The sequence below is a fragment of the Salvelinus namaycush genome, chromosome 4 (genome assembly GCF_016432855.1).
Source record: "Salvelinus namaycush isolate Seneca chromosome 4, SaNama_1.0, whole genome shotgun sequence".
NCBI classification, from domain to species: domain Eukaryota; kingdom Metazoa; phylum Chordata; class Actinopteri; order Salmoniformes; family Salmonidae; genus Salvelinus; species Salvelinus namaycush.
In genome coordinates this window covers 6,495,849-6,567,385 of record NC_052310.1, presented here as the reverse complement: position 1 = coordinate 6,567,385, position 71,537 = coordinate 6,495,849, and the positions used below count along the sequence as shown (strand labels likewise).

General features: G+C 44.8%; 3 protein-coding genes across 3 annotated transcripts; 2 read left to right on the top strand and 1 right to left on the bottom strand.

The window, feature by feature from the left end:
• The first annotated feature begins 933 nt into the window (after nt 1–933).
• LOC120046093 (histone H3.3A) lies at nt 934–3,275 on the top strand. The gene is made up of 4 exons (XM_038991043.1): nt 934–1,044; nt 1,952–2,085; nt 2,219–2,372; nt 2,486–3,275. Exons 2-4 carry the CDS (start codon nt 1,958–1,960, stop codon nt 2,612–2,614), a joined length of 411 nt encoding a protein of 136 aa, XP_038846971.1. The 5' UTR covers nt 934–1,044; nt 1,952–1,957; the 3' UTR covers nt 2,615–3,275.
• A 20,762-nt stretch (nt 3,276–24,037) lies between these two features.
• On the top strand, nt 24,038–35,238 carry LOC120045418 (butyrophilin subfamily 1 member A1-like). Its single transcript, XM_038990298.1, has 8 exons — nt 24,038–24,100; nt 24,311–24,409; nt 24,647–24,754; nt 24,924–25,037; nt 25,962–26,102; nt 27,232–27,283; nt 34,528–34,554; nt 34,652–35,238. The coding sequence occupies exons 1-8, from the start codon at nt 24,038–24,040 to the stop codon at nt 35,236–35,238; spliced, it is 1,191 nt and encodes a 396-aa protein (XP_038846226.1).
• A 4,762-nt stretch (nt 35,239–40,000) lies between these two features.
• Nucleotides 40,001–69,746, bottom strand: LOC120045331 (integrin beta-4-like). The gene is made up of 37 exons (XM_038990213.1): nt 69,671–69,746; nt 69,379–69,461; nt 69,170–69,265; nt 67,721–67,925; nt 67,523–67,619; nt 67,046–67,217; nt 66,363–66,626; nt 64,793–64,882; nt 64,529–64,651; nt 64,091–64,258; nt 63,924–64,000; nt 57,870–58,075; nt 57,533–57,636; nt 56,892–57,246; nt 56,639–56,745; nt 56,497–56,530; nt 56,161–56,355; nt 55,296–55,399; nt 55,114–55,172; nt 54,818–54,990; nt 54,490–54,669; nt 54,148–54,296; nt 53,845–54,052; nt 51,015–51,332; nt 50,623–50,789; nt 49,615–49,798; nt 49,332–49,469; nt 48,837–49,019; nt 48,266–48,394; nt 44,902–45,087; nt 44,462–44,635; nt 43,180–43,329; nt 42,359–42,547; nt 41,207–41,362; nt 40,783–40,947; nt 40,320–40,439; nt 40,001–40,158 (listed from the first exon to the last, which is right to left on the bottom strand). Exons 1-37 carry the CDS (start codon nt 69,744–69,746, stop codon nt 40,001–40,003), a joined length of 5,742 nt encoding a protein of 1,913 aa, XP_038846141.1.
• Nucleotides 69,747–71,537: the final 1,791 nt, after the last annotated feature.

Sequence of the window (71,537 nt, the reverse complement as noted above, 5' to 3'; positions counted from 1 at the left end):
CAGATCTTTGACAGTCAAATGATGGGGTTTGCTAAGAGCTGTGGAATATGTAGTTCAATAGTGTCTTGTCCCATTTGCTTTGAAACGGCAGTGTGTGGAGTAGTCAGAAATATCATTTTAATATAAAACAAGTGTCTTTATTCTATGGAGCATACATTACGTTGTACTTTTGATCCAAACATACGAAATGTGTGCTGCTCTGTGCAAACAAAAATAACAACATTACAGGCTTTTCCGTGTGTGGTCATAAACTGTTACAAAACATTCCTAAAATAACATTTCTAAACAGAGAATTTGAGAACAGAAAACCACAATGTTGTGAACAGACATCGAAGTGAAAATTATATTATTGAGAAATGACTGTACAAATGTCGTTCGAAGGTCGAGGGGGGGAAAAAATATATTTTATTGCAGTCATGTCTTCTCGGCCAGACAGCATTCATGATCTACTCAGACAGCCATGACCATATCGACACTCACTGTCTGATACTGTGTATTCCAATTGAATTGCACGTTTAGTCTTATCAGCTAATTGATAATACAAAGTAATCTAATTGATACAACAACAATCCTGGTCATTCACGAGCAATATGATCATGATACCATGGAAAAACAATCATTGCACTCTAACTAGGATGTCCTTCAAGTCACAGAATTGTTAGAACATGTTGAGAACATGTTTCAGAAGAACATTTTGTTGAAACAACAATGTTTATATATTTTCAGCAATATTTTCAACCCAAGTATTTAGCGATAATATTTCGGTCGCTCTGATTGGATACAGAGGACAGAAAATAACCAATGGGATGTTTGATTTTGTTAACCAATGAGTGAGCCATTTTGATGGATTTTTAACCAATGGTCTTACGAGTTTCTCGTTCTCATCCAACCGGCTTTAGAAATCTGTTAGTTGACGTCATGAGAAAGTATAAAAATTGATTCATCACAGTTTTCCATTAATCGCGTTGTGTGTCTCAAAGAAGAGGAGTACGGTCTGCTGGTCTACCTGTTAAAGTTTGGGAATAATCCAACAGTTACCATACGGTGAGTGACTTTTTGCTTTTTTGATAGTGGTCTGTCCATTCACAAAGAGTTGAAATAGTAATCGGTTGACCTCCCAAAGGAGTTTGTCTGTACCGGTTAAATATAGCTAGAACAATAGAAATCCCAACCGTGATATGGCTGCCTGCTAACGGTAGCTAACTAAATACCTCGATCGATATGTGTAGCCTAGTTGTATTATGACACCTTTTCGCCGTGTTAATTAGCAGTCTTCACTCTACCTTGACTGTCTAGCTGTGACTCAATGCAACGATTCAAACAGCGTGGGGTTTCGATGGCTGTTTATAGCTAACGTTAGCAATAGTGCTAACGCTAGGTCAGTCGTCGGTCAGAAGTTGTAGCTAAAAGCCGTTGCTTTCTCCTTTCGAATTTAATTTTTTTTTTCGTTCTGATTGGGCTTTTCTCCTTCTCAATGCTTAAGTACAAGTGATAATCTATAGTTAGCACAACATTCACGAGAAGTTTTATTCTTTCGATGTATGCTGTTCGTGCCCGCTCAAACGAACAAAGACTGCAGTGCCATTTATGCTATGTTGGCAACTGGGCCGAGGCAGCAAGCTGGAAGGCGGGGTGGTGGTCATAATCGAGCGCGACTGGAACCGACGAAGCGCCTCCCAGCGGTGCATTTACGTTAGCTGTGGGGGAGGGGAATATTGAAATGGTAACGATTGTTATAATGATGCTAAATTGTTTCAGTTATTACAACTAGTGTCTAACACAAAAGTGATGTGGGTTAAGTTGGCTGCAACATTTAAGCGGTTCTGCTTGTTTTGTAGAAAATCATTTTGCTTAAATTTTAGCCGCCTTTTCCCATCGACCGCGATATAAATTGTCTCACTTTGAAGGCATTTCAAATAATTTTCGGACTGACTTAAATATATTTTCCTAGTGAGAAATGGCTCGTACCAAGCAGACCGCCCGTAAGTCCACCGGAGGAAAGGCGCCAAGGAAGCAGCTCGCCACAAAGGCGGCCAGGAAAAGTGCGCCATCCACCGGAGGAGTGAAGAAGCCCCATCGTTACAGGTACTTAGAGCAGTTCAACCTGTTTTCCCAAAATGTTTGTTTACATGTAGATGTAACCTGAAGGAAGTGGGTCACTAACAGGTCTGTTTATAAGATGTAAGTATTCATGCAACGTCTTACTGTTGTTTCCCAGGCCAGGAACAGTGGCTCTGAGGGAGATCCGTCGTTACCAGAAGTCTACTGAGCTGCTGATCCGCAAGCTGCCCTTCCAGCGCCTGGTGAGAGAAATTGCCCAGGACTTCAAGACGGACCTGCGTTTCCAGAGTGCTGCCATTGGTGCCCTTCAGGTAAAATCCCCAGACTGCTGGTACCACACTATAGTCTGAAGGCTAATGGATGGAGTGAACAGGAACTCTTTGTGTTATTAATCCCATGACTTGTCCCCACTTCTCTCCACCAGGAGGCCAGCGAAGCATACCTGGTGGGTCTGTTTGAGGATACCAACCTGTGTGCCATCCACGCCAAGCGTGTCACCATCATGCCCAAAGACATCCAGCTGGCCCGCAGGATAAGGGGAGAGAGAGCCTAAATGGTACTCGACCTCCTGCTCCAGACACACAATCCTATTTATCTCACTTAACCATTTTGTGAATTTTTTAAAATGTTAATTCTTGGGTTTTTCCTTATGTAATGTATTTTAGAATGAGGTAACGATCAGATATGGTTAGTGTGCAGATAGGACGATCGGCTTGCCTTCAAATGCAAATGAGGCTTGTTTTTATCTTAGAGGATAGAAAGTGTTACATGACTGTCACCGTGTTGACTTCAGTCAGGTGGCCTCGTCACATGTCAACTGGCTCATTTAGAGTGACAGTAATACATACTCTAGATGACGGAGCCTTTGTGGTTGGGGGGTTTGAGGTGAAAGAACGAGTCGGCTCTTTACGTCAGCTTCCGGGGTGGTGTGTCAGGGTCTCATCTATTTCCACCCTTTGTCTCAGCAGTCTGCCAGCATGTCTTGCACAACAGTTCACTCCTAGCACTCCATAATGGTGTCGGGGGGGATTGTCTATGCACAGTTACTCCTCCTGACACTGTCAGGGATGGCCAGGAGCATGACCAAGACTCTGTATATTCTGGACTGTTTTTTACAATGTTATTTTTTTTGAAACATGCAACAAACCTTGGCAGCTACATTTAATATTTATGAGTGTCACATTGTCTTTCTATTAAATGTCTTTACAAGTAAATGCTTGTTTGGGTGGTCATTATCCACTAGGTGTTTTTACAGTGAAGTCCATTAGTTACCACATGTTCATTTTATTACAGCAATACTTGGAAGACAAATTGCACTTCTGTGGGTTGACATCAATACAGGAAGTTAGGTTCTCAACATTTTAAAGTTCATGTGTTCATATGAACCACTGAGCTTAAAATGTAGAAGGGGGGGAAAACCAGGCTTCAAGTGTGCCTAAAATTGAAAGACCTTCCACTCCTAAAATTACATTTCCTTGACCTCAAAACACCAGGAACTAAAAATACAGGAGATATTAAATTGTCATTGTGCGTAACAGTTTCGCTCTGTGCACCACATGGCAGAATCCTGTCATGTTTTTGGGTGTCTGAAATAGCCACTGAAATCTGCTCTCCCAACAATGGGAACAGACTTGTGCCGGCTCAGGATCCGTCATCACTGCCCAAGATAACGACAGTAACTTGCCTAAATGACTACTGCTCTAGCACTCAGGTCAGTAGCTTTGAAAGGCTGGTCGATATTTTTTTCTCCCAGAGGTGGGAGATGTGGAACTTCAATGGGATGTGGTTGATTTAAAAATGGTTTTGTATTTCCCCTCCAGAATGTTAAGGTTCCTAACAGTCGTTCTGATCCCCATTTAAAATAGCCTTTGGCATGACATATCACCCCTATTTGGGTATTGAGATGCTACAGATTGGAGGACTTTTTGGCTCATGGTTAATGAATACTAGGTGTTTTACATCACTTGCACTTCTAGAGGCCTAAACTAAGCTTTCCAAACTAGTTGTGATTACAGGGGTGAAACAGATCAAGTGGGCAGGGGTAAATATTCAACAATGTAAATGGTTTAAAGGTCCTGGACAGGCATTCTTAAAAGTACTTTTTCTCTCATGGCTAACTACCAGGAAGTTTGAAAAGACAGGCTGAGTGGGCGGGAGCTAATATTCATGAGCTTGCCTTGACTGAAAGCTCTTCAAAATGCCTGTCAAGCAATGCAGTGTTTTAGTAATAAAAAAAGTACTCAAACTACATTGAAATCTCTTCAATGTCAATTTTTGTATACATCTCCCAGTTAGCATGTCTCTTGTGATGCGGTTCACAGCAGCACTAACAGATGTGTTGACAACTGCGTCAGAGTTTATAATGACCTTTACCTCCTATTTTGATCCCTGCTGGCTGAAGACCCAGCAAGTAACTAGCGAACACCAGGTACTGATGAAAGGGGAGACTTAAGGATCTTTGCCATAGATGAATAGTGTAAACATTTAATTATATTTGCTGACATCCTACAGTCAAATTTTGGCACCAGTAGAGTAGTTCTCTTATAACCAACGACCCTCTGCAAACACGCCGTCTCAGATGATTAGAAGGCGGTACTTATTTAAAATTGTTAAGAGAATATGTTGCTATTGGTGTATTAAAATTAGAGTTAGGGTCATGTCACACTATGCCTGTAATAATCCCACCTCCTGAATCCAAATGTATGACATGGGGGAGGGGAGAAGTTACTTTATGATTAAACTTTATCAATGTAGAAGCAACAGTCATTTCCCATACTTTGGAAATACTTTAAAAAGGCAGACATTTAAAAAAAAATCTCGAGGTATAGGTTCTGGTTTTGCTGACGTGAGGAGTGACGTTTTGTTTTGAGAACTCTTTGTCCCTGTAATGTTTTTTCTATCTTATATGCCAACATTTTGTTCAATGCCAACAGTCTAAGCAGAGACGGTCCTCATGCTTTCCGACTGTGCATTAATCACATAATCAGAGAGGGAAGGAAAAAGTTTGTACCTCCATGTCCAGTTTGAAGTCCATTTCTGAAAGGACCGTGAGCAGGGACATGAAAGGCTCTGAGAGAGGAAGGATATTTGACTCCGTTATCATGATTGTTGTTGGACAATCGACGAGCTGAATGTGATAAATTATTTCCTCACACTAACACCAATTGCCAACACCAACCATTCAGTGGAAACAAAACAATCAGGGAGAAGAAAAGCCTCACCCATAAATTCCCAGGAAGCGATAAAGCTGGGTTGAATGGCTGGAAAATAGAAACAGCTAAAACAAGTCAATTATATACTATATATTATATTATATCCAAAGATAGAATGTAGTCAAATTACCTAACATAAAATAAATCTAAATTGTAATGTAGCAACAATGTATTAGAGCCAATATGAGTGACAGAGAACAGGCCTCTAGTACTATGTGTGTGTAACAGGTGTTTGATGAGGGCTAGCCTGAGGAGATATTGTCTTGGTCCCTGAAGATGTCAACAGCTTCCTGCAGGCTTAGGGCTGTTCAACTGCCAGCCACACAACACAGGTGTGTTTTCTGCATTTTACCAACATGATATTGGTCACAAACACGCATGGATGCACACACACCTCTTTCTCTCCCTTCCTCACACACGCGCACGCACGCACGCACGTACACACACACACACACACACACCAGGGAGGGACACAAGACAACAACAGAGGGGTTAGTAGTGTTATTTTCTACAATCTCTAAATGTGCTGTTGGTAGTTTAACTGCCGCAGGTGTCGTGCTGAAGGAGTTGCTTGAAACATTGCCAGTAGTCCCTGTGTATCAGACCAGTAGTCCCTGTGTATCAGACCAGTAGTCCCTGTGTACCAGACCAGTAGTCCCTGTGTATCAGAGCAGTAGTCCCTGTGTATCAGACCAGTAGTCCCTGTGTATCAGACCAGTAGTCCCTGTGTATCAGACCAGTAGTCCCTGTGTACCAGACCAGTAGTCCCTGTGTATCAGAGCAGTAGTCCCTGTGTATCAGACCAGTAGTCCCTGTGTACCAGACCAGTAGTCCCTGTGTATCAGACCAGTAGTCCCTGTGTATCAGACCAGTAGTCCCTGTGTATCAGACCAGTAGTCCCTGTGTATCAGACCAGTAGTCCCTGTGTACCAGAGCAGTAGTCCCTGTGTATCAGACCAGTAGTCCCTGTGTACCAGACCAGTAGTCCCTGTGTATCAGACCAGTAGTCCCTGTGTATCAGACCAGTAGTCCCTGTGTATCAGACCAGTAGTCCCTGTGTATCAGACCAGTAGTCCCTGTGTATCAGAGCAGTAGTTCCTGTGAAACAGACCAGTAGTCCCTGTGTATCAGAGCAGTAGTTCCTGTGTATCAGACCAGTAGTCCCTGTGTATCAGACCAGTAGTCCCTGTGTATCAGACCAGTAGTCCCTGTGTATCAGACCAGTAGTCCCTGTGTATCAGACCAGTAGTCCCTGTGTACCATACCAGTAGTCCCTCTGTACCAGACCAGTAGTCCCTGTGTATCAGACCAGTAGTCCCTGTGTATCAGACCAGTAGTCCCTGTGTATCAGACCAGTAGTCCCTGTGTATCAGACCAGTAGTCCCTGTGAAACAGACCAGTAGTCCCTGTGTATCAGACCAGTAGTCCCTGTGTATCAGACCAGTAGTCCCTGTGAAACAGACCAGTAGTCCCTGTGTATCAGAGCAGTAGTCCCTGTGTATCAGACCAGTAGTCCCTGTGTATCAGACCAGTAGTCCCTGTGTATCAGAGCAGTAGTCCCTGTGTATCAGACCAGTAGTCCCTGTGTATCAGACCAGTAGTCCCTGTGTATCAGACCAGTAGTCCCTGTGTATCAGAGCAGTAGTCCCTGTGTATCAGACCAGTAGTCCCTGTGTACCAGAGCAGTAGTCCCTGTGTATCAGACCAGTAGTCCCTGTGTATCAGAGCAGTAGTTCCTGTGAAACAGACCAGTAGTCCCTGTGTATCAGAGCAGTAGTCCCTGTGTATCAGACCAGTAGTCCCTGTGTACCAGACCAGTAGTCCCTGTGTACCAGACCAGTAGTCCCTGTGTATCAGACCAGTAGTCCCTGTGTATCAGAGCAGTAGTTCCTGTGAAACAGACCAGTAGTCCCTGTGTATCAGACCAGTAGTCCCTGTGTACCAGACCAGAGGTCCCTGCGTACCAGACCAGTAGTCCCTGTGTACTATACCAGTAGTCCCTCTGTACCAGACCAGTAGTCCCTGCGTACCAGACCAGTAGTCCCTGTGTATCAGACCAGTAGTCCCTGTGTACCAGACCAGTAGTCCCTGTGTATCAGACCAGTAGTCCCTGTGTATCAGACCAGTAGTCCCTGTGTATCAGACCAGTAGTCCCTGTGTACCAGACCAGTAGTCCCTGTGTACCAGACCAGTAGTCCCTGTGTATCAGACCAGTAGTCCCTGTGTACCAGACCAGTAGTCCCTGTGTACCAGACCAGTAGTCCCTGTGTACTAGACCAAGGACTGACTCTGAGGGAGACACACAAACTAGTTAGAATGTCTGCAGGCTAGGGCCTCCTGAGGGGCGCAGCGGTCTAAGGCACTGCATCGCAGTGCTTGAGGCGTCACTACAGCCCCGGGTTCGATCCCAGGCTTTGTCACAGCCGGCCGTGACCGGGAGACCCATGAGGCGGTGTACAATTGGCCCAGCGTCATCCGGGTTAGGGGAGGGTTTGGCCGACCAGGATTTCCTTGTCCCATCGCGCTCTAGTGACTCCTTGTGGCGGGCCGGGCGTCTGCAAGCTGACGTTGGAGGGTGTTTCCTCCGACACATTGGTGCGGCTAGCTTCCGGTTTAAGCGAGCAGTGTGTCAAAAAGCAGTGTGACTTGGCAGGGTCGTGTTTCGGAGGACACAATGTTCTCGACCTCTCCCGAGTCCGTAGGGGAGTTGCAGCGATGGGACATGCGTCCTCTGAAAAACGTCCCTGCCAAGCCACACTGCTCAATTGACCCGAAAGCCAGCCGCAACAATATGTCGGAGGAAACACCGTCCAACTGGCGACCTGAAGTCAGCTTGCAGGCGCCCGGCCCTTTCTAAGAATCAGTTAGTTCACAGCAGGAGGAGAGGTGATTGTTGACGTCTGTTACAGTCCCCTTCTGTCTGAAGGTTCAGGATGCATACTGGATGAGCACATATGCACACACAATACAATATAAGGGTGCGCACACATTACACGTGCCACATTGGGTTGATATGTGCACAATGTTTGAATCATATTAGGCAGATACACGGATACAATAAAAGACCATAGACTTATGATACGTGCCCAATACATGGACAAAATATGGCAGTCATATGGGTGGCATCTCATATTGCTGATGGTACTTGACGAAGAAACCTTTCCCACACGTTTGGGTTCCCAAACGAACATAACATAACCTTCACCCACTTGGCAACCTGAAAACATCCCCTCCCTTTGTTTATTTGTATTTTTGCACTAGATTGCGTCAGGTGATTGAGTGATAGAATAGAATCGAATAGAGGTGAAAAGAGACATACAGTTAGGATACTTAGAGGTTGCAAAAGTAAAAGCTGAAAGTGATGCTTGAAAATATTTAATACAGTGGATCCTTCTGAGATAATGTTTCACTGACAATAGCCGTCATTTCAAAGACACTGTGGCTGTAAGGTCCTGTATTTATTTTCTTAGTCAACCTTGTGTTCTGTTTCGTTGTGTTCTTGAACATAGCCCTGTCTTTCCTTTTTGTTCATTGATTTCACCTGTGTTAGTTACTCACCTGGTCTCATCAGCTCCTTATTTACTTCAGTTCATTCTGTTTGTGCCTTTGTGAGGTATTGTTCGTTTTGACTCTACTAAGCCTTTTCCTAGCTTGTTTGTGAGAACCAGTTATAGCCGTCGGTCCTAGTTTTGTTTCACCTGCCTGTTTGTCTACCTATGTATGACCATTGCCTGCCTGTGACCACGATTCTTGACTTGTGCGAAGGCGAAATAAACACCTATAAACACCCCCTTAAGAAAAAAGATTGCAGTCAGAGCACAAATACTGCGTCCAAAATAACCGTTTTTACTGCAGTAATGTTTCAGTGTAAATGCAGTTACAGTAGAGTATATATATTTTGGAGTATCATTTCTGCAATTACTGCGTCCAAAATACCAAAGTTGACTGCAGTTACTGCACTTAAACTGCAGTTTCAAAACTGCACTCTTTTTTTGAGGGTTGTTGAGTCCTTAATGATATTTAGCCTAGAGCAGCACATCAGCGTAACCTGAACCGTCCAAGACAAGTGTATTTCAAATGATTATGGCTACTAAAGCCTGAGTATATGTATCTATCTTGTAGATACTATCAGCTCTCGACCAGCCTATTCCCGACTGTGCGTCCCCAAACGAACCTAACATAATCTCCACCCGCTGTTCATTCACGGGGTATCCAAAAGGGTCCCGAGCAGCGGATCTTTCGGATGAATATTTATTTCCCAGCACAGCTGGAAACAGAGAGCCGTCCGTCATTTAACAGTGCGTCATAGCCCCCTCACACTTCCGCATGTCTAAAACTACCAAGACACACTTTCCTCCGGGCTGTTAAAGAGAGGTCAACTTGATATCCATGTCCAAATAGGCTACACATTTTAGGGAGGTTAGACTGGAAATGTCAGTGCTGCAATTCATACATTTCCACTCCAAAACATAGTAGCTAGCCTACTCTGTTTCAGAATCGCCTGGTTCACTTTGCACACACATTTAATCGTGGTCTCAAATGATATGACGCGCTATAAATGAGATGCAATACTCTGGCGACCTCTTTTGGATAAAAAAAAGTGCATGATTTTAACGCGTGAGATGTCCAACCGTTTCCTCAGGCTATTCGTCAACTTGTCGGAAACGTCCGAACTTTGATTCGGACAACGGGGTGCTCAGTGACTCAATCCAGTTGCAGCAGATGAAGCCTGGTCGCATGTATGTATAAGAGATAGTGAGGTGTAAAGTAGGCTAGTTAGTCACACCACAAGGAGAAAAAAACGTGGTTTTCTGATCAAAATAGTGGACTAGCTATTATCTTCCCCGTGGATTCCCTAGGTAAGTCTTTCTGCTGCATTCAATGTGGCTATTGATCTTAAAGGTTCTCCTAATTCATATGCATTCTGTATACTGCGCACTCAAAGTTAAATTGTGTTTACTTGTGTTTATTCTGTGCGATCATGAGGAGCGGTTGTCTTCTGCTGACTGTCCGATGTGTTTGAGTAGCCACGTTAGTGGAGATGCACCAATTTATGTAATTAATTTATTCATGGTTGGGCTCAATAAACCACCCGAAAGTGAAATCGTGTTAACTTGTGTCTCCGGGCGCTCAGGGGGAGGGGTTGATTCCTGCTCTGCTGTTTTACATTAGTGGAGATGCACCATTTTATGTGAAGACTGTATTCGTGTTTGGGCGCAATAAACCACCCGAAAACCGTTGTCTTGAAATGTGAAAATGTGTCATTGTATAGGCTACATAATTACAGCCTATTGCGAATCCATGTGATGTTATGCATGGGAAATAACTGTCTAACTCATTAGAGAAATTGAGTAGTGGCTACTCAAACATATCGGACAGTCAGTAGAACTCAAATCATAAGTGGTACTAACTCAGATTTCAATAAGATTTATAATTTAATGTTGAGTACTGTTAACAAATATTAGGTTATTGAGTATATATAACTTTATTTATTTGTGTTCTGCTAATCTAAAGTTGAGTTTTTGCAAGTTATGGTTCATATTATAAAGTCGATCTAATGTGTATTAAATAAGTGGTTCTTACTTGATTCTAATTATGTTTTACGTCTTTGTTTAAAATAATAAAGTAGTCAGACATATTTCTTCTTGATTTATTTGTGTTGTACTGATATAGAATTATGACGTTTTTTGCAGAACTTGTTTTTTGCAAGTTATTAATATTTAATAGTGGCACATGGCTCTGTTTTTAGAGGATTGTGGGTAATTCAATTTGGTTTTTGACTTTATGATACTTTTACATAATGTTGTATGCATGTTTGAAGAAAGAAAAGTATAATTCTAAAATAGTATTAAGCAGTTTGTTTTGCTATGAGGTGTAATGGATCAGGACGAATGGATATAAAAAAAAAACAGCGGTTAAATTGACGTACAATAAAGAGACAAGCCATTCCCACCGTCAAGGTCAAGCGTTCCGCTCCTAATGGCAGAGGCGAATGCAGCAGCCTGCAATGATTAAAGCGCTAGCTCCAGTTACTGCTAGAGGAATGAGCATTGTGCCCAACAATGCCTGCCAAGGTGGGTTAAAGTGACAAATTGTCAAATACATAAAACAATGTTCAAATGTAATACTTGTATAAGGGCACAAGGCGAGACCCAGATGCAGACACGGGAGGCAGATGGTTTGAGTCCTTAATATTTATTAACAATCCAAAAGGGGTAAGCAAGAGGAATGATCATGGACAGGCAAAAGGTCAAAAATCCTTTCAAGGGATTATTGTAAGGTGGTCATAGTGCCCCAACAGCCAACTACACTGTCAGCTGTTTTTGTAATTTTATCAGTAACTTACTGTATTAATCAACTGTATAAACTGACTACAGTAGATTACCGTAGAATGCACAGTAAAACACTGTTATTTTTTTACATTTCACCTTTATTTAACCAGATAGGCCAGTTGAGAACAAGTTCTCATTTACAACTGCGACCTGGCCAAGGTAAAGCAAAGCAGTGCGACAAAAACAACAACACAGAGTTACACATAAACAAACGTACAATCAATAACATAAAATAAAATAAAAATAGAAAAATCTATGTACAGTGTGCGCAAATGTAGAAGAGTAGGGAGGTAGGCAATAAATAGGCCCTAGAGGCGAAAATAATTAAAATTTAGCATTAATACTGGAGTGATAGATGTGCAGATGATGATGTGCAAGTAGAGATACTGGGGTGCAAAAGAGCAAGAGGGTAAGTAATAACATGGGGATGAGGTAGTCGGGTATGCTATTTACAGATTGGCTGTGTACAGGTACAGTGATGGGTAAGCTTCTCAGACAGCTGATGCTTAAAGTTAGAGAGGGAGATATAATACTCCAACTTCAGAGATTCGTTTCCAGTCATTGGCAGCAGAGAACTGGAAGGAAAGGCGGCCGAAGTAAGTGTTGGCTTTGGGGATGACCAGTGCAATATTTTACAGCACACTTTAAGATCTTTCTGTAATTTCAACAGTAAAATACCATAAATGTGTTTTACAGTATTAATTATGGTGCATTGTGGGAAAATGTGGTGTATGGGGAAAGAGTCTCTGTCTCATTAACATATTTTAAGGCGTTCCTTGTAAGAAGCTAAATTTGTTGCACCTGTGACTACGAATGCATACACATTAGTTGAAGTCATTAAAACTTGTTTTTCAACCACTCCACAAATTTCTTCTTAAACTATAGTTTTAGCAAGTCGGTTAGGACATCTACTTTGTGCATGACACAAGTCATTTTTCAAAACAATTGTTGACAGACAGAATATTTCACTTATAATTTACTGTATCACAATTCCAGTGGGTCAGAAGTTTACATACACTAAGTTGACTGTGCCTTTAAACAGCTTGGAAAATTCCAGAAAATTATGTCATGGCTTTAGAAGCTTCTGATAGGCTAATTGACATCATTTGAGTCAATTGGAGGTGTAACTGTGGATGTATTTCAAGGCCTACCTTCAAACTCAGTGCATCTTTGCTTGACATCATGGGAAAATCAAAAGAAATCAGCCAATACCTCAGAAAGAAAATTGTAGACCTCAACAAGTCTGGTTCATCCCTGGGAGCAATTTCCAAACGTTCATCTGTACAAACAATAGTACGCAAATATAAACACCATGGGACCATACAGCTGTCAAACCGCTCAGGAAGGAGACGCGTTCTGTCTCCTAGAGATGAATGTACTTTGGTGCAAAAAGTGCAAATCAATCCTCGAACAACAGCAAAGGACCTTGTGAAGATGCTGGAGGAAACAGGTACAAAAGTATCTATATCTATCCACAGTAAAACGAGGCCTATATCGACATAACCTGAAAGGTCGCTCAGCAAGGAAGAAGCCACTGCTCCAAAACCACCATAAAAAAGCCAGACTATGGTTTGCAACTGCACATGGGGAGAAAGATTGTACTTTTTGGAGAAATGTCCTCTGGTCTGATGAAACAAAAATATAACTGTTTGGCCATAGTGACCATCGTTATGTTTGGAGGAAAAAGGGGGAGGCTTGTAAGCCAAAGAACACCATCCCAACCGTGGGTGGCAGCATCATGTTGTGGGGGTGCTTTGCTGCAGGAGGGACTGGTGCACAAAATAGATGGCATCATGAGGAAGGGAAAGTATGTGGATATATTGAAGCAACATCTCAAGACATCAGTCAGGAAGTTAAAGCTTGGTCGGAAATGGGTCTTCCAAATGGACAATGACCCCAAGCATACTTCCAAAGTTGTGGCAAAATGGCTTAAGGGCAAAAAAGTCAAGGTATTGGAGCGGCCATCACAAAGCCCTGACCTCAATCCCATAGAAAATTTGTGGGCAGAACTGAAAAAGCGTGTGCGAGCAAGGAGGCCTACAAACCTGACTCAGTTACACCAGCTCTGTCAGGAGGAATGGGCCAAAATTCACGCAAATAATTGTGAGAAGCTTGTGGAAGGCTACCCGACGCGTTTGACCCAAGTGAAACAATTTAAAGGCAATTCTACCAAATACTAATTGAGTGTATGTAAACTTCTGACCCATTGGAAATGTGATGAAAGAAATGAAAGCTGAAATAAATCATTCTCTCTACTATTATTCTGACATTTCACATTCTTAAAATAAAGTGGTGATCCTAACTGACCTAAGATAGGGAATTTTTAATTGGATTAAATGTCAGGAATTGTGAAAAACGGAGTTTAAATGTATTTGGCTAAGGTGTATGTAAACTTCCGACTTCAACTGTAGGTATGCCTCTTGTCCAGATGGGACAGGGTAGTGTTCAGTGTGGTGGCGATTGCATCGTCTGTGGATCTATTGGGGCGGTAAGCAAATTGGAGTGGGTCTAGGGTGGCAGGTAAGGTGGAGGTGATATGATCTTTGACTAGTCTCTCGAAGCACTTCATGATGACAGAGGTGAGTGCTACGGAGCATTAGTCATTTAGTTAAATTACCTTTGCCTTCTTAGGTACAGGGACAATGGTGGCCATCTTGAAGCATGTGCGGAGAACAGACTGGGATACGGAGAGATTGAATATATATGTAAACACACCAGCCAGCTGGTCTGTGCATGCTCTGAGGACGCGGCTAGGGATACCATCTGGGACGGCAGCCCTGCGAGGGTTAACACGCTTAAATGTCTTACTCACGTCGGTCACGGAGAATCAAATCAAATTCATTTATATAGCCCTTACATCAGCTGATATATCAAAGTGCTACACAGAAACCCAGCCTAAAACCCCAAACAGCAAGCAATGCAGATGTAGAAGCACGGTGGCTAGGAAAAACTCCCTAGAAAGGCCTAAACCTAGGAAGAAACCTAGAGAGGAACCAGACTATGAGGGGTGGCCAGTCCTCTTCTGGCTGTGCCGGGTGGAGATTATAACAAAACATGGCCAAGATGTTCAAATGTTCATAAATGACCAGCATGGTCAAATAACAGTAATCACAGTGACCAGGTCAGGGTTCCATAGCCGCAGGCAGAACAGTTGAAACTGGAGCAGCAGCACGGCCAGGTGGACTGGGGACAACAAGGAGTCATCATGCCAGGTAGTCCTGAGGCATGGTCCTAGGGCTCAGGTCCTCCGAGAGAGAGAAAGAAAGGGAGAAAGGGAGAATTAGAGAGAGCATACTTAAATTCACACAGGACACCGGATAAGACAGGAGAAATACTCCAGATATAACAGACTGACCCTAGCCCCCCAACACATAAACTACTGCAGCATAAATACTGGAGGCTGAGACAGGAGGGGTCAGGACACACTGTGGCCCCATCCGATGATACCCCCAGACAGGGCCAAACAGGCAGGATATAACCCCACCCACTTTGCCAAAGCACAGTCCCCACACCACTAGAGGGATATCTTCAACCACCATCTTACCATCCTAAGACAAGGCCGAGTATAGGGGGCGCGTGAACCCGGACAGGAAGACCATGTCAGTGACTCAACCCACTCAAGTGACGCACCCCTCCTAGGGACAGCATGGAAGAGCACCAGTAAGCCAGTGACTCAGCCCCTGTAATAGGGTTAGAGGCAGAGAATTCCAGTGGAGAGAGGGGGACCGGCCAGGCAGAGACAGCAAGGGTGGTTCGTTGCTCCAGTGCCTTTCCGTTCACCTTCACACTCCTGGGCCAGACTACACTCAGTCATAGGACCTACTGAAGAGATGAGTCTTTAATAAAGACTTAAAGGTTGAGACCGAGTCTGCGTCTCTCACATGGGTAGGCAGAACATTCCATAAAAATGGAGCTCTATAGGAGAAAGCCCTGCCTCCAGCTGTTTGCTTAGAAATTCTAGGGACAATTAGGAGACCTGCGTCTTGTGACCATAGCGTACGTGTAGGTATGTACGGCAGGACCAAATCGGAAAGATAGGTAGGAGCAAGCCCATGTAATGCTTTGTAGGTTAGCAGTAAAACCTTGAAATCAGCCCTTGCCTTAACAGGAAGCCAGTGTAGGGAGGCTAGCACTGGAGTAATATGATCACATTTTTTGGTTCTAGTCAGGATTCTAGCAGCCGTATTTAGCACTAACTGAATTTTATTTAGTGCTTTATCTGGGTAGCCGGGAAGTAGAGCATTGCAGTAGTCTAACCTAGAAGTAACAAAAGCATGGATACATTTTTCTGCATCATTTTTGGACAGAACATTTCTGATTTTTGCAATGTTACGTAAATGGAAAAAAGCTGTCCTTGAAACAGTCTTGATATGTTCGTCAAAAGAGAGATCAGAGGGCCTCCCGGGTGGCGCAGTGGTCTAGGGCACTGCATCGCAGTGCTAGCTGCGCCACCAGAGTCTCTGGGTTCGCGCCCAGGCTCTGTCGCAGCCGGCCGCTGCGACAGAGATTAATTGAGATTAAGAGATTAACCATCAAGATTAACCATCAAGATTAATTGTTGGGAACTAGAACAAGCATCTCTGTTTTGTCCGAGTTTAAAAGTAGAAAGTTTGCAGCCATCCACTTCCTTATGTCTGAAACACAGGCTTCCAGCGAGGGCAATTTTGGGGCTTCACCATGTTTCATTGAAATGTAAAGCTGTGTGTCATCCGCATAGCAGTGAAAGTTAACATTATGTTTTCGAATGACATCCCCAAGAGGTAAAATATATAGTGAAAACTATAGTGGTCCTAAAACGGAACCTTGAGGAACATCGCAATTTACAGGTGATTTGTCAGAGGACAAACCATTCACAGAGACAAACTGATATCTTTCCGACAGATAAGATCTAAACCAGGCCAGAACTTGTAGACCAATTTGGGTTTCCAATCTCTCCAAAAGAATGTGGTGATCGATAGATGGTATCAAAAGCAGCACTAAGGTCTAGGAGCACGAGGACAGATGCAGAGCCTCGGTCTGACGCCATTAAAAGGTAATTTACCACCTTCACAAGTGCAGTCTCAGTGCTATGATGGGGTCTAAAACCAGACTGAAGCATTTCGTATACATTGTTTGTCTTCAGCTTTTTCAAAAAAAATTGAGAGGAATGGGAGATTCGATATAGGCCGATAGTTTTTTATATTTTCTGGGTCAAGGTTTGGCTTTTTCAAGAGAGGCTTTATTACTGCCACTTTTAGTGAGTTTGGTACACATCCGGTGGATAGAGAGCCATTTATTATGTTCAACATAGGAGGGCCAAGCACAGGAAGCAGCTCTTTCAGTACTTTAGTTGGAATAGGGTCCAGTATGCAGCTTGAAGGTTTAGAGGCCATGATTATTTTCATCACTGTGTCAAGAGATATACTGCTAAAACACTTGAGTGTCTCCCTTGATCCTAGGTCCTGGCAGAGTTGTGCAGACTCAGGACAACTGAGCTTTGGAGGAATACGCAGATTTAAAGAGGAGTCCGTAATTTGCTTTCTAATGATCATGATCTTTTCCTCAAAGAAGTTCATGAATTTATTACTGCTGAAGTGAAAGCCATCCAATCTTGGGGAATGCTGCTTTTTAGTTAGCTTTGCGACAGTATCAAAAATAAATTTCGGATTGTTCTTATTTTCCTCAATTAAGTTGGAAAAATAGGATGATCGAGCAGCAGTGAGGGCTCTTCGATACTGCAAGGTACTGTCTTTCCAAGCTAGTCGGAAGACTTCCAGTTTGGTGTGGGGCCATTTCCGTTCCAATTTTCTGGATGCTTGCTTCAGAGCTCGGGTATTTTCTTATGACAAATGTTAGTTAGTTTCTTATGACAAATGTTTTTTGTTTTTAGGGGTGCAACTGCATCTAGGGTATTGCGCAAGGTTAAATTGAGTTCCTCAGTTAGGTGGTTCACTGATTTTTGTCCTCTGATGTCCTTGGGTAGGCAGAGGGAGTCTGGTCTGGAAGGGCATCAAGGAATCTTTGGGTTGTCTGAGAATTTATAGCACGACTTTTGATGCTCCTTGGTTGGGGTCAGAGCATATTATTTTTTGAGATTGCAAACGTAATAAAATGGTGGTCCGATAGTCCAGGATTATGAGGAAAAACATTAAGATCCACAACATTTATTCCATGGGACAAAACTAGGTCCAGAGTATGACTGTGGCAGTGAGTAGGTCCGGAGACATGTTGGACAAAACCCACTGAGTCGATGATGGCTCCGAAAGCCTTTTGGAGTGGGTCTGTGGACTTTTCCATGTGAATATTAAAGTCACCAAAAATGTGAATATTATCTGCTATGACTACCAGGTTTGATAGGAATTCAGGGAACTCAGTGAGGAACGCTGTATATGGCCCAGGAGGCCTGTAAACAGTAGCTATAAAAAAGTGATTGAGTAGGCTGCATAGATTTCATAACTAGAAGCTCAAAAGATTGAAATTAATAGAAATTTGCTATCGTAAATGTTAGCAACACCTCCGACTTTGCGGGATGCGCGGGGGATATGGTCACTAGTGTAACCACGAGGTGATGCCTCATTTAACACAGTAAATTCATCAGGCTTAAGCCATGTTTCAGTCAGGCCAATCACATCATGATCAGTGATTAGTTCATTGACTATAACTGCCTTGGTGAGGGATCTAACATTAAGTAGCCCTATTTTGAGATGTGAGGTATCACAATCTCTTTCAATAATGGCAGGAATGGAGGAGGTCTTTATTCTAGTGAGATTGCTAAGGCGAACACCGCCATGTTTAGTTTTGCCCAACCTAGGTCGAGGCACAGACACGGTCTCAATGGGGATAGCTGAGCTGACTACACTGACTGTGCTAGTGGCAGACTCCACTAAGCTGGCAGGCTGGCTAACAGCCTGCTGCCTGGCCTGCACCCTATTTCATTGTGGAGCTAGGGGAGTTAGAGCCCTGTCTATGTTCGTAGATAAGATGAGAGCACCCCTCCAGCTAGGATGGAGTCCGTCACTCCTCAACAGGCCAGACTTGGTCCTGTTTGTGGGTGACTCCCAGAAAGAGGGCCAATTATCTACAAATTCTATCTTTTGGGAGGGGCAGAAAACAGTTTTCAACCAGTGATTGAGTTGTGAGACTCTGCTGTAGAGCTCATCACTCCCCCCCTAACTGGGAGGGGGCCAGAGACAATTACTCGATGCCGACACATCTTTCTAGCTGATTTATACGCTGAAGCTATGTTGCGCTTGTTGACCTCTGACTGTTTCATCCTAACATCGTTGGTGCCGACATGGATAACAATATCCCTATACTCTCTACACTCGCCAGTTTTAGCTTTAGCCAGCACCATCTTCAGATTAGCCTTAACGTCGGTAGCCCTGCCCCCTGGTAAACAGTGTATGATCGCTGGATGATTCATTTTAAGTCTAATACTGCGGGTAATGGAGTCGCCAATGACTAGGGTTTTCAATTTGTCAGAGCTAATGGCGGGAGGCGTCGGCGTCTCAGACCACGTAACGGGAGGAGTAGAGACCAGAGAACGCTCGACCTCTGACTCCGACTCGCTGCGTAATGGGGAGAACCGGTTGAAAGTTTCTGTCGGCTGAATGAGCGACACCGGTTGAGCATTCCTACAGCATTTCCCTCCAGAAGCCATGAGAAAGTTGTCCGGCTGCGGGGACCGTGCGAGAGGATTTTCACTACTAGCTGTACTTACTGGTGGCACAGACGCTGTTTCATCCTTTCCTACACTGAAATTACCCTTGCCTAACGATTGCGTCTGAAGCTGGGCTTGAAGCACAGCTATCCTCGCCGTAAGGCGATCGTTCTCCTGTATATTATGAGTACAGCGACTGCAATTAGAAGGCATCATGTTAATGTTACTACTTAGCTTCGGCTGTTGGAGGTCCTGACGAACAATGTCCAGCTAAAGCGTCCGGAGTGAAAAAGTTGAATTTAAAAAAGTTGAGTGAGGGAAAAACTAAAAATATAAACGGTAATTAAAAAGTCAAAACCGTAAAGTTGTCAGGTAGCAAAGTAAGGTTAGCAACAAAACGCACAGCAGCACGTAAACAAGTCTGCAAGTTGTGACTGGAAATGACACGATTGACAAAATGATAAAAAGCTTTGAAGTTTCCATTGAAGTTTCCATTGAAGGAGAGCCCACACTCCATGATAGCGGGCCGTGTCGGTGGCACTGTATTATCCTCAAAGCGAACGAAGAATGTGTTCAGCCTGTCCAGGAAGCAAGACGTCGGTGTCTGTGACGTGGCTGGTTTTCCTTTTATAATCCGTGATTGTCTGTAGACCCTGCCACATTCGTCTTGTGTCTGAGCCGTTGAACTGGGACTCAACTTTGTCCCTATTCCGACATTTAGCCTGCTTGATTGCTTTGCGGAAGGAATAACTACACTGTTTGTATTCTTCCATATTCCCAGTCTTTTTGCCCTGGGTAAATGCGGTGGTTCACGCTTTCAGTTTTGTGCGAATGCTCCCATCTGTCCATGGTTTCTGGTTGGGGTAGGTTTTAATAGTCACAGCGGGTACAACATCTCCTATGCACTTCCTGATAAACTCATTCACCGTATCGGTATATGTGTCGATATTATTTTCTGAAGCTACTCTGAACATATCCCAGTCCGCGTGATCAAAACAATCTTGAAGCGTGGATTCTGATTTATCAGACCAGCGTTGAATAGTCCTCACCACGAATGCTTCCTGTTTGAGTTTCTGCCTATAGGAGGGGAGGAGCAAGATGGCATCGTGGTCCGATTTGCCGAATGGAGGGCAGGGGAGGGCCTTATATGTATTCTGGAAGGTAGTATAACAATGGTCAAGAGTTTTAGCAGTGCGAGTACAACAATCAATATGTTGATAGAATTTCGTGAGCCTTTTCCTCAAATTTGCTTTGTTAAAATATCCAGCTACAATAAATGCAGCCTCAGGATATGTGGTTTCCAGTTTGCATAAAGTCCAGTGAAGTTCTTTGAGGGATGTCGTGGTATTGGCTTGAGGGGGGATATAGACCGCTGTGGCTATTATTGATGTAAATTATCTCGGGAGATAGTACGGTCGGCATTTGATTGTGAGATATTCTAGGTCGGGTGAACAGAAGGACTTGAGTTTCTGTATGTTCTCACAGTTACACCATAAGTTGTTAATCAATAAACATATACCTCCACCCTTCTGCTTCCTGGAGAGATGTTTGTTCCTGTCGGCGCGATGTACTGAGAACCCAACTGGCTTTACAGAGTCAGACAGTATATCTCGAGAGAGACATGTTTCAGCCAAGCAGAGAATGTTACAATCCCTGGTGTCTCTCTGAAAAGCAACTCTCGCCTTGAGCTCATCAACTTTATTAGCCAGAGATTGGACATTAGCGAATGAAATACTTGAGAGCGGTGGGTGGTGTGCACGTTTCCTAAGTCGGACCAGAAGACCGCCCCGAGTACCTCGCCTTCACCGGTGTTGTTTTGGGTCAGCCTCTGAAATAAGTTCAATTGATCTGGGTAGAGCAAACAAAGGATCTGCTCCAGGGAAGTCGTAATCCTGGTCGTAATGCTGGAAGTTCCGCCGCTCTAATATCCAATAGTTCTTCCCGGCTGTATGTAATGACACAAAACAATTCCTGAGCTAATAACGTAAAAAATAGTACATAAACAAACAAAATACTGCAGAGTTTCCTAAGAGGTAGTCGTGATGCTGCCATCTCCGTCAGCGCCATCATGCAATCTGTGTCTGGTTTGAGCTAGTTACTGGCTAGCTTGGTCTTCAGCCAGCATGGAACAAAACGGGGGGGAAGGGTCGTTCAAAACTCAGAAGCCGTTGTCAAGTCAACACATCCGTCAGTGCTGCTGTGAACTGCATCACAACAGACATGTCAAACAGGATATGTCAACAACAACAAAAATATGTCATTGATACAATTTTAAATATTGTCTGAGTTGCTTTGTTTATCACCAAATTAGCTTGAGATGATGTTACTGCAACCCTGCTCACTGCATCCAAGTTGCTTGACACAGGACTAATATGTAAATATATACTGAACGTTTCAAAGAGCTGTCAGTCAAGTCAAGCTCATGTATATAAGGTCCCTACCCACTCAGCCTGTCTTTTCAAACTTCCTGGTAGTTAGCCATAAGAGGAAAAAGTACTTTTCAGAATGACTGTTGAGGACCTTTAAACTGTTTAATGGTTGAATATTTACCCCTGTCTATTTGATCTGTTTCGCTCTGTGATCACATCCAGTTTAGAAGCCTTTATTTAGGCCTCTAGAAGTGCGTGTGATATAAAACACCTACTATTAATTAACCTGCTTGCTCTAATCCTTTGTAATTACAGTAAAATACTATAGAAATAATGTTCTTACAGTTTAATAGTCACTTTTACTGTGTTTCATTGCTCTGGCATCAAAGTACCGTGAATATCTCAGTATTGTATTGGCACTATGCAGAGATGGTCAGAGATTTATCACAAGATATCTTATTGTAATTACAATTATTTTGAAGACTAATGTATCCCTACATTAGGGATACATTACTACAATAACATTGTCAGTAACATTTTACTTGCTATGACACGTTTTTTTTTAAATCAACCTTGGTTGAATGGACTGACTGTAAGTTGCTGAGGACAAGAGCGCCCGCTAAATGACCAAAATGTAAATGTAAAAATGAAAACTTGCAAAGAACACTGGGTAATATGCCGCTGCGTGGGTCATTCCAGTAATATACTGTAAATGAGATTACACTAACATTTTTGGTACCATAAAATGGATTACTGTAAAATGGATTACAGTAGCTTTACTGTAAAATACATTACAGTAACTTACTGGTCAATTTCTGCCAGTAAGTTTTACAGGAAATGTTTTAGAGTGTAGCCGTGAAAATCCATTGTGTGCCAACATTTCCAAACACCCAGCAGCATGGGCATTCTACTGTGTTCTCCTTGGAAAGTTAATGATCATATTTGGCCCTATCCGGCTGTTGCCTTCATCAGAAAAGGTTCAGTAAATCCCTCTTCGACATCAAACTAGCTGCAGGGGGCAGGAAAAGGAGGTGCTGCTGATTCAACACGGTCGTTCTGTGGGCTGTGAAAACACTCTCAGCTGCAGCTTCACATCTCCTTGGGATATCTGCCTGACACCAAGGCCATAATTAAGATGCATCGACCCACACACACACACATCCTGAAAACATATTACTCTGCAGTTTTCGTCTCTCTCACACCCCTGCTCTGTCTGTCTGTCTCTCTCTCTCTCTCTCTCTCTCTCTCTCTCTCTCTCTCTCTGTCTGTCTGTCTGTCGTCTCCTGCAGTAACTCCCTCCCGTTTCTCTGCCTCTTCTACCCTCTCTCTCTGTAGTCTCCTGCAGTAACTCTTTCCCGATTCTCTGCCTCTACTCCCCCTCTCTCTGTAGTCTCCTGCAGTAACTCTCTCCCGTTTCTCTGCCTCTTCTACCCTCTCTCTCTGTCGTCTCCTGCAGTAACTCTCTCCTGTTTCTCTGCCTCTTCTACCCTCTCTCTCTGTAGTCTCCTGCAGTAACTCTCTCCCGTTTCTCTGCCTCTTCTACCCTCTCTCTCTGTAGTCTCCTGCAGTAACTCTCTCCCGATTCTCTGCCTCTACTCCCCCTCTCTTGCTCTCTCCTGGCGCCGTCTTTCCAAACTCATTCCCTCTCTCTGTTTTCTCTTCCTTACACACACCCTCTCTCTCTTCTCTCTCTTCTCTCTTCTCTCTCTTCTCTCTCTCTCTCTTCTCTCTCTCTCTGTGTGTCAAGCCAGGCCAGTTTTAGGTGAGGCCGTCCTAATGAGCCCACAGAGGACCTCTACTGCAATGTAGTGATTTAGAAGTTGTACAGTACACACACATTTCCGTATTCTGCCTTCTCATCGATTTGAGCTGCCATTGGAGCCCAGTCAGCTATAACTCAGGCCCAACACTGACACAATGAGTGCCAGCAAATAATACAGCTGTGTATCACTGTGCCAGAGTATTGATGCTGTGGATCTCTGTGCCAGAGTATTGATGCTGTGGATCTCTGTGCCAGAGTATTGATGCTGTGGATCTCTGTGCCAGAGTATTGATGCTGTGGATCTCTGTGCCAGAGTATTGAAGTTGTGTATCACTGTGCCAAAGTATTGATGCTGTGGATCTCTGTGCCAGAGTATTGAAGCTGTGTATCACTGTGCCAGAGTATTGATGCTGTGGATCTCTGTGCCAGAGTATTGATGCTGTGGATCTCTGTGCCAGAGTATTGATGCTGTGGATCTCTGTGCCAGAGTATTGAAGCTGTGGATCTCTGTGCCAGAGTATTGAAGCTGTGTATCTCTGTGCCAGAGTATTGAAGCTGTGTATCACTGTGCCAGAGTATTGATGCTGTGTATCACTGTGCCAGAGTACTGAAGCTGTGTATCTCTGTGCCAGAGGGCCATTCTCTCCCCCCCAGCTGCCAAGATGATGAAGGAGTGCCTCCAGTTCTTCATCGAGCCGGCCCAAAAAATCAAGATCCGCCTCAAGGTAGGACCCTTGGACACCTATCAATTCTCAGACACCCCTTAATAGCACTGATGTTTGTCCTTGTCAAGATGTACTCAAGAGAAAGAAAGGATTGGTTCATTTCCCGTCTGTGCTTTATCTGTGTAGCAGTGCTGCATGATTGATGAAGGTCATTTTCCCTTCATCCTTCCCTCTCTTTGCCTCTCTCATCCATTGCTCCCTCTGTTCTAGGAGTCTCGTAAGAAAGGGACGGATGAGAAGAAAAAACCTTTAGTGGAGAGTCAGCTGTTCATAATGGAACTGGCCAGGGAACTCAACAGACTGTGCCAGGTACACACATCCACAAAGACACACACACACACACACACACACACACACACACACACACACACACACACACACACACACACACACGGACACACACGGACACACACACGGACACACACACGAACACACACACACACAGACACGAACACACGGACACACACACGGACACACACGGACACACACGGACACATACACACACGCAAGCAAACAACCACACTCACTCTACTATTATCTTCTCAGAGGTCAAAGGTCCTAGCCCACATCTGGACAGGTGAAGACAACTGGCCTCCCAGTATGTGTAGACACTTCATAGTGGAGTGGGCTGCCGTGCTAGATAAGAGAGGCCAGGTGAGCACTGATGTTTGAAATCTATTTGATAGTTTTACTTTAAAAAGCCTTTTTTTTCCTTTAAATTAATCCTTTTTCTTTGTTGATAAACTATTATTAGACCTCTATGAGACTTTATTATTGCAGTTTTTACTTCGTGACCTCTTTCCGTTGTCTTTTGACTGTGCAGCCGAGGAGCACGCAGACAGAGAAGAGGGACTGGAAGACAGGGGGAGAGTACGACATCGGAACCCACAAACGGGTCATCATGGACTGGACACACAAGCTCAGAAACAGACCAGAGGTAAGGAACATGGGAGGGATTGGGTCACTAGAGTCAAATTAAATGTATTTATGAAGTCCTTTTTGCATCAGCCGATGTCACAAAGTGCTATACAGAAACCCAGCCTAAAATCCCAAACAGCAAGCAATGCAGATGCACAGTGGCTAGGAAAAACTCCTTAGAAAGGCAGGAACCTAGAAGGGAACCAGGCTCTGAGGGGTGGCCAGTCCTCTTCTGACTGTGCCGGGTGGAGATATAATCCCACCCATTTTGCCAAAGCACAGTCCCCACACCACTAGAGGGATATCAACAGACCACCAACTTACTACCCTGAGACAAGGCTGTGTATAGCCCACGAAGCTCTCCTCCACCGCACGAGTCTGAGGGGGCGGCAAAACAGGACAGGAAGATCACGTCAGTGACTCAACCCACTCAAGTCGAGTATAGCGAAAAAAGCCTGGCAAGATGTGACGCACCCCTCCTAGGGACGGCATGGAAGAGCACTAGTAAGCCATTGACTCAGCCCCTGTAATAAGGTCAGAGGCAGAGAATCCAAGTGTCCAAAATATTACTAAAGAGTTTACTACCCTACTATATTAATCTCTCTCTCTCTCTCTCTCTCTCTCTCTCTCTCTCTCTCTCTCTCTCTCTCTCTCTCTCTCTCTCTCTCTCTCTCTCTCTCTCTCTCTCTCTCTCTCTCTCTCTCTCTCTCCATCTCTCTCTCTCTCTCTCTCTCTCTCTCTCTCTCTCTCTCTCTCTCTCTCCTCTGTGATTAAGGAACAGCTCATCCTCATCCTCCCTTCTTCAGTCTCCTGTGTTGCATTAGTGTGCATATGATGGACTTATTATGTTGCAGTATGGACCAGTAATGGAAGACTCCGTCCTAATTCCCTCTTTTCATTTGTTACTATATAAAGTAATAACCATATGGACCTCCCCCTCCAGCCCAGTATCTGGCCCGGTGAGCCCGTGTTGATGATGTTGGATGATCTGGAGATCCAGTGGAGGAGGGGGCGTCTGCCGAACCTTCTCCCAGCCATGGAGCTGGTCATGTGGGTGCTGCTGAGTGCAGACAGCCCTGATAAGGTGTGTGTGTTTCTATGACTGAACCAAAACAATAATAACAGCTTTGCCTTTCTTGAACTGAAACTTTTTCCCCCCTACTTGCACTGAATTTTCTGACAGCTACTTATTGAGATTGTAATATGCAGCTGTCTTTTTGAGCTATCTTAAGATGAATGCACTACACACTAAAAACAAATGGTTCTATACAGTGCCAAATTGTAAAAAATAACACATTGTTATTTGGCTTGTAACCATAGCAGAACCCTTTCTGGTCCTATATGGAACCTTTTTTTGAAGGTTCTGTAAAGAACCATGCCCATAAGGTTCTAAATGGAACCTGTATGCTGTTATAAAGAACCCTTTCCTAAGGTTCTATAAAGAACCATTTAAAAAAAGGTTCTATATAGCACCAAAAAGGGATCCACTATGGTTACAACACTTTTTGGGTCTAAATATAACCATTTTTTATGGTTCCTGATATAACCTTTACAGATGATGGTTCTATAAAGAACCTTCCTTCCTCTCAAGGTTCGTTGTAGAACCATAGTGTTTTTATTCTGGTTTTAACAGTCATATTATATTGTTAAATTCCATAGGTTTTATTAATGTGTTTATTAACAAGTTGAATCAGGTGTTCTAGCTCTGGAACGGCAGGGTCCCTGAGGAGAGAACTGAGAACTACTGATTTAGTCAACCACTCTCAATTGACTCAAGACCATACATGAGTCTATCACATAAGTTTGTCATTGGCCATCGACATACATGACATAAACCAATATAACACAACACATTAGATAAACTGGAATGACACTCTCACTGACGGTTGCACAAAAAGAGCTGTGCACAAACCACACCCCAAAACATTCTAATTATCACTAAAAGAGGAAAGAACCCTTTTTTGAACTGCAAATAACATTGGAGGGCTTCTTTGGGTCAGTATGGTTCCACATAGAACCATCACTTTCCCAAAGAACCCTTGAGGAACCCTCATTTTGTAGTGTGTAATTGTAAGTTGCTCTGGGTAACAGCGTCTGCTAAATGACTCAATTGTTAATGTAAACTAACTGATTAATTATTCATCAATTAATCTGCATGATTAGATACACATTACACAGATAAACTCACTCAAGCCTTTCCTCTGTGTTTGCAGGAGGACGTAACCAAACAGTGGCTGATCAGAAAACAGAGGAGTCAGAAGAGCGGTGTGTAGAGCTTTGAGGTGTTGAAGTCATCAAGAAAGCGCTATGCTTCGATCACACCGACAGCGTCGTTGCGCCAAATAGTACGCAGCATCATCATCTGGATATGAGTGCAACAAAAGTTCAACATTCACAAGGCAAACGCAGCGTTTCATTGGAAATAAATGCATTTCTGGTGTACCAAAATGCAATGACGCTGTCGGTGTGATGGAAAGAAGGCCTAGATTCTATCAGATCAGGCGTTAACCGGGGATAGATGACGCCAGCATAGCAGGTGTTTTGGTGGTGCCGGAGTCCTATCAGTGAGCAGTTGCTCATGTGGTCATTGTCACAAAGCCACACCCATCCCACTCTCGTTATTACATTTTTTATTTTTTTTTACCTTTATTTAACTAGGCAAGTCAGTTCAGAAGAAATTCTTATTTACAATGATCGCCTACCCCGACAAAACCTGGACAACGCTGGGCCAATTGCGCGCCGCCCAATGGGACTCCCAATCACGGCCGGATGTGATGCAGCCTGCATTCGAACTAGGGACTACGGTGACGCCTCTTGCACTGAGATGCAATTAAAATTGTATTTTTATTTATTTTACCTTCATTTAACCAGGTAGGCTAGTTTAGAACAAGTTCTCATTTACAACTGCGACCTGGCCAAGATAAAGCAAAGCAGTTCGACACATACAACAACACAGAGTTACACATGGAATAAACAAACATACAGTCAATAATACAGTAGGAAAAAAAGTATGTATATATAAAGTGTGTGCAAATGAGGTAAGATAAGGAAGGTAAGGCAATAAAATAGGCCATAGTGATGAGGTAATTACGATATAGCAAATAAACACGAGTGGTAGATGTGCAGAAGATGAATGTGCAAGTAGAGATACTGGGATGCAAAGGAGCTAAATAAATAAATAAATACAGTATGAGGATGAGGTAGTTGGATGGGCTATTTAGAGATGTACTATGTACAGGTGCAATGATCTGTGAGCTGCTCTGATAGCTGGTGCTTAAAGTTAGTGAGGGAGATAAGAGTCTCTAGCTTCAATGATTTTTGCAGTTTGTTCCAGTCATTGGCAGCAGAGAACTGGAAGGAAAGGCAGCCAAAGAGGGAATTGGCTTTGGGGGTGATCAGTGAGATATACCTGCTGGAGCACGTGCTACGGGTGGGTGCTGCTATGGTGACCAGTGAACTGAGATAAGGCGGGGCTTTACCTAGCAAAGACTTGTAGATGACCTGGAGCCAGTGGGTTTGGCGACGAGTATGAAGCGAGGGCCAGCCAACGAGAGCATACAGGTCGCAGTGGTGGGTAGTATATGGGGCTTTGGTGAAAAAACAGATAGCACTGTGATAGACTGCATCCAATTTGCTGAGTAGAGTGTTGGAGGCTATTTTGTAAATGACATCGCCAAAGTCGAGGATCGGTAGGATAGTCAGTTTTACGAGGGTATGTTTGGCAGCATGAGTGAAGGATGCTTTGTTGCGAAATAGGAAGCCGATTCTAGAATTCATTTTGGATTGGAGATGTTTAATATGAGTCTGGAAGGAGAGTTTACAGTCTAACCAGACACCTAGGTATTTGTAGTTGTCCACATATTCCTAGGTCAGAACCGTCCAGAGTAGTGATGCTGGACGGGCGGGCAGGTGCGGGCAGCGATCGGTTGAAGAGCATGCATTTAGTTTTACTTGCATTTAAGAGCAGTTTGAGGCCACGGAAGGAGAGTTGTATGGCATTGAAGCTTGTCTGGAGGTTAGTTAGCACAGTGTCCAAAGAAGGGCCAGAAGTATACAGAATGGTGTCGTCTGCGTAGAGGTGGATCAGAGATTCACCAGCAGCAAGAGTGACATCATTGATGTATACAGAGAAGAGAGTCGGCCCGAGAATTGAACCCTGTCGCACCCCCATAGAGACTGCCAGAGGTCCGGACAACAGGCCCTCTGATTTGACACACTGAACTCAATCAGAGAAGTAGTTGCGAGGCAATCATTTGAGAAACCAAGGCTGTTGAGTCTGCCAATAAGAATGTGGTGATTGACAGAGTCAAAAGCCTTGGCCAGGTCGATGAATACGGCTGCACAGTATTGTCTCTTTTCGATGGCAGATATGATATCGTTTAGGACCTTGAGCGTGGCTGAGGTGCACCCATGACCAGCTCGGAAGCCAGATTGCATAGCGGAGAAGGTACGGTGGGATTCGAAATGGTCGGTGATCTGTTTGTTAACTTGGCTTTCGAAGACCTTAGAAAGGCAGGGTAGGATAGATATAGGTCTGTAGCAGTTTGGGTCTAGTGTCTCCCCATTTGAAGAGGGGGATGACCGCTGCAGCTTTCCAATCTTTGGGGATCTCAGACAATACGAAAGAGCGGTTGAACAGGCTAGTAATAGGGGTTGCAACATTTTCGGCAGATAATTTTAGAAAGAGAGGGTCCAGATTGTCTAGCCCGGCTGATTTGTAAGGGTCCAGATTTTGCAGCTCTTTCAGAACATCAGGCATCTGGATTTGGGTGAAGGAGAATTGGGGGAGGCTTGGGCGAGTTGCTTTGGGGGGTGCATGGCAGTTGACCGGGTAAGGGTAGTCAGGTGGAAAGCTTGGCCAGCCGTAGAAAAAGGCTTATTGAAATTCTCAATAATCGTGGATTTATCGGTGGTGACAGTGTTTCCTAGCCTCAGTGCAGTGGGCAGCTGGGAGGAGGTGCTCTTATTCTCCATGGACTTTACAGTGTCTCAGAACTTTTTTGAGTTTGTGCTACAGGATGCAAATGTCTGTTTGAAAAACCTAGCCTTAGCTTTCCTAACTGCTTGTATATATTGGTTCCTAACTTCCCTGAAAAGTTGCGTATCACGGGTGCTATTTGATGCTAATGCAGTACGCCACAAGATGTTTTTGTGCTGGTCAAGGGCAGTCAGGTCTGGAGAGAACCAAGGGCTATATCTGTTCCTGGTTAAAAAAATAAATAATGGAGCATGCCTATTTAAGATGGTGAGGAAGGCACTTAAAGAATAACCAGGCATCCTCTACTGACGGGATGAGGTCAATATCCTTCCAGGATACCCGGGCTAGGTCGATTAGAAAGGCCTGCTCGCTGAAGTGTTTTAGGGAGCGTTTGACAGTGATGAGGGGTGGTCGTTTGACCGCAGACCCATTACGGATGCAGGCAATGAGGCAGTGATTGCTGAGATCTTGGTTGAAGACAGCAGAGGTGTATTTGGAGGGCATGTTGGTTAGGATGATATCTATGAGGATGCCCGTGTTTATGGAGTTGGGGTTGTACCTGGTAGGTTCATTGATAATTTGTGTGAGATTGAGGGCATCAAGCTTAGGTTGTAGGATGGCCAGGGTGTTAAGCATGTCCCAGTTTAGGTCACCTAGCAGCACGAGCTCTGAAGATAGATGGGGGGCAATCAATTCACATATGGTGTCCAGGGCACAGCTGGGGGCAGAGGGTGGTCTATAGCAAGCGGCAACGGTAAGAGACTTGTTTCTGGAAATGTGGATTTTTAGAAGTAGAAGCTCGAATTGTTTGGGCACAGACCTGAATAGTATGACAGAACTCTGCAGGCTGTCTTTGCAGTAGATTGCCACTCCGCCCCCTTTGGCAGTTCTATCTTGTCGGAAAATGTTATAGTTAGGGATGGACATTTCAGGGTTTTTGGTGGTCTTCCTAAGCCAGGATTCAGACACGGCTTGGACATCTGGGTTGGCAGAGTGTGCTAAGGCAGTGAATAAAACAAACTTGGGGAGGAGGCTTCTAATGTTAACATGCATGAAACCAAGGCTTTTACGGTTACAGAAGTCAACAAATGAGAGCGCATGGGGAATGGGAGTGGAGCTGGAACTGCTGGGCCTGGATTAACCTCTAAATCACCAGAGGAACAAAGGAGGAGTAGGATAAGGGTACGGCTAAAGGCTGTAAGAACTGGTCGTCTAGTACGTTCGGAACAGAGAGTAAAAGGAGCAGGTTTCTGGGCGCGATAGAATAGATTCAAGGCATAATGTACAGACAAAGGTTTGGTTGGATGTGAATACAGTGGAGGTAAACCTAGGCATAGAGTGACGATGAGAGAGATATTGTCTCTAGAAACATCATTTAAACCAGGTGATGTCACTTCATGTGTGGGAGGTGGAAGTGAAGGGTTAGCTAAGGCATATTGAGCAGGGCTAGAGGCTCTACAGTGAAATAAGACAATAATTACTAACCAGAACAGCAATGGACAAGGCATATTGACATTAGCGAGAGGCATGCGTAGCCGAGTGATCATAGGGGTCCAGTGAGTAGTTAAGCTGGCTGGAGACACGGCGATTCAGACAGCTAGCGGGCCGGGGATAGCAAGCTAGCAGAAGGGCCTTAGAGGTACGTCGCGACGGAAGAAGTCTGTTGTAGCCTTCTCGTGCAGAGGCTCCTCATGCGGTTCCGTCGGCAGACCAGCCGTTATTGATTAATAGGGTTGCGTGTAGTAAAGGTGCCCAGTCCAATTGGCAAAATGCCTTGGACCGCTGCGCCACTCGGGAGCACGTTAGACGGTCAGAATGAGAAGGGTATAGGTTATATAGAAATAATGGCCATCAAAATGAAAATCATTGAACGAAATACTGACGATTTCTATAAGCCTAATCAAGGTGTAGATTACATTCCAGTGTTCAAACTTGTAAACACGGTTGCATAGAATTTCTAAATGCGACTCCGTGCCACCAATGGCAATGTCCACAATAGGTATAATGGGCGTATTCGATTATGCTGAGTCGTGGGGAACCGGGCAAAGGCCCTTCATGTCATCGGGTGAAAGCGGTGAGGGAGGAGCATCGTTCTCAAATCAAACAGCCGCTCGGTCATTTTGTCAACAAAGCAGCATGGTGCATCGTCCAGAAACATACATCTCTTTTCCATAAAATTCATATTAAAATGTTCTGGTGATGGGGAAACTAAGCTTCCTGAAGCATTAAGGTTTTCCAGACAATTGTGTCGAAAATAGGTTCCTTACTCGAGGCTTTGATCAACAGTGTACAATAGTGGCACCTGCTGGTTAAAAGATTTTAGAGCAACCAAATGATTATAGATGACGTCCCACACCCTGTAGCGCATACACAGTGTAGCCTTTTTGTCTTATACCAAACCAATCAGGTCGTTGTTCAACAAAACAAAGCTTCGGACGTCATTGATCACGTGCTTCTGATAAAGTGATACAGACATTGTGTGCTGCTTTGAAGGACACTGCTTAGCGATTTTGACGTATGCCTCAGAGCTCCGACATTAAACAGAACATCACTAGAATCTTCGAAGTAGTTTGCATTGGGAAGACATGCCTCAGAGCTCCGACATTAAACGGAACATCACTAGAATTTTCGAAGTAGTTTGCATTGGGAAGACATGCCTGCATTGGGAAGGCATGCCTCAGAGCTCCGACATTAAACGGAACATCACTAGAATTTTCGAAGTAGTTTGCATTGGGAAGACATGCCTGCATTGGGAAGGCATGCCTCAGAGCTCCGACATTAAACGTAACATCACTAGAATTTTCGAAGTAGTTTGCATTGGGAAGGCATGCCTCAGAGCTCCGACATTAAACGTAACATCACTAGAATTTTCAAAGTAGTTTGAATTGGGAAGACAGACAGTGTAGGACGTCATCTATAATCATTTGGTTGCTCTAAAATCTTTTAAGGTTTTTATCAAAAGCAATCATTTTTGCATGGAAAAACACAGACTCCTACTATTTACAACACGTTTAATTACGTTACTTTTGTTTTGAGCCAACTTCGCTGTCGGTACTCCCGGTAGGCAATCAACTTTCACCCAATGCAAATCACGCCTACACGGGTGCCTAGATTAATCGAGCCCCCTCATTGCTGGGAGCCACTTCTGGATTTGACAGCTCTAACGCAGTTTCAACTCTGACACCGCCAAAACAACAGCTTTGTAGGTGACGGCCAGCGCAAATCTGATTGAATCTTGCCCTTACACAAGTGTTACAGCAATCAGTGACAGAGCGATGTTGGAGATCACAGGTGTGTCATTGTGTGACAATGAGAGCTGATTGTGACAATGAGAGCTGATTATGCCACTAAGTAAAATTAAGGCTAATAATCAATCAGTGCTCAAGAGATCCCATGAGATTCATAGAATTTATCATGGGCAAATCAATCGGTCAGCCTTTCATAGCTATTAGTGTGACATCCCAGCAAACATGACCCCATTGGCCCCATGTGGGTATTCGCCTGACACGGGCTAGCCAGTCCCTCAGGATTTCGTCTGGATTTTGTCAAATATTTGCGAGCAAAAATGCTTGATTTTGCTCTTGCAATTCTGACATTTCGCATGACAATATGCAATGATTTCATCCAATAATATGCAATATGTCGCAAAATTGTGCTGAAAAGGGAAAACGTTTTGTTGATGTTTGGCTTGATAGAATCGTATAATGCGGGGAATGTGCGGTGATTGGTTGAAATTTTGAGCCCTCTTTTTGTACTGTGGTGATCGGTCAGTTTTATATGATAATATTACAATGATTTGTCTGTTTTATGCGTAAATAGTGTGGTGATTGGTCAAATTTGTAAGCCCTCACCTCATATAATATGCAAGGAATTGTTGATTTTGCAAAACTATTTGCTGTTGTAGAATCACGGAATCCTGGAGCGACGGGCTAGCTCACACTAAGCCCACACCAGCCCAACACAGGCTAGCCCACACCAGCCCAACACAGGCTAGCCCACACCAGCCCAACACAGGCTTGCCCACACCAGCCCAACACAGGCTAGCCCACACCAGCCACAATTTTATGCATTTATGCATTGAATTATAATAAATAAATAATACAGAAATTCATATTAAATAATGGATAAAACCATATAAATTGGCATAGGGTGGGCAGCCCAAATGGGGCCATTATTTTTGCCCACGTCGGGTTGACATCATGCCAATGCGGGCATGTTTGCTGGGAAAATATTATTTCAGACAAAGTGAGGGCTGCCCTCACAAGATATGGGCTGCCCACGCTGGGCCAATGCCTTGGGGACCAATGTGGAGCCAAGGCCGATCGGCTTAATGTCCGCAGCCATTGGGCCCACATCGTGCCAATGTGGGCATGTTTTCCGGGATGGTTGATGAATCACTTGAAGTGATAAGAAAAATGAAAGGAGCGGAATGGAACAAACATGCCTGACTACTTGGCAGTTAAGTAACAGAAAATGGGTTAAGATTGAACTTTTGACAGTATTTTAACCCCAGTTTTGTTGACACTTTCAGATGCAGCCCGCTACATTCCCCACAATGGTATGTGAAGCTCATAATGGATTTGTTATTGAGGAGTAAAGGAAACTGTAAATACAGTCATCCCTTTTCTTACTCTAACAACAACTTTTTATCTCAGTATGGAACTGGATCTGTGATGCTGCAGAGGAAGTGACCCTTGACCCCAAGACAGCCAACCCTGACCTCTTCCTCTCTGATGACGACAAGCGCATGCGCTGTGGCCTGGAGCGGCGAGACATCCCTAACTGTAGTCGCGGCTTCGACGGCTGGTGGTTTTGCGCTCTGGGAAACGAGGGCTACATCTCCGGGCGCCATTACTGGGAAGTCGAAGTGGGCGACCGGGACTGGCGGCTGGGCGTGGCTAAAGGCTCCGCCCAGAGGAAGGGTTACAGTCCCCTCAACACACAGACGGGCTACCTCACCCTGAGGCTGGAGAGGGGCTCAGACCTCAAGGCGCTGACGGTGCCCTCCACGCCGCTGGCCCAGATGCTGGTCCCCAGGAAGGTAGGGGTCTACCTGGACTATGAGCAGGGCCAGCTCTCCTTCTACGATGTGGAGAAGAGGTCCCACATCTACACGTACAACGAGACCTTCACAGAGAGACTGTTCCCCGTGTTTGGGACTGTAGATGTGGTGAGGGATCTGGTGATCAGGCCGGCACAGACCAGGGAACCCTGCCTCTGCCCTGGACCCTGTCTCTGGTGATAACGTATTACAGCGTTCTTCAAACCTGGTCCTGGAGAGCTAGCCTGGAATCCACACGGAATATTCTAAATGTAGCGGAATTCAGTGTAAATTCCAGGCTAGTAGAGTGCAGGCTTTTGTTCTGGTCCAGCACTATCACACCTGATTCAATGGTGTGATGATTAGTTCATTAGTTCATTCAGGTGTGTTAAAACAAGGCTGGAACAAATGCATGCACTCCTTAGGACCTGGGCTGAAGAACAATTATTACCTCCTCCCTGTTATACTTTTTATTACATTGCCTTCATGCCACAGTACTTCAAGGTACAAAGGAACTGTAAAAGAACGTGCTGCCCAAATTACCCAAAGATCTGACGGAGTTGATATTTAGTTCAGCAAGAGCTTGCACACAGAAGACAGACACAGAGAGAGACAGAGACACACAGACAGACAGACAGACAGACAGAAAGCTAGGGTTTACAGTCTATAAAGGGACGGTAGAGAGAGTAGCATGCAGTACTTCATTCTTCCTCTGATTCTCTGCCTCTTCCTCTCTGATTCTCTGCCTCTCTGATTCTCTTCCTCTCTGATTCTCTAATTCTCTTCCTCTCTCATTCTCTTATTCTTTGATTTTCTGATCCTCTGATTCTCTTCCTCTCTGATTCCACTGTCCAGCTTGCCAGAGTCTCATAACGTGTTTCAGCATGTTTTTGGAAGGTACGGTTGATATTGACAGTGTGTGTAATGGTGTGATAACAATGCTTTTTTTCAGTCATCAATAAATTAAGACAAATCTCAAGATATTTGTCGGTTTCTCATCTACGAAGGTGTGGCATTAGGGTTTCAAAGGCGGGGTATATTACTGGTAACTTTCAAAGTCTACCAGTAAACTACCAGACTTTTTTGTAACTTTCAGGAATTTAATGGAATTTATCACATGACATCTAGTGGCTTTTATGGGTACTTCAGATTATCACAGGTGTCTGTAATTATTTCTGGCCTCTGAGGGGCCTTATCACATGTAAAATAATAAAATAAGATGATTTTAAAATTTTAAAAAATGATTGAAAACATTATCCTAAATTACAACCCATCAAATTAGTGAATGTCATTGGTGTACAATATGAGGGTTTCAGCATTAAATATGCTTTATATTATTTACACACGTTTATGTCTTTGTTGTTAATGCTTCGGGGCGCCAAACTGGTGGCAGTTGTGAAAAAAGTAAATAGAAGAGTTAGGGCTCTTTAGATCAGATCCGCTTTAGATCAGATCCTCTTTAGATCAGATCCGCTTTAGATAAGATCCGCTTTAGCCGACATCCACACAGCAGTTGTTTTGCTCGGGTCGGAAATGGAACTGCGTTAGAGCTGTCAAATCCACAAGCGGCTCCTGGCAAAATACCTTCATTTTATTTTATTGAACCTTTATTTAGCTAGGCAAGTCAGTTAATAAGAACAAAATTCTTATTTACAGTGACGGCCTACCTAAAGCGGACTTTTCCATTGGCTGCATGGAGTTGCATTAAGGGAAATCCCATACAGCCTTGTTAACAAGTTTGAACACTGGAATGCGAGATGTAATCTACACCATAGAAATCCTAATTATTTTGTTTAATGATTTTTAGTTTGAGCGTCATTATTTCTATATAGCCTCGACTTTCCCGTTCGGAACTTCTAAACCTAGTGGGATGGGTGTGGCTTGGTGACAATGATCTCGAACAGCTGCTCACCGATTTGACAGCTCCAACGCTACTGCCGTGTTAACGCTTGATCGGATTGAATCTAGGCCTTAATTGAAAATGCCATTGTTGATTAGATTAATTTTTCATTAATTAGGCTTTTTTTCTCTTGAACCACTAGAAACTAATGGACGATATGGACACAGATGTACAAAATGCGCACTATATATGAATACATATATTAAAGTATAAATTACCATAGATTGCCTGATAAATACCATTCGCAACAATTCCGGTAACTTTGGTAAATTACCGGTAGTTTGCTTCCCTGCAGTGCCTTTGAAAAGTATTCAGACCCCTCGACTTTTTCCACATTTCTTTACATGACAGCCTTATCTAAAGTGGTTCAAATAGTTTTTCCCCCTAATCGATCTACACACAATACCCCATAATCACAAAGCAAAAACTGTTTTTTAGCAATTTTACATAAGTATTCAGACCCTTTACTTTGTTGAAGCACCTTTGGCAACGATTACAGCCTCATGTCTTCTTGGGTATGACGCTACAAACTTGGCACACCTGTATTTGGGGAGTTTCTCCCATTCTTCTATGCAGATCCTCTCAAGCTCTGTCAGGTTGGATGGGGAGCGTTGCTGCACAGCTATTTTCAGGTCTCTCTAGAGATGTTCGATTGGGTTCAAGTCCGGGCTCTGGCTGGGCCACTCAAGGACATTCAGAGACTTGTCCCGAAGCAACTCCTGCGTTGTCTTGGCTGTGTGCTTAGGGTCGTTGTCGTGTTGGAAGGTGAACTTTCGCCCCAATCTGAGGTCCTGAGTGCTCTGGAGCAGGTTTTCATCAAGGATCTCTGTACTTTGCTCTGTTCATCTATCCCTCGAGGAAAAACATCCCCACAGCATGATGCTGCCACCATCACGCTTCACTGTAGGGATGGTGCCAGGTTTCCTCCAGCCATGACGCTTGGCATTCAGGCGAAAGAGTTCAATCTTGATTTCATATTGTTTCTCATGGTCAGAGTCTTTAGGTGCCTTTTGGCAAACTCCAAGTGGGCTGTCATGTGCCTTTTACTGAGGAGTGGCTTCCGTCTGGTCACTCTACCGTAAAGGCCTGATTGGTGGAGTGCTGCAGAGATGGTTGTCCTTATAGAAGTTTCTCCCATCTCTACAGAGGAACTCTGGAGCTCTGTCAGAGTGATCATCGGGTTCGTGGTCCCCTCCCTGACCAAGGCCTTTCTCCCCTGATTGCTCAGTTTGGCCGGGCAGCCAGCTCTAGGAAGAGTCTTGGTGGTTCCAAACTTCTTCCATTTAAGAATGATGGAGGCCACGGTGATCTTGGGGACCTTCAATGCTGCAGAAATGTTTTGGTACCCTTCCCCAGATCTGTGGCTCAACACAATCTGGTCTCGGAGCTCTACGGACAATTCCTTCGACCTCATGGCTTGGTTTTTGCCAATCTGTCCAATCTATTGAATTTACCACAGGTGGACTCCAATCACAGTTGTAGAAACATCTCAAGGATGATCAATGGAAACAGGATGCACCTGAGCTCAATTTCGAGTCATAGCAAAGGGTCTGAATAATTATGTAAATAAGGATTTCAAAAATATATATTTTTTACATTTGCAAACATTTCTAAAAACCTGTTTTCGCTTTGTCATTATGGGGTATTGTGTTTAGATTGAGGAGTATTTAAAAATATATAAATACATTTAGAAAAAGGCTGTAACGTAACAAAATGTGAAAAAGGGAAGGGGTCTGAATACTTTCCGAATGAATTGTACATGAGCATATACAGAAATGCATCTAGAGGTGGTTAATATTCAATCTTTATTAAGTGTAATAAAATAGACAGATATAAAAAACAGTAAGTAACTGATGAATAGATATGATGAAAAAGTATAAAAAAGCTTTGCCTTATACATTTTTGTTGGTATATTTATGAAATGTTAATGATTTTCACAACAAATTCATCTCGCCATGTCTTACGGACTCTTTACAATGGACAGCATTTTGAATTGAACTAAAGCACAACATAGGTTTGAAAATACATTATAAAGGCAATACAATATTTTTTTTGTCTCAGAAATATCCGGACTAAGTCGTTTAAGTTATGCTAGAATATATTAGTTAGACACAAAAGGTTTTAGACCATAGCACTCAATCAGAAACAATGACACAGTAATGAGACACACTTTAACTATGAAATGCTGTTACCTGGGACTACCTTATTTGAGGTTATATCTAAATTAGAACTGTAATGTATGCGAATTAGCAAACGCTTTTTTTTCTCTTATTTTTTTTTACAGGTGGCATGGGTGGTCCCGGGAATCGAACCCACTATCCAGGCGTTGCAAGTGCTATGCTCTACCAACTGAGCTACAGAGGACCATTATGAATGTAATTAAATTTGTTCACATACGCATGGGAAAAAATAAAGGGAAATGAAATATGCAAAACCATAGGAAACATATTTTTACACAAACAATACATTGCAATACAGTATTTGGCATCAACATTTCAATTCCATTTCTTCTGACGTACAGAAAACACATCAGTCTAATATATTTGTAAATGCTGTGAGAGTTACCAACAATCTAATAACACAATGAACCTCTACAAAAAAAGGCAGGCATGTCATCAATTTAACAACCTGCAGGCATGTTGCAGACACCTAGTCGCCAAAGTAGCCGACCAATACAAAACCTCTTACCTACTCTCCCTCTCTTTACCTCTCAGCTAATCGCTGTCAAAAGATATATTAGCAGGAGCCAACTCTACTTTTAACTATTGAGAACCGACCTCAGATAAGTTTAATGGCCTTGCCTTATCTAAAGCCTCGGTGTGGTATCAGGTAGAAGCAATAGAGAATTACAAACTTCGAACAAGACATCTCTTTGTGGGGGTGGTAGAGTTCTTTGAATGTAAAATGTTTGCGACAAAATAGAAACAAACGACAAAACTAAATCATTAAGAATGAAAATGAATCCCGTGTCCGATGGAGGACAGGAGCCATTGTTTGTAACAGACAGAGAGGAGGACATGTTGGGTACCGTGGACGCCGCCATCTTGTTGTTGACCTTTGACTTCAGGTCTCGTAGAATGACCTCTCGACCTTCTTGGTGACGCTGCTGGTGCCGGCCACTTGCATGCTCCTCTGCACCACCTCCTTCGTCACATGACGAGTCACCATGCCGCTGGTCTCTGTGTGCTGGGTCGTCTTCCCCACCATCATCATACCATCTCCTAGGGGGAGGAGAGGGGGTTAGAGAGATGCTGTGAGTGAGATAGAGAGAGTGAGTGTGAGAGAGAGAGAGAAATGCTGTGGGAGAGAGAGAGAGAGAGAGAGAGAGAGAGAGAAAAATGCTGTGGGAGTGAGAGAGAGAGAGATTAAATTGATACACTACCTGAGTAGTATGGGTCGTTGATCATGGTGTGTGTGACGTTGGTGTGTGTGCTGCCCTCTGTAGGAAGTTGGTACACATCTCTCTTGGTCAAGGACTGACTGCTGTACTGAGACGTACCGCCTAGACCTCCTAGTTGAGACATACCGCCTAGACCTCCTAGTTGAGACATACCGCCTAGACCTCCTAGTTGAGACATACCGCCTAGACCTCCTAGTTGAGACGTACCGCCTAGACCTCCTAGTTGAGACGTACCGCCTACAGAGGGGAGAAAGAGACAGAATCATACATTAGTATACAATTCAATTCCAAATGTACAAACGCATAGAACACTGGCTTCTAAATATGAAACCCAGTATGGTACCTGTAAAGTGAGTCCCGAGTACCGAAACCTTATTCATTTCAATTTAAGCACTAGATAAAACCTTAGATAAAAGAGACTCTTGTAGGACTCTGTCCTCTTTACCGTCATCCTGAGACTCGATGGTGATAATGCCCTCCCTCTCGGGGCCGAAGCCCTGGGTCGTCCTGGCCTGAACTTTGAACTTGTACGGCATGTTCTCACTCAGGTCCGGAACTGTCAGACTGGTCTCAGCGCTGTCACCGCTCACCTGGAAGGAACGCATGTCACCTGGGAGAGGGGGGGTGGAGATGAAGGGGGAAAGTGGGGATCAGACTAGGAAATTAAAGTGGATATAAATATGAAAGTTAAAGGTCATTTGATTAGCATTGTCCAATAACAAGTCAAAAAGACCTAGAGATTAACAAAATAGAAGAGTCTTTGATTTTGTCTCTCGAGATCACGTCAATGTATAAATTCTAGCAAATGACTGTTGACAAAAATCTCTACAATCCCCGAAAACTGATCTGGAGTCAGTGTTCAGTCTCACCTCCTCCGTGCAGATGTTCACAGGTGACCACGTAGCCCAGGATGTCTCCGTTGGGTTTGCGGGGTTTCTCCCAGCTCAGCTGCAGTGCCTCGGGGGACAGAGCTGTGAATACCAGGGGGCCTGGAGCACTGGGGGTACTGAGAGTGAAGGGAGAACCTGAGGGAGACGGGGGAGAAGGGGAGTTAGAGAGGAGAGGTGGAGAGAGTTAAGGGACAGAGCTGTGAATACCAGGGGGTCTGGAGCACTGGGGGTGCTGAGAGTGAAGGGAGAACCTGAGGGAGACGGGGGAGAAGGGGAGGTAGAGAGGAGAGGTGGAGAGAGTTAAGGGACAGAGCTGTGAATACCAGGGGGTCTGGAGCACTGGGGGTGCTGAGAGTGAAGGGAGAACCTGAGGGAGACGGGGGAGAAGGGGAGTTAGAGAGGAGAGGTGGAGAGAGTTAAGGGACAGAGCTGTGAATACCAGGGGGTCTGGAGCACTGGGGGTACTGAGAGTGAAGGGAGAAACTGAGGCGGGAAGACAGAGCGAGTGAGAGAGAGGGGAGAAAGAGAGAGAGAGCGTGAGGAAGAGAATACATGGAGGGAGTGAAGGAGAGACCAAGGAACAACGGATTGAAAGATAGAGGTAATTGGAGAGAGAGAAAGTAAATGTAGATTAAACCGGAAACAGAGAGCTAGAGGTCAGAGATCAATCAGCTAACCAAAGGAGTGAGGATAAGAGGGATCCACAATGGGGGGCAAAGATGTATAGCTGATTACCTGGCATTGGGCTGAGTGGTCTGTATAGCTGATTACCTGGCATTGGGCTGAGTGGTCTGTATAGCTGATTACCTGGCATTGGGCTGAGTGGTCTGTATAGCTGATTACCTGGCATTGGGCTGAGTGGGCTGTATAGCTGATTACCTGGCATTGGGCTGAGTGGGCTGTATAGCTGATTACCTGGCATTGGGCTGAATGGTCTGTATAGCTGATTACCTGGCATTGGGCTGAGTGGGCTGTATAGCTGATTACCTGGCATTGGGCTGAGTGGTCTGTATAGCTGATTACCTGGCATTGGGCTGAGTGGTCTGTATAGCTGATTACCTGGCATTGGGCTGAGTGGTCTGTATAGCTGATTACCTGGCATTGGGCTGAGTGGGCTGTATAGCTGATTACCTGGCATTGGGCTGAGTGGGCTGTTGGGGTCGACAGCTGACTCTATGGTGATGACTCCCTCCCTCTCCGGTCCCCAGCCTTCCTGACTCTGAGCCTTCACCTTGAACAGGTAGGAGTGGTTAGGCAGCAGGTCCTGCACCACCACGGAGTTGTCTGCGGGGCTGGACATGTTTATACGCTTCACATCACCTGGATAGAGAGACAAAGGGGGTTAGATTACTGTAAAGGGATGCTGGGACAAGGCTATGAGATCTAAAACAGTTGATAGGATTTGAAGAAAGCCCTATCAGAAGTCTTCACGGATATTCCCGAACCCGATTACCCGAGGTCCGACCCAGTATAGTAGTTGACCCTCGGATCACGCTCGGCAGCCAAGCACCTCGGATCGGTTTGGTAATTTGGAAAATACTGGCCAGATCCAAAATTATATGTGAAGAGGAAAATATCCTGATGAAATTAAATATCCTAGGATTTACATTTGCTATGCATGGCAGTTGATTCAGTCAATAGCATTAATGTCTCTCCTCCACCTGTCTGCCTTGAGGTCTCTTTATAGCAAACTTGCATCATTGTTTCCACTGGAGATATGGGATCAGCAATATGGTGCTATTTCACATGAGGCGTGGTGGTTACTTAGGAACTCTTGTCGTTCGCAATGGATGTAAAACACTGTTGATGTCGGATTGGAATTTCACGGATCCTATTCAACCAAACCTGACAACTGTGTTCACAGGTTCAAAATGAAAAACAATATTCTTCTTCTGCACATCAACAAAACACAATGTGTTTAGAATGTGACACAAATGGCCATGGGTCCATACCTCCATTGAGAAGCTGGTAGAGAACACAGTACCCTAAAACATCCCTCTCACAGTGGGGCTCCTGCCAGCTGATCTTCAGGGCAGTGGGGCCCAGGGCAGAGAACACCAGCCTGGTGGGGGTGTCAGGGACCCCAGGGGCCAAACGAGCGTCTGGGGGGGGGGAAAAGAAAAATAGGTCAATGAGGGGGAGAGAAAGAGAGATGGGTCTAGGGAAGGAGGGTGGTTAGGGGTTAAGTGGAGTCAAAATTACAGGGGTTACATAGACTATTACAAGATGAGATAGGATTAATGAGAGGTGAGTGAGCGTGATGCAGAGAGAGAGCGAGAGAGCGAGAACTTTCCCTATCAAAAGAAACATACATCACAGCAAAAAATTGCTTCAGCAACACAAAGCCTTCCTGTCACACCAGCTATGGGCATGGTAAGCCCTACCATGAGGCCATACTGTATCTTTAGGCCCTGCTATTGTCCCAGTGGTGTGAGAGAGGACAGCTGAGTGTGCTGCAGACAGACAGACTCACCGTGGAGCACCCTGTCCAGGTTCAGTAGTGCATCGTTGACATCCTCAGACTGGGTCCTGGCCCGGAAGGCCTGAGACATACCGTAGTCGTACTGACTCTGTGTCTGAGTGGGACTGAAGCCATACGTACCTGAGAATGCACGGAGCAAGCAAAAATGGAGCAGGAGGAGGAGGAGGAGGACAGGAAAGGAAGTGAAAGAGTGGGAGAAGGAACAAAGGGAGGAAAAGGAAGGAGGACAGTGAAAGAGGCGAGGGAGGAGAGGATTGAAGTATGGAGAACAACAGGAGAAGAGAGCGACAGTCAGCATAGCGCCTGCATAGCTCTGTGCAGCCACCAACCCCAGTAATCGATAACAGATATCCAAGCCAGCCGCTTCATGCACCTCATCAGTAAGCCTGCTGTAGATGATATCTGTATATCTGACATTTATAGCCATGATTGATACAGACAAACAGATGAGCTTCTTTCAGGTTTTAACAGTAGAGGTCAGAAAGATCTGAAAACGATGTGATGGCATTTCCCTTAGCAAAGACCTCATAATCAAAGACCTCCTTGTCAAAGACCTCCTTGTCAAATACCTCCTTGTCAAAGACCTCCTTGTCAAAGACCTCATCTAAATTGGCTCGTTGTAGCCTCATGCCTCATGCCTGTGACCTGTGTCAGGGTGAACTGTAATTGATCAGCTCTTTACACTCAAAGAGCTGAAAATATGCTTTCAAATATGCTTAAACAAATATGCTTCAAATGAATCTAAATCTTACTTTGGCCATCTGTGTATCCAGACAATCCACTGGACAGGTCTCCTATGATGATGGAATCTCGGATGTTGTCATCATACTCATAGTAACCTCTGTTCTCTGATCGTTTCCTCATGACAACATTCTCCGTGCGCGTCCCGCCCCCAATCACCTGAGTGCGGGAGAGAGAGTTTCCTCCTGTAGGAGAGGAGGAGACCAGTGATGACGACTACCAAATACATAGAACCTGAACAATAGAATTCTAGCAAACAGTACATTCAGAGTGCAAGGTCGGCAAACTTCTGGTGTCAACACGTTTCCCATATAAACTCTAAATCTCCATGTTTGATGAACTCTGTACAGGGTACTGTTCTGGTGAAGACAAGCCAGCTGGAATTACTTGCCATATCATTGTAAGTCAACAGATAGATTCAAAAGCTGACACATTCTGCATCCATCCGTACCTTGTCCAGAGAGGTATGTTGTGGTGGACTCCATGGACATGGACCCCCCGGCCCCCCCTCGGTGGCTGGAGCTGAGGGTGGACATGGGAGACACCTGGCTGTAGCTGGATGAAGACATGTTGCGCGACATGGAATTATTTCCCCCGGGGAAGAGGAAGTTCTGTTCCAACCTGCCGTTCATTGGTTCTGAAAGACAAAGATGAGGAGAGCCAGAAGAGAAGAGAAAGAACATCAAGAACATTCTGGAACCCAACATAACTCAAACCAAACATTCTGGAACCCAATATAACTCAAACCAAACATTCTGGAACCCAACATAACTCAAACCAAACATTCTGGAACCCAACATAACTCAAACCAAACATTCCAGAGCCCAATATAACTCAAACCAAACATTCTGGAACCCAACATAACCCAAACCAAACATTCTGGAAGCCAACATAACCCAAACCAAACATTCTGGAACCCAAACCAAACATTCTGGAAGCCAACATAACCAAAACCAAACATTCTGGAACCCAACATAACTCAAACCAAACATTCCAGAGCCCAATATAACTCAAACCAAACATTCTGGAACCCAACATAACCCAAACCAAACATTCTGGAAGCCAACATAACCCAAACCAAACATTCTGGAACCCAAACCAAACATTCTGGAAGCCAACATAACCAAAACCAAACATTCTGGAACCCAACATAACCCAAACCCAAACATTCTGGAACCCAACATAACTCAAACCAAACATTCTGGAACCCAACATAACTCAAACCAAACATTCTGGAACCCAACATAACTCAAACCAAACATTCTGGAACCCAAACCAAACATTCTGGAACCCAACATAACTCAAACCAAACATTCTGGAACCCAAACCAAACATTCTGGAACCCAACATAACTCAAACCAAACATTCTGGAAACAAAATCATTGATTTAAGTACGTTAATAGCGGCAAATCACAACAAACTGCAAGAGAAACACCCACCTTAGACTGCACACAGGGACATACATACATTTGGTATCACCACTTTCACAGCCATGAGAAGCCTTTATACATAACCAGGTCACCCGTGATACAAAACAGTATTAGACGTCCATCCATGTCTGAAGACTTCAGGAGATGACGTGAAAACCGACCACTAGGGGCAACAGTGAGCGCTGTTACCTTCAGGTATGTTTGGGTTTTGCTAGGCCTTGTGGACGGGGATGGTGGATGGTCGTAAGCATCAAAAGGTGTAAAAGGTAGCATGTTTCAAATCCAGCAATAGAAAGTTGTTTTGGAGATTTTGTTTGTTTTAAGCCTATCCCAAACCTTAACCCTTACCTTAACCAGTCGGAGTTAATATCTAAGCCTATCCCAAACCTTAACCCTTACCTTAACCAGTCGGAGTTAATATCTAAACTTATCCCAAACCTTAACCCTTACCTTAACCAGTCGGAGTTAATATCTAAGCCTATCCCAAACCTTAACCCTTACCTTAACCAGTCGGAGTTAATATCTAAACTTATCCCAAACCTTAACCCTTACCTTAACCAGTCGGAGTTAATGCCTAACCTTAGGATTTTGAAGTTAATGCCTAAACGTAACCTTAAACACTTTGAAATGTTTCGTTTGGAACAACTTCGAAATTTGACATTGGAGAAACATGGATGAACGTGTAATTCTGACGTGAGACTGTGAGAGCTTGTTGTATATACAAGCCCTACAACCTGCCTCCTTCCCAGAGCATCTCTCCACATAGAGGTGTAAAGAGTGGAGACAGGAGAGACAGACAGGACAATCCTGTCATGACCATCAACTGGCGGTGGGGCAGTTGATGCCTGGAAGTGAAGACCCTTTTTGGTGGGAGGGTTGAGGTGCAACAGGGGGAGGCCAGACCAGAACCAGGGGTAGGGGTAGATTGGAGGACGGAAACATGATGTTGATTAGAGATCTGAAGACTTTGTGCAGACGAGAGGTGGTGGCATAGGGGGCACTGCAGCTGCATTGGGAGATTTGTGCCCGGCGTACACAGTAGCTGGCATGCCATCTCTGTATCTGTCTGTCTATCCAGGGCGGTCTTCACCTTGATGGGGTATCTGTGTTCGGCTGGGTCGAGGGGTCTCGTCGCTGCTGGTCTCTGTGTCTGTGCTGAGGTGGTAAGGGATCACATCCACATGCCTATTCCAGGACACCGAACGCAGGTCCAGCTTGGAACCCACCAACTTGATAAAGCCTTGTTATGGAGAGGAGAGGTAGGCGGAGGGGGGGGGGGGGGGGGGGGGGATTGATGGTTGGCATGGCATTTGTTTTTGTGAAGCGTGGTGATTAGAAGGAGTTGAGAGAGGAGGAAAAGGAGGAAGAGGAGGAGGTATGTAGATTCTGTGATATCTAAACTACAGAGCAATAATAGGAAAGGTTTGACTGGCATGATAAAGCCATGAAGAAGAATATGAAGACTGGCATGATAAAGCCATGAAGAAGAATATGAAGACTGGCATGATAAAGCCATGAAGAAGAATATGAAGACTGGCATGATAAAGCCATGAAGAAGAATATGAAGACTGGCATGATAAAGCCATGAAGAAGAATATGAAGACTGGCATGATAAAGCCATGAAGAAGAATATGAAGACTGGCATGATAAAGCCATGAAGAAGAATATGAAGACTGGCATGATAAAGCCATGAAGAAGAATATGAAGACTGGCATGATAAAGCCATGAAGAAGAAAATGAAGACTGGCATGATAAAACCGAAAGCCATGAAGAAGAAAATTAAGAAGAGACACCATTTTTGGATCTGATGGTCTTGTGTAAAATAAAGTCAGTTTGTTAAAAGATACTTCAGAGAGAGAGAGGGGGAGAAGGAAATAAATAAAGAGAAAAAATGAAAACGGAGACAGAAAGTGATAGAGAGAGCAAGAAAGAGAGCGAGAACAATGGAGGAAACCCTCCTGTCTGTCAGCCTCGACCGTGACACATTAAACCCTTTTTAGGTTTCTCTTTCTTTCTGCTTCAGTGAGCAGATGACTGGACTACAGAAGATGGATAGACATGTGTCTTTCTGCTGCATGGAACCCATCTATAACAGTCCTGTCCAGTCTGCATTCACTCGGTTTCCCTGAGCACTGAAGCTCACTGGCATCATGAGAGGGCTACTAGCCAATAAGTGTAAATCTTAAATAACAAGCTAACATGGGAAAAAAATCCCTTTGGTGATCAAAACAGATCAAAACAGTGAGCTTCATCCCCATTAGCTGTTACTTAGCAACAACTATTCTTCCTGGGGTCCACTCAAAAGACAATACAACTCCCAGTACATAACTGAAGCTAGACTGCAAAGAGACGCCAGGAAAGGTGGCGTAGTCTGCGGGTACCCACCTTCGTCTGAGACGCTGGGTCTCTTGGAGTCTGTTGGCGATCTCATGACCTCACTGCTGTACATCAGGTAGCCGTCGTACTCATCACCCGCCTCCGCGTCCACTATAGGGATGTCTGGGATGATAGGGACTATAGGGAGGAGAGGAAGAGAGATGGATTAACGACTCCATCACACCGACAGCATCATTGCGTTTTGGTACACCAGAAGTACATTGATTTCCAATGAAACACTGCGTTTGCCTTGCGGCATCGTGTCGCAGAGGAGGTTGAAGTGCGCTCGGCGTGGCGCACACGTTGGATTTATCGAACGTATGTATCAAACGGTATGAGTAGACGGCTTGAGAGAAATGGTAGCAGAAGGTGAATGTTGAACTTTTGTTGCACACATATCCAGATGATGATGTGTACTATTTTGTGCACCGACGCTGTCAGTGTGATCGAAGTGTAAGATAAGCTTCTCTTGAAACATTAGCTTTCTGGTTTGCTAGACACAAAAGTTTCAGCAGGTAACAGTCAAGATCATACTAGATGCTTTCTAGATGGAACATGTCTTCTGCTCTTATTTACTCACTGGACATGGGTCTGGTGGGCTGGGAGGCCAGGTTGATGGTCGCTTCTTTGAAGGGACCCCAACCCACGCTGTTCTTAGCCCGGACCTGATAGCAGTAAGTCTGGGCCGACTGCAGGTTCTCAATCAGCAACATCCTCTTCTTAGGGTTGTCTATCTTCACCTTCTTAGCTGCACCCATCGGCTCTACAAAGGGAAGCGAGAGGGAGTGGAGAAAGTGTTAAGGCTCGGACACACCAATAGCTTTTCCCGGCCCGAGAGTACTTAGCATCTCTAAACAGAGTGCCCGGGCCATAATTTGCGAACAGTGCAAACCAATTTTACATTAGAATAGCATGAAAATGTTGTCGGTCAGACTAAACACAGTGAGCCGAACGATTAGCAGACAAACGGCTGATCAACATTCGATGTGGTGTGTGTCGTCCTTTAGAATGTCTTAGAAGCACAGACATCACTCCGAGAAATTCTGAGATCATTTTGATTTGATCGGTCACTCACTCGTGTCGTCATTGATGGGCGTGTAGAGGACCTCGTAGGCGGTGATGACACCATTGGTCTCGGCAGGCTCCGCCCAGCTGACCTGAGTGACAGTTGGACTGATGACGTTAAACGCCAGACGACCGGGCTCACTGGGGACTGGAGGATAGAAAGTAGACCGGAAGTTAATCACAAGGTACGAAGGAAGAAAACGACCTACACAATGTTTGAGCTAGAATTGTAGTGTTTCAAAGAAAATATATGTAGTCCATCTTCGACAGGAACAGGATGTGACCTCACTCACCATCCTCCAGGGTCTTACAGGGCACCATGTCGCTGTAGTTTCCGTCTCCCAGGGCGTTGTAGCCACACACCTTCGTCTCGTAGTCACAATAGGGGTACAGGTTGGCCAGATCAGCATGGGTTGTCTTCACATTCATCGCAGGGGGGGCGTCAGCCTCAGGATCCCCATAGATCCAATGCTTCACCTGGTGACCAGGGAGAATGAACAATCATAAAGGGACCACAACCTTTATTTCTATATCTACTCCGGATATATTTTGTACGTTATATTTTCAAAGTACATTTTTAAAACAGCAATTCAAAGTTCAGTGAAAGCGAAGGAAAATAATCTCCCATTTTCCACCAGTAAAAGTTGCCAAGTGTGTAATCTATTGAGTTCCTCTGTTGATGACCGATGCTCCTTACGGAGTAAATGGTTTAAGTCAAGGTAAGTCCTGTACAGTGGCGGCTGGTGGAAGGAGCTATAGGAGGACGGGCTCATTGTAACGGCTGGAACAGAATGAATGGAACTGTATCAAACACATCAAATATATGTAAACCACGGTCGACTCAGTTCCATTTATTCCATTCCAGACATTACAATGAGCCCGTCCTCCTATAACTCCTCCCACCAGCCTCCACTGGTCCTGTATGACAGTTCCTTGTAGTCCAGAGGATTGAATCATGAGGGGGGTTCCTTACCTTGTAGTCCAGAGGATTGAATCCTGAGGGGGGTTCCTTACCTTGTAGTCCAGGGGGATGAATCCTGAGGAGGGTTCCTTACCTTGTAGACCAGAGGGATGAATCCTGAGGGAGGTTCCTTACCTTGTAGTCCAGGGGGTTGGATCCTGAGGGGGGTTCCTTACCTTGTAGTCCAGGGGGTTGGATCCTGAGGGGGGTTCCTTACCTTGTAGTCCAGGGGGTTGGATCCTGAGGGGGGTTCCTTACCTTGTAGTCCAGGGGGATGAATCCTGAGGGGGGTTCCTTACCTTGTAGTCCAGGGGGTTGGATCCTGAAGGGGGTTCCTTACCTTGTAGCCCAGGGATTTTCCTACGGGATCCCAGTTCAGGCGGATGCTCCGGGGGCCGGTGGCTTTGGCCTTCACGTTGGTGGGAGAGTTGAGACGACCACCAGGAGACGTGGCTGTCTGGTTGATGAAGCCCGCACTCTTCTCCATCTGGGCATTGTCTGGAAGTCCTGAGGGGATGGGAGGAGGGGGAGGAGAGGAGAGGGGTGAGACGGGGGGAGGAGAGGGGGGAGACAGGGGGGAGGAGAGGGAGGGAGGGAGACGGGGAGTGGCAAAAAGGGTTGGGCAACTTATTTTAGTGATGCACACTTCGTGCATCAGATTCCTTACAGATACCCAATACTGTGTGTGTGTGTGTATGTGTGTGTTTCAGTATCTGTTTCTGTGTGTATTACCTCCATCAGTAATAGTGACCATCGTCGTCTTCCTCTCTCCGACCACAGCTTTCGTACTGGGGTCAAACAGTTCCAGTTGGAAGGACTCTGGTTTCACCGGGCCAGGGTGAGAGCGTGGATCGATCACGATGTTCTTATCTGTTTCCCCGGGACCAAACTTTAGGGGGCCGGACAGCTCGAAGCGTTTAGCGTTGCGGGTCCTCCAGTGGACGGTGGCGGGCCCCTCCTTATTGCGGGTGCGGACCACGGGGATGGAGTAGGTTGGGTCGGCGGTGGAGAAGTTCTGGGTGCTCTTCATAAACATCACCACACTGGGCTCTGAGGGAAGCAACGGGAGAGGAAGTTTGTTACGGCCATGTTAGAAAGGAGGAAGTTATGGCTGGCTTTCCAACCACACATTAGCCAAGCTCTCAAACCCCATGGTAATAATGTCTGGGACATGTTGTGCAATTGTGTCCTGATGGAACAGAAACATTGCTACATTAAAACTCTGGGATAATGTAAACAGTATAGTCCTCTCACCTAGTTGGTCAGTGATGGTGAGAGTAGTATATAACCTCTCACCTGGTTGGTCAGTGATGGTGAGAGTAGTATATAACCTCTCACCTGGTTGGTCAGTGATGGTGAGAGTAGTATATAACCTCTCACCTGGTTGGTCAGTGATGGTGAGAGTAGTATATAACCTCTCACCTGGTTGGTCAGTGATGGTGAGAGTAGTATATAACCTCTCACCTGGTTGGTCAGTGATGGTGAGAGTAGTATATGACCTCTCACCTGGTTGGTCAGTGATGGTGAGAGTAGTATATAACCTCTCACCTGGTTGGTCAGTGATGGTGAGAGTAGTATATAACCTCTCACCTGGTTGGTCAGTGATGGTGAGAGTAGTATATAACCTCTCACCTGGTTGGTCAGTGATGGTGAGAGTAGTATATAACCTCTCACCTGGTTGGTCAGTGATGGTGAGAGTAGTATATAACCTCTCACCTGGTTGGTCAGTGATGGTGAGAGTAGTATATAACCTCTCACCTGGTTGGTCAGTGATGGTGAGAGTAGTATATACCCTCTCACCTGGTTGGTCAGTGATGGTGAGAGTAGTATATAACCTCTCACCTGGTTGGTCAGTGATGGTGTCAGTAGTATATAACCTCTCACCTGGTTGGTCAGTGATAGTGTCAGTAGTATATAACCTCTCACCTGGTTGGTCAGTGATGGTGAGAGTAGTATATACCCTCTCACCTGGTTGGTCAGTGATGGTGAGAGTAGTATATACCCTCTCACCTGGTTGGTCAGTGATGGTGAGAGTAGTATATACCCTCTCACCTGGTTGGTCAGTGATGGTGAGAGTAGTATATAACCTCTCACCTGGTTGGTCAGTGATGGTGTCAGTAGTATATAACCTCTCACCTGGTTGGTCAGTGATGGTGTCAGTAGTATATAACCTCTCACCTGGTTGGTCAGTGATGGTGTCAGTAGTATATAACCTCTCACCTGGTTGGTCAGTGATGGTGTCAGTAGTATATAACCTCTCACCTGGTTGGTCAGTGATGGTGTCAGTAGTATATAACCTCTCACCTGGTTGGTCAGTGATGGTGTCAGTAGTATATAACCTCTCACCTGGTTGGTCAGTGATGGTGTCAGTAGTATATGACCTCTCACCTGGTTGGTCAGTGATAGTGTCAGTAGTATATAACCTCTCACCTGGTTGGTCAGTGATGGTGTCAGTAGTATATAACCTCTCACCTGGTTGGTCAGTGATAGTGTCAGTAGTATATAACCTCTCACCTGGTTGGTCAGTGATGGTGTCAGTAGTATATAACCTCTCACCTGGTTGGTCAGTGATGGTGTCAGTAGTATATAACCTCTCACCTGGTTGGTCAGTGATGGTGTCAGTAGTATATGACCTCTCACCTGGTTGGTCAGTGATAGTGTCAGTAGTATATAACCTCTCACCTGGTTGGTCAGTGATAGTGTCAGTAGTATATAACCTCTCACCTGGTTGGTCAGTGATGGTGAGAGTAGTATATACCCTCTCACCTGGTTGGTCAGTGATGGTGAGAGTAGTATATACCCTCTCACCTGGTTGGTCAGTGATGGTGAGAGTAGTATATAACCTCTCACCTGGTTGGTCAGTGATAGTGTCAGTAGTATATAACCTCTCACCTGGTTGGTCAGTGATGGTGAGAGTAGTATATACCCTCTCACCTGGTTGGTCAGTGATGGTGAGAGTAGTATATACCCTCTCACCTGGTTGGTCAGTGATGGTGAGAGTAGTATATACCCTCTCACCTGGTTGGTCAGTGATGGTGAGAGTAGTATAAAACCTCTCACCTGGTTGGTCAGTGATGGTGTCAGTAGTATATAACCTCTCACCTGGTTGGTCAGTGATAGTGTCAGTAGTATATGACCTCTCACCTGGTTGGTCAGTGATGGTGAGAGTAGTATATGACCTCTCACCTGGTTGGTCAGTGATGGTGACAGTAGTATATAACCTCTCACCTGGTTGGTCAGTGATGGTGAGAGTAGTATAAAACCTCTCACCTGGTTGGTCAGTGATGGTGACAGTAGTATATAACCTCTCACCTGGTTGGTCAGTGATGGTGAGAGTAGTATATAACCTCTCACCTGGTTGGTCAGTGATGGTGAGAGTAGTATATAACCTCTCACCTGGTTGGTCAGTGATGGTGACAGTAGTATATAACCTCTCACCTGGTTGGTCAGTGATGGTGAGAGTAGTATATAACCTCTCACCTGGTTGGTCAGTGATGGTGTCAGTAGTATATAACCTCTCACCTGGTTGGTCAGTGATGGTGTCAGTAGTATATAACCTCACCTGGTTTGTCAGTGATGGTGACGGTGGTTCTGGGGTAGCGTCCCAGCTTTGCACCCTGTCTTGGGTTACTGAGGTCCATGACAAATTGTTTGACCTGTGTGTCCTTCAGCAGACCGTCTCCCTCTCCCATCTCCAACAAACGAACAGGGACAGTCTGCTGGGTCTCCCCTGGCCCGTAGGACAGTTCCCCATCTACTGTCACATAGTCCTGGTGAGAGACGGAAGAGTAGTTATGAGGATGGAAAAAGAAAGTAACTTAGACAAATGAAAGGTGTGATATCTCTGTCTTATAGCATGTGTTACCTTCTTGTCCTTGGCGGTGAGGTCTCGGGTGCGGTAGCTGACCTGTGCGTGTCCATCCTCTATGATCTCTCTAGTAATGGGGATGTTAGCCACTTTGTCCTGTCGGCTGTAGGTGTACGAAGGCTGGAGGAACGACATAACACTCTTGGCTGAAGAGGAGAGAGAGACACACAGTTTTTAGCTAACTAAGGTGAGGGGAAGAACACAAAATAAACCAAAATAATATACACATTCACTGGAAGTCAACGGTTTATAATGCTGTATGGTTTTGAAGCACCGTGTAAGTGCGTGTAAGAGTAGAGGGGTCAGGGGTCAGATAAGATATCTCTGATTGGCTCTCACCGTGTTCTTTGATGATAGTGATGCTGACGAAGCGTTTCCCAATCTCAGCGATGCCCAGAGGAACGTCCACCGCCTCCACTTGCAGCTGCTTCTTATCATCATCTTCCTCCTTGACGAAGAGCGGCACGTGCACATCCACCATCTCTACCCCCTCCTGGAACTCCACGGCACCAGCCGCCTCTGCAGAGAGCCAGACAGAGAGAGGGAGTGAGTTAGGAACTCCCATACACACACAGACACACAGACACACAGACACACACACAGACACAGACACACAGACACAGACACAGACACACACACAGACACACACACACACACAGACACAGACCTCTGTCTGTGGCCACTGTGTAGTAGCCCGGCACCACTTTGAGATCCTGGAAGTTTCCAGACTGGACGTTTTTCTCAGTCAGTTTGACGATGTTGGGGTAGCTGGATCGAGGAGCGGACAGAACGGTGTCTACGATGGCGTGGTCAGCTCTTTTACCAGCATTTCTCTGTAATCTGAAACACAAAGACAATATCAGTGATGATGATATTAGAAAACATGATTTAGACAACATTCAGAAAACAATTCTTTATTGTAATAAATTCAGGAAGGATTAAAGGTTGAAATTTGTGTCTCACCTAAATGTGGTGTTCTGAACTCTCTGGGTGCCAGGAACCTGCTTGTACACTTCATTCAGCTAAACAGAGAACACACACAACCCACTGTCACAAGGATGAGCATACAGTAATGTATACATACACAGCTTGCTCACACACACACACATTCACTCACACACTCACACACTCACACACACACTCACGTTGTCATCAACCTCCCTGCGTAGCAACTCAGTGTCTCTGGCGTCGGAGCGAGACAGACTGTCTGTGAACAACCTGTTCAGACGCAGAGACAGAGGGAACTGGACTATAGATGGAGGACAAAGAGGAGGAGAAGAGGAGGTGGGGAGGAGGAGGAGAGAAGGTGGAGAGGAAGAGAAGAGGGGGAGGAGAGGAAGAGAAGGAGAGGAGGTGGGGAGGAGAAGAGGAGAAGAGGAGGAGGAGAGGAAGAGAAGGAGAGGAGGTGGGGAGGAGAAGAGGAGGTGGAGGAGAGGAAGAGGAGGAGAAGAGGAGAGGAAGAGGAGGAGAAGAGGTGGGGGGGAGAGGAGGAGTAGAAGAAGAGGAGAAGAGGAGGTGGAGGAGAGGAGGAGGAGAGGAAGAGGTGGGGAGGAGAGGAGTGGAGGAGGAGGAGGAGGGGAGGAGGAGAAGAGGAGGTGGGGAGGAGGAGAGGAAGACAAGAGGAGGAGGAGAGGTGGGGAGGAGAGGAGGAGGGGAGGAGGAGGAGAGGAGAAGAGGAGGTGGGGAGGAGGAGGAGGAGGTGGGGAGGAGGAGGAGGAGGAGGAGGAGAGGAAGACAAGAGGAGGAGGAGAGGAGGTGGGGAGGAGAGGAGGGGGGGAGGAGGGGGAGGAGGGGGAGAGGAAGACAAGAGGAGGAGGAGAGGAGGTGGGGAGGAGAGGAGGTGGGGAGGAGGTGGGGAGGAGGAGAAGAGGAGGTGGGGGGAGGAGGAGAGGAAGAGGGGGAGAAGAGGAGGTGGTTTAGGGTCAGGTTTTCATAACAATGTAAACCAGGAAGTTCTAGTGATAACTCCAACCAATGGGAGAGCTGGAATTTGAAACATTTTACACTCACTTGTCTCTTTGGGGTTGGGCTGAACCTGCGCAAGCGGATTATTGGGCGATCGGTGGACATTGTCAGTGATCTTCCAACGAACCACGTCGGTGCTCTTGGGTGGGCCGGTCCTCACTAGGGGCGTGTCTAGGTGGTCAGAGGTGAGCATGGATTGGCGGAGCATGTACTGATTTTCCTTAAAGCCAACCGTACGACCTGAAGACACAGGGACACACATAGGAGAACACGTGTTCAATCACACAATGTAATACGGCCTGGAAACATGGTACACAAACAGTAACAGGCACAGAAGGATATTTCAAGCTTTCTAACAGGGACATTGCATGAGTCACTCACCTCTTCCACAGCATGGCAGCAAAGCAAGACAAGACTGAAAGAGAATGAGAGAGGCAAATAGAGAGATTATTTCCTTCATAGTATGGCAAAGGCCACGGTTGGTTGTTTTAAAGGTAATGTTATGGTTGTGTCTGGACATTACCTTGCAGCAGGCGCAGTACTTCCAACAGCAGAGCGACAATAGACCCAGCAGTAGCATGAGGAACATGATGAGAGGGATCAACCACAGGAAGCCAGCAGGGGGACAGTCTAAGGGGACGGACCACAACAACATCAACATCACAGCCAGGATGCAGGTCACCACACGGTGAGCTCGTCCGTAACAAAGCAGGCAACCCCCATAATGGTATTGACGTCATATAAACCAAGGCAGGAAGATATGAACGTTGTCTCACCTTTCTTCTTGAGCACCTGGACCTCCAGTTCCTTAACAGTCTGGTCCTCGGGATAGTCCACGGTGTAGTGGTACGTACAGTCATCATCCTCGTCACGGAAACTACACGCCTCAATCACCTCTTTATTTTCCCTGAGCTCTTCCACCATGACCACTTTGAACTGGCACTGGTCGCACTTGTCGCTGTCCTTCTTCTCTCCGGTCTTCCAGGCCTGACACTGGACACAGCTCCTCTTGTCCTCACACATCCCTAGCTGGGCCTGGAAGTTAGCCTCGCAGGTGGGGGTCATGGCCAGGCCAGAGTCCTGGCACTCACAACGACCACACTTACACACACCCCGCCCGTTACAGATGCCCTGAGAGAGGTGGGGTGGAGGGTAGTGGTTAGATCAGTCATGACCAACGATATTGTAGAAATCTGGAATATGAGAGAGAGAGAGAGAGAGAGAGAGAGAGAGAGAGAGAGAGAGAGAGAGAGCGAGAGAGAGCGAGAGAGAGAGCGAGAGAGAGAGAGAGCGAGAGAGCGAGAGAGCGAGAGAGAGAGAGAGAGAAAGGAAGAGACACAGAGAGAGAAATAAAGAAACAGAGAGGGGGAGAGAGAGAGGGAGAGAAACAGAGGGAGGGAGATTATGTAGTGCTCACCCCTTTAGTGTCCAGACAGGTCTGGTTGCTCATGGGACACTCACAGGCCGGTCCCTCCCAGCCCTCTGCACACGCACACTGGCCCATGAAGCAGCGACCACGGTCTAAAATGGAGAGAGAGAGAGAGAGACATAGAAATGGTTAGAAACTACTTCAAGTGCTTGACACTTTCACATACACTCACATAGAAGTTTAGGAACCACAAACAGTATTGATGACACAGTTGTACACTCCATATGACAGCCACATTGTTGTCTTCCGAGAGACAGCGTTATTCCAAAGCAAAGCGATGTGACGAGCTTGCTGTCTGAGACAATGACGACAGCCCCACACTCACCGTTGCAGAGGAAACCTCCGTATCGTTGACACTGGGACTTGTCAAACTGACAGAGGGGTCCCTCGTACTGGTCCGTGTTGTAACAAACACACGTTCCACACAGGCAATCTCCTCGGCCAGAACACGGCTCCTCCACTCCAGGACCCCGACAGGAAGTGCCCGAATCCGTAGACGCGCTGGCAGAGCAGTTACAGAACGGACCCAACCTGGAGAGAAAGATTTATACTAATGTTCTGTCTTCTGTCCAAGAATACTTGATTCCTAATTGGCATATATATCTCCTCACCTGTCTACCATACTAGTTGATGTATATATCTCCTCACCTGTCTACCATACTAGTTGATGTATATATCTCCTCACCTGTCTACCATACTAGTTGATGTATATATCTCCTCACCTGTTCTACCATACTAGTTGATGTATATATCTCCTCACCTGTCTACCATACTAGTTGATGTATATATCTCCTCACCTGTTCTACCATACTAGTTTATGTATATATCTCCTCACCTGTCTACCATACTAGTTGATGTATATATCTCCTCACCTGTCTACCATACTAGTTGATGTATATATCTCCTCACCTGTTCTACCATACTAGTTGATGTATATATCTCCTCACCTGTTCTATATTACTAGTTGATGTATATATCTCCTCACCTGTTCTACCATACTAGTTGATGTATATATCTCCTCACCTGTCTACCATACTAGTTGATGTATATATCTCCTCACCTGTTCTACCATACTAGTTGATGTATATATCTCCTCACCTGTTCTACCATACTAGTTGATGTATATATCTCCTCACCTGTTCTACCATACTAGTTGATGTATATATCTCCTCACCTGTCTACCATACTAGTTGATGTATATATCTCCTCACCTGTTCTACCATACTAGTTGATGTATATATCTCCTCACCTGTTCTACCATACTAGTTGATGTATATATCTCCTCACCTGTTCTACCATACTAGTTGATGTATATATCTCCTCACCTGTTCTACCATACTAGTTGATGTATATATCTCCTCACCTGTTCTACCATACTAGTTGATGTATATATCTCCTCACCTGTTCTACCATACTAGTTGATGTATATATCTCCTCACCTGTTCTACCATACTAGTTGATGTATATATCTCCTCACCTGTCTACCATACTAGTTGATGTATATATCTCCTCACCTGTTCTACCATACTAGTTGATGTATATATCTCCTCACCTGTTCTACCATACTAGTTGATGTATATATCTCCTCACCTGTCTACCATACTAGTTGATGTATATATCTCCTCACCTGTTCTACCATACTAGTTGATGTATATATCTCCTCACCTGTCTACCATACTAGTTGATGTATATATCTCCTCACCTGTTCTACCATACTAGTTGATGTATATCTCCTCACCTGTTCTACCATACTAGTTGATGTATATATCTCCTCACCTGTTCTACCATACTAGTTGATGTATATATCTCCTCACCTGTCTACCATACTAGTTGATGTATATATCTCCTCACCTGTTCTACCATACTAGTTGATGTATATATCTCCTCACCTGTTCTACCATACTAGTTGATGTATATATCTCCTCACCTGTCTACCATACTAGTTGATGTATATATCTCCTCACCTGTTCTACCATACTAGTTGATGTATATATCTCCTCACCTGTCTACCATACTAGTTGATGTATATATCTCCTCACCTGTTCTACCATACTAGTTGATGTATATATCTCCTCACCTGTTCTACCATACTAGTTGATGTATATATCTCCTCACCTGTTCTACCATACTAGTTGATGTATATATCTCCTCACCTGTTCTACCATACTAGTTGATGTATATATCTCCTCACCTGTTCTACCATACTAGTTGATGTATATATCTCCTCACCTGTCTACCATACTAGTTGATGTATATATCTCCTCACCTGTTCTACCATACTAGTTGATGTATATATCTCCTCACCTGTCTACCATACTAGTTGATGTATATATCTCCTCACCTGTTCTACCATACTAGTTGATGTATATATCTCCTCACCTGTCTACCATACTAGTTGATGTATATATCTCCTCACCTGTCTACCATACTAGTTGATGTATATATCTCCTCACCTGTTCTACCATACTAGTTGATGTATATATCTCCTCACCTGTTCTACCATACTAGTTGATGTATATATCTCCTCACCTGTTCTACCATACTAGTTGATGTATATATCTCCTCACCTGTTCTACCATACTAGTCGATGTATATATCTCCTCACCTGTCTACCATACTAGTTGATGTATTTATCTCCTCACCTGTTCTACCATACTAGTTGATGTATATATCTCCTCACCTGTTCTACCATACTAGTTGATGTATATATCTCCTCACCTGTTCTACCATACTAGTTGATGTATATATCTCCTCACCTGTTCTACCATACTAGTTGATGTATATATCTCCTCACCTGTTCTACCATACTAGTCGATGTATATATCTCCTCACCTGTTCTACCATACTAGTTGATGTATATATCTCCTCACCTGTCTACCATACCAGTTGATGTATATATCTCCTCACCTGTCTACCATACCAGTTGATGTATATATCTCCTCACCTGTCTACCATACCAGTTGATGTATATATCTCCTCACCTGTCTACCATACTAGTTGATGTATATATCTCCTCACCTGTTCTACCATACTAGTTGATGTATATATCTCCTCACCTGTCTACCATACTAGTTGATGTATATATCTCCTCACCTGTTCTACCATACTAGTTGATGTATATATCTCCTCACCTGTTCTACCATACTAGTTGATGTATATATCTCCTCACCTGTTCTACCATACTAGTCGATGTATATATCTCCTCACCTGTCTACCATACTAGTTGATGTATTTATCTCCTCACCTGTTCTACCATACTAGTTGATGTATATATCTCCTCACCTGTTCTACCATACTAGTTGATGTATATATCTCCTCACCTGTCTACCATACTAGTTGATGTATATATCTCCTCACCTGTCTACCATACTAGTTGATGTATATATCTCCTCACCTGTTCTACCATACTAGTTGATGTATATATCTCCTCACCTGTCTACCATACTAGTTGATGTATATATCTCCTCACCTGTCTACCATACTAGTTGATGTATATATCTCCTCACCTGTTCTACCATACTAGTTGATGTATATATCTCCTCACCTGTTCTACCATACTAGTTGATGTATATATCTCCTCACCTGTCTACCATACTAGTTGATGTATATATCTCCTCACCTGTTCTACCATACTAGTTGATGTATATATCTCCTCACCTGTTCTACCATACTAGTTGATGTATATATCTCCTCACCTGTCTACCATACTAGTTGATGTATATATCTCCTCACCTGTTCTACCATACTAGTTGATGTATATATCTCCTCACCTGTCTACCATACTAGTTGATGTATATATCTCCTCACCTGTTCTACCATACTAGTTGATGTATATATCTCCTCACCTGTTCTACCATACTAGTTGATGTATATATCTCCTCACCTGTTCTACCATACTAGTTGATGTATATATCTCCTCACCTGTTCTACCATACTAGTTGATGTATATATCTCCTCACCTGTTCTACCATACTAGTTGATGTATATATCTCCTCACCTGTCTACCATACTAGTTGATGTATATATCTCCTCACCTGTTCTACCATACTAGTTGATGTATATATCTCCTCACCTGTCTACCATACTAGTTGATGTATATATCTCCTCACCTGTTCTACCATACTAGTTGATGTATATATCTCCTCACCTGTTCTACCATACTAGTTGATGTATATATCTCCTCACCTGTTCTACCATACTAGTTGATGTATATATCTCCTCACCTGTCTACCATACTAGTTGATGTATATATCTCCTCACCTGTTCTACCATACTAGTTGATGTATATATCTCCCCACCTGTTCTACCATACTAGTTGATGTATATATCTCCTCACCTGTCTACCATACTAGTTGATGTATATATCTCCTCACCTGTTCTACCATACTAGTTGATGTATATATCTCCTCACCTGTTCTACCATACTAGTTGATGTATATATCTCCTCACCTGTTCTACCATACTAGTTGATGTATATATCTCCTCACCTGTCTACCATACTAGTTGATGTATATATCTCCTCACCTGTTCTACCATACTAGTTGATGTATATATCTCCTCACCTGTTCTACCATACTAGTTGATGTATATATCTCCTCACCTGTTCTACCATACTAGTTGATGTATATATCTCCTCACCTGTTCTACCATACTAGTTGATGTATATATCTCCTCACCTGTTCTACCATACTAGTTGATGTATATATCTCCTCACCTGTTCTACCATACTAGTTGATGTATATATCTCCTCACCTGTTCTACCATACTAGTTGATGTATATATCTCCTCACCTGTTCTACCATACTAGTTGATGTATATATCTCCTCACCTGTCTACCATACTAGTTGATGTATATATCTCCTCACCTGTTCTACCATACTAGTTGATGTATATATCTCCCCACCTGTTCTACCATACTAGTTGATGTATATATCTCCTCACCTGTCTACCATACTAGTTGATGTATATATCTCCTCACCTGTTCTACCATACTAGTTGATGTATATATCTCCTCACCTGTTCTACCATACTAGTTGATGTATATATCTCCTCACCTGTTCTACCATACTAGTTGATGTATATATCTCCTCACCTGTCTACCATACTAGTTGATGTATATATCTCCTCACCTGTTCTACCATACTAGTTGATGTATATATCTCCTCACCTGTTCTACCATACTAGTTGATGTATATATCTCCTCACCTGTTCTACCATACTAGTTGATGTATATATCTCCTCACCTGTTCTACCATACTAGTTGATGTATATATCTCCTCACCTGTTCTACCATACTAGTTGATGTATATATCTCCTCACCTGTTCTACCATACTAGTTGATGTATATATCTCCTCACCTGTTCTACCATACTAGTTGATGTATATATCTCCTCACCTGTCTACCATACTAGTTGATGTATATATCTCCTCACCTGTTCTACCATACTAGTTGATGTATATATCTCCTCACCTGTTCTACCATACTAGTTGATGTATATATCTCCTCACCTGTCTACATACTAGTTGATGTATATATCTCCTCACCTGTTCTACCATACTAGTTGATGTATATATCTCCTCACCTGTCTACCATACTAGTTGATGTATATATCTCCTCACCTGTTCTACCATACTAGTTGATGTATATCTCTCCTCACCTGTTCTACCATACTAGTTGATGTATATATCTCCTCACCTGTTCTACCATACTAGTTGATGTAATATATCTCCTCCACCTGTCTACCATACTAGTTGATGTATATATCTCCTCACCTGTTCTACCATACTAGTTGATGTATATATCTCCTCACCTGTTCTACCATACTAGTTGATGTATATATCTCCTCACCTGTCTACCATACTAGTTGATGTATATATCTCCTCACCTGTTCTACCATACTAGTTGATGTATATATCTCCTCACCTGTTCTACCATACTAGTTGATGTATATATCTCCTCACCTGTTCTACCATACTAGTTGATGTATATATCTCCTCACCTGTTCTACCATACTAGTTGATGTATATATCTCCTCACCTGTTCTACCATACTAGTTGATGTATATATCTCCGTCTACATACTAGTGATTATACTACCATAACTAGTTGATGTATATATCTCCTCACCTGTTCTACCATACTAGTTGATGTATATATCTCCTCACCTGTCTACCATACTAGTTGATGTATATATCTCCTCACCGGTCTACCATACTAGTTGATGTATGGTGAGCGTTCTGTGCATCACTCGATGGTGGGAGAGGCGAGTTTCCCTTCTTACTATGTAAAGCGCTTTGAGCACTGGAAAAACACTATAAATCCAATCCATGATTATTATTTTATATGTGAGACAAAGTAGCTTCAGTTGTGTTTGTCTCACCAGCCGTCGTTGCACTTGCACTTCCCACAGACCAGGTCTCCGTGGCCTGTACACCTCACTGCATTTGGAAATGGATTCTGAGGGAAGCAGAGATAGAGAAGGAAAGACCGGGTTTAGACACGGTAGAGCGTTTATGTTTGTGTGTGTGTTTGTTTGTATCTTCACACCTTCTCACAGTCGCAGGTTTTACAGAGCACTTCAGCGTTGATGTTTAGAGCTGTGCTGAAGGTGGTCGGTTTGACTCTCATCTTCCCCTTCTTGTCACCCTGCTCCAGACTACACACATGTTGCTCCCCAACCATCTCACTGGCCTTGACACGCACCTTAAACTTCCCCTGGAAAACACAGAATGGGTTAGTGTGAGTGTGTATGAGGGTGCGTGTATGTGTGAGTGTGTGTGAGTGTGTGCGTGCGTATGTGAGTGCGTGTGTGTGAGTGTGAGTGTGAGTGTGAGTGTGAGTGTGTGTGTGTGTGTGTGTGTGTGTGTGTGTGTGTGTGTGTGTGTGTGTGTGTGTGTGTGTGTGTGAGTGTGTGTGTGTGTGTGTGTGAGTGTGTGCGTGTGTGTGTGTGTGTGTGCGTAAGTGCAACATGTAATTGTTTCTTACTATTTGCCCAGGCTTGACTTTGAAGGTTCCGGCTTGTGCAACACTGCCACTGTAAGACAGGACCTGAGCTTCTATAGCTTTAGGTCTGTCCTCAGCACGGATGCTGATCTTAGAACGGATATTCTGAGAGGACGGAGACGGACAGTAGTATTAGGACATCTGGCTTTCCCAATAGCCCTTAGAGGGGATACATCAAGGGGAATCAAATCTAATTCACGTGTCCATTTCGCTACACCTGTTAACTTTAAACAAGCCCATTCTTACCTCGAAAGCTTTCTCCATGATATTGAGGATGTTAGCAGAGTCTTCCTGGAGCAGGCCCAGCTCAGCGATGGGGAAATACTCATGAAGCTTCTACACAGGAGAACCCAGAAAACATGAAGGGGTCATCTGCAATGCTACAGATGGGTTAAGTGCTCACAGAACAGACAGTGGAATAAGTATACTTTAGGAGTGAAAATGGAGATGATGATGATTTTGTAGAGTTAGAGTAAGGGTTCAGGTTAGTAAGGTGGAGGGTTCAGGTTAGTAAGGTGGAGGGTTCAGGTTAGTAAGGTGGAGGGTTCAGGTTAGTAAGGTGGAGGGTTCAGGTTAGTAAGGTGGAGGGTTCAGGTTAGTAAGGTGGAGGGTTCAGGTTAGTAAGGTGGAGGGTTCAGGTTAGTATGGTGGAGGGTTCAGGTTAGTAAGGTGGAGGGTTCAGGTTAGTAAGGTGGAGGGTTCAGGTTAGTAAGGTGCAGGGTTCAGGTTAGTAAGGTGGAGGGTTCAGGTTAGTAAGGTGGAGGGTTCAGGTTAGTAAGGTGGAGGGTTCAGGTTAGTAAGGTGGAGGGTTCAGGTTAGTAAGGTGGAGGGTTCAGGTTAGTAAGGTGCAGGGTTCAGGTTAGTAAGGTGGAGGGTTCAGGTTAGTATGGTGCAGGGTTCAGGTTAGTATGGTGCAGGGTTCAGGTTAGTAAGGTGGAGGGTTCAGGTTAGTAAGGTGGAGGGTTCAGGTTAGTAAGGTGGAGGGTGCAGGTTAGTAAGGTGGAGGGTTCAGGTTAGTAAGGTGGAGGGTTCAGGTTAGTAAGGTGGAGGGTTCAGGTTAGTAAGGTGGAGGGTTCAGGTTAGTAAGGTGGAGGGTTCAGGTTAGTAAGGTGGAGGGTTCAGGTTAGTAAGGTGGAGGGTTCAGGTTAGTAAGGTGGAGGGTTCAGGTTAGTAAGGTGGAGGGTTCAGGTTAGTAAGGTGCAGGGTTCAGGTTAGTAAGGTGCAGGGTTCAGGTTAGTATGGTGGAGGGTTCAGGTTAGTAAGGTGGAGGGTTCAGGTTAGTAAGGTGGAGGGTTCAGGTTAGTAAGGTGGAGGGTTCAGCTTAGTATGGTGCACGGTTCAGGTTAGTAAGGTGGAGGGTTCAGGTTAGTATGGTGCAGGGTTCAGGTTAGTATGGTGCAGGGTTCAGGTTAGTAAGGTGCAGGGTTCAGGTTAGTAAGGTGGAGGGTTCAGGTTAGTAAGGTGGAGGGTTCAGGTTAGTAAGGTGGAGGGTTCAGGTTAGTAAGGTGGAGGGTTCAGGTTAGTATGGTGCAGGGTTCAGGTTAGTATGGTGCAGGGTTCAGGTTAGTAAGGTGGAGGGTTCAGGTTAGTAAGGTGGAGGGTTCAGGTTAGTAAGGTGGAGGGTTCAGGTTAGTAAGGTGGAGGGTTCAGGTTAGTAAGGTGGAGGGTTCAGGTTAGTAAGGTGCAGGGTTCAGGTTAGTAAGGTGCAGGGTTCAGGTTAGTAAGGTGCAGGGTTCAGGTTAGTAAGATGCAGGGTTCAGGTTAGTAAGGTGCAGGGTTCAGGTTAGCAAGGTGAGTAGTAGCTCTGAGTTCTTACCTCATAGTAGGTGAAGGAGTGGTTTGTGACGGCAAAGATGGGGATGATGTTGTGTTTGCCCAGCAGGCGGACCAGGGTGGGCACAGAGGGGTAGTCCTGCCTGGTGTCCTCTGTGTATTTCCCATCGGGGTCCAGGTGGCACTGCTCGTCATTGCGTGGCATGATGCCAGCCAGCACGTTGGCACCGTCACTCTCGTAGTGGAAGGCCGACTCGGTGGAGAAGACCAGGAGGTGGGTGGCATGGTCACGCCAGCCAATCTTTTCCTGGAGGGGAGAGAGGGTAGTGGGAGTGAGGAGAGGGGGAAAGAGGGAGAGAGGATAGGGGGAGAGAGGGTAGGAGGAGAGAGAAAGAGAGAGAGAGAGAGGGTAGGGAGAGAGAGAGTGTAGGGGGAGAGAAAGAGAGAGAGTGTAGGGGGAGAGAAAGAGAGAGAGTGTAGGGGGGAGAGGGTAGGGGGAGAGGGTAGGGAGAAAGAGAGAGAGAGAGAGAGAGAGATAGAGAGAGGTGGAGGAGAAGAAAGGAGGTAAGAGTTATATTTAATTATATACAGCCTTCTGAAGAATTTCACACAGTGGTGCATCACAGTTAACTTTACTAAAGCAAGCTTCAAATAATCAAACATCCCAAACGGTAAACCAAAGATGGCTGCTTGTCCTTTCTAGTAAATCTAACTCTATAGTCCTACCCCGCAGACTGTAGCCTGCAGTATGGCGTCGAAGCCCCCCTCTGGAGCATCCAGGTTGCCTGAGATCCTCTCCTTCTGCAGCTTCTCGGTGAAGGACTGCAGATCAGAGGTCAGAGTGATCACATTTCGGAACGAGAAGGGAGGGTCGCTGTTGGGCCACGGCTGGGCCAGTCTGGAGAGGAAGAGGAGGGAAGGGAGGGGGTTGGGAGAGGAAGAGGAGGAGAGGGGAAGGGGGAGAGGAAGAGGAGGAGAGGGGAAGGGGAGGAGAGGGGAAGAAGAATAGGAGGAGAGGGGAAGGGGGGAGAGGAAGAGGAGGAGAGGGGAAGGGGGGATAGGAAGAGATAGAATGAGGGACCATGAGTATGATTAGTGTATAAATGCCGACCTTTTCATACGGTATGTGATGTTAACATTTGGGTCTGTGTGGGTATATCTGTGTCTGTATGGAGAGGATTCTAATAGTTAGAAAGTTCTTACTTGGTCGGTCTCATGTCTGTCTGGGGCTCCACCACCTTGTCCACAAATTTGCCGAAACCGATGGTGTAATCATCAGACAGCTTCCCCACCAAGTCAGCTATACGGAGAACAGAACACATCATCAAACCACACTATCCCAGTACTACACTCAAGTCAATGGTTTTACAATTCCACTCATTGTTCCCCCCTCTAACTTACCCAGCTCAGCACCCATCCTTTTGAGGTTGTCCAAATCATCCTTCATGGAGTTGGAGAAGTCCATGAGAATATAGAGGTCCAGAGGTCCTTTCGCTGGTTCAAACACCTCCATCTCAATCTCCCTCTCCTCCCCTGGCAGCAGAGTCATGGACATATCCTGGGGGGCCACCTGAGAGCGCTTCATCAACATGTCAATCTTCTGGTTCTGTAGAGAGATGGAGGGATGGAGGGAGAGAGATGGAGGCATGGAGGGAGAGAGATGGAGGGATGGAGGGAGAGAGATGGAGGGATGGAGGGAGAGAGACGGAGGGAGAGAGATGGAGGCATGGAGGGAGAGAGATAGAGGCATGGAGGGAGAGAGATGGAGGGATGGAGGGAGAGAGATGGAGGGATGGAGGGAGAGAGATGGAGAGAGATAGAGGGATGAGGGAGAGAGATGGAGGGAGAGAGATAGAGGCATGGAGGGAGAGAGATGGAGAGAGATAGAGGGATGAGGGAGAGAGATGGAGGGAGAGAGATAGAGGCATGGAGGGAGAGAGATGGAGGCATGGAGGGAGAGAGATGGAGGCATGGAGGGAGAGAGATGGAGGCATGGAGGGAGAGAGATAGAGGGATGGAGGGAGAGAGATGGAGGGATGGAGGGAGAGAGATGGAGGGATGGAGGGAGAGAGATGGAGGGATGGAGGGAGAGAGATGGAGGGATGGAGGGAGAGAGATGGAGGCATGAAGGGAGAGAGATGGAGGCATGGAGGGAGAGAGATGGAGGGATGGAGGGAGAGAGATGGAGGGATGGAGGGAGAGAGATGGAGGGGTGGAGGGAGAGAGATGGAGGGAGAGAGATGGAGGGATGGAGGGAGAGAGATGGAGGGATGGAGGGAGAGAGATAGAGGCATGGAGGGAGAGAAATGGAGGGATGGAGGGAGAGAAATGGAGGGATGGAGGGAGAGAGATGGAGGGATGGAGGGAGAGAGATGGAGGGATGGAGGGAGAGAGATGGAGGGATGGAGGGAGAGAGATGAAGGGATGGAGGGAGAGAGATAGAGGGATGGAGGGAGAGAGATGGAGGGATGGAGGGAGAGAGATGGAGAGAGATAGAGGGATGAGGGAGAGAGATAGAGATAGAGGGATGGAGGGAGAGAGATGGAGGGATGGAGAGAGAGAGATAGAGGGATGGAGGGGGCGAGATAGAGGAGTGGAGGGAGAGAGATGGAAGGATGAAGGGAGATGGAGGAAAGAGTGAGTCATGTCATGTATATAACATGGCAACATGGTAAACTTTAGGAGTGACCGGTGCTCCAACCCCAGCAAAAAGCTTGTGACTGTAACAACAGGAGGACGCTTGTGGTCGACTGTACTGCAGCCAAACGATGATGATATTACAGTGGTAACCAGATGAGCAGACTAATGAATCCATGCAGTAAGGATTACTGTGATGATGACAAAACTTACTTTCTCCATTGACACACTGCTTTCGGCCGTCACCGCGCCATTACAGCCGTGGTCTATGATGTTCTCCAGAAGGTCACAGCGGGGTCCATCAAACATCTGTATGGTAACACAAACACACGGGTCGCGTTTGTGTTTACCGCTAAATGTGTGTGTTGGGGGGGGGGGTTAAGCTGTGTCTGAGGGCAACTTGAGTAATAGTTTCTTCTCACCTCGTCTGGGCAGTAGGCACAGCCCTTCCCTGACTGGATGCATGCTGAACAGGTGTTAGCCCTTGCAGCCAGACAGTGGTTTACTACAGGACAGAGAATCATCAGAAACATGAAGCTATTCGTTTTCTGTTCTCTTCCTTTTAGTATGACCATAGAATTCCAGTTTGGATTCTCAGTAAAGATGACTCAGCCACATAAACAAGATGACGTCTATTGACATGTTAAAATATCCCAAGTCCACACTGTAATAATACTATGTAAAAATCAATTGATTCATTAAAATGATTCTCACCTTTTTCAGCGTAGCTACTGGCCGTGAGGACAGCAAGTACAACCCCCACCAAGAGATGTAACGTCCATCTCCCCATCTCCCCCCTGCAACACATACACAGGTCATGACCTTTCAACCTTCACCACGGGATAGATACACACATGACCAGGTGAGGTAGGAGTAGGTTAAAGTTTCCCCTTGATCGATGGTCAATCTTGTGTTTCCACTACGTTGGAGAGGTCAGGTGATCCTCGATCTGTGCGCCTTAAGCAACTTCTACTTGGAGAGGTCAGGTGATCCTCGATCTGTGCGCCTTAAGCAACTTCTACTTGGAGAGGTCAGAGTATCATCAAGTTGACTCTAAGAGCCTCATCAATTAAAGAGAGTTTACTTTCAGCCTCCAGTATTGCCTCCTGTGCTGCGTAATCAGCCTCCTGCATTGTAATTTCCCCCCAGTGACCTCAGCACCTGGGTATCCCTCTACAGAAATATTATGGTGTTACCCAAACCACCTGGCTCTGTTCTATCTGTGGCCTTCCCACAGACCTTACACTCCTACAGAACACAGAGACAGCAGATGGGTAAAGCACTGAAGTGTGACTGAGATACAGTGAGCTCCAAAAGTATTGGGACAGTGACATTAGTTTTTTGGGGCTCTGTATTCCAACACTTTGGATTTGAAATGATACAATGACTATGAGGTTAAAATTAGAGACTGTCAGCTTTAATTTGAGAGTATTTTCGTCCACATTGGGTGAAGTGTTTAGAAATAACAGCACTTTTTGTATATAATCCCCCCCATTTTAGGGAACCGAAAGTAAAGACATATTCACTTATATGTGTATTAAAGTAGTCAGGAGTTTAGTGTTTGGTCCCATACTCCTAGAACACAATGATTACATCAAACTTGTGACTCTACAAAGTTGTTGGATGCATTTGCTGTTTGCTTTGGTTGTGTTTCAATACATTTTTTAATGGTAAATAATGTATTGGAGTCACTTATTGTAAATAAGAATAGAAAATGTTTTTAAACAGTTCTACATTCATGTGGATGTTACCAGGATTACGGATAGTCCTGTGAATTAATTGTAAATAATAAGTTAGACGCACAAATATCATACCCTCAAGACATGCTAACCTCTCAATATTACAATAACAGGGGAGGTTAACATTTTATATCATACCCCCAAGACATGCTAACCTCTCAATATTACAATAACAGGGGAGGTTAGCATTTTATATCATACCCCCAAGACATGCTAACCTCTCAATATTACAATAACAGGGGAGGTTAGCATTTTATATCATACCCCCAATACATGCTAACCTCTCAATATTACAATAACAGGGGAAGTTAGCATTTTTGGGGGGAGGGGGAGGTTTATGATATTATGTGCGTCTGACTTTCTCACTCATCATTATTCACGATTCATTCAGGATTATCTGTAACCATGGTAGCATTAATGTAGAAGTGTTTAGAAACATTATATTCTGATTAACAATAAATGTAGAGTCACAAACCAAACTTGATGTAATCATTACGTGCTAGGAATATGGGATCAAATACTACATTTTTACTACTTTAGTACACATTAGTGAATTTCTCCCAATACTTTTGGTCACTTAAATGGAGGGACTATGTACAAAAAGTGCTGTGATTTCCAAACGGGTTACCCGATATGATTGGAAATACCCTCAAATGAAAGCTGACACAGTCTGCACTTTAACCTCATAGTCATTTTATCATTTCAAATCCAAAGTGCTGGAGTACAGTGCCTAAACAACTAAAAATGTGACACTGTCCCAATACTTTTGGAGCTCGCTGTACTTTGGGGGAATGTTCCTCCAGACATCAAGACAGACATTTTTTATGTAAATGTTGTGCGCA

What these genes read in the sequence shown, in the direction of transcription:
- LOC120046093 (XM_038991043.1), top strand. Translation starts at nt 1,958, where the DNA reads ATGGCTCGTACCAAGCAGACCGCCCGTAAGTCCACCGGAGGAAAGGCG. An exon ending in AAGAAGCCCCATCGTTACAG is followed by an intron (nt 2,086 to 2,218) that starts GTACTTAGAGCA and finishes GTTGTTTCCCAG; the next exon opens with GCCAGGAACAGTGGCTCTGA. An exon ending in CTGCCATTGGTGCCCTTCAG is followed by an intron (nt 2,373 to 2,485) that starts GTAAAATCCCCA and finishes TCTCTCCACCAG; the next exon opens with GAGGCCAGCGAAGCATACCT.
- LOC120045418 (XM_038990298.1), top strand. Translation starts at nt 24,038, where the DNA reads ATGATGAAGGAGTGCCTCCAGTTCTTCATCGAGCCGGCCCAAAAAATC. An exon ending in ACAGAGGAGTCAGAAGAGCG is followed by an intron (nt 27,284 to 34,527) that starts GTGTGTAGAGCT and finishes TGACACTTTCAG; the next exon opens with ATGCAGCCCGCTACATTCCC. An exon ending in CCGCTACATTCCCCACAATG is followed by an intron (nt 34,555 to 34,651) that starts GTATGTGAAGCT and finishes TTTTTATCTCAG; the next exon opens with TATGGAACTGGATCTGTGAT.
- LOC120045331 (XM_038990213.1), bottom strand. Translation starts at nt 69,746, where the DNA reads ATGGGGAGATGGACGTTACATCTCTTGGTGGGGGTTGTACTTGCTGTC. An exon ending in GCCCATCAATGACGACACGA is followed by an intron (nt 49,020 to 49,331) that starts GTGAGTGACCGA and finishes TTCCCTTTGTAG; the next exon opens with AGCCGATGGGTGCAGCTAAG. An exon ending in CAACGACCCATACTACTCAG is followed by an intron (nt 40,159 to 40,319) that starts GTAGTGTATCAA and finishes TCCTCCCCCTAG; the next exon opens with GAGATGGTATGATGATGGTG.